The sequence below is a fragment of the Pinus tabuliformis genome, chromosome 1_1 (assembly GCF_031772625.1).
Source record: "Pinus tabuliformis cultivar Carrire ecotype Pingquan chromosome 1_1, CPIR1, whole genome shotgun sequence".
Taxonomy (NCBI): domain Eukaryota; kingdom Viridiplantae; phylum Streptophyta; class Pinopsida; order Pinales; family Pinaceae; genus Pinus; species Pinus tabuliformis.
In genome coordinates, this window is record NC_142297.1 from 731,243,295 (window position 1) to 731,315,383 (window position 72,089).

Below are 72,089 nucleotides of genomic sequence, written 5' to 3' on the forward strand. Positions count from 1 at the left end.
ATTCGATCATTAGTCTCTTTGTCAGCATCGATGGGATGAAATATACATCAAATGGATGTTAAAACTGCATTCCTGAATGGCACAATTGATGAGGAAGTCTATATAAAACAACCCTTGGGATTTGAAGTCAAATATATAGGCATATGTTTGCAGATTGAAAAAGGCATTATATGGCCTTAAGCAAGCACCAAGGGCATGGTATGCAAGGATGGATGCATACCTTCAAAGATAGGGCTTTACAAAAAGTTTTGTTGATCCAAACCTTTACTTCAAGGTTGTAAAGGGTGAAACTGTAATCATTCTTCTATAAGTGGATGATCTTCTCTTGACAAGTGTGGAAGGTCGAATTGAATAATGCAAAAAGAAACTAGCAGCAAAATTCGATATGAAGGATTTTGGGTTGACGCACTATTATTTGGGACTCGAATTCTAGCAGGTGTTGAAGAATGTAACTAGGTTCGGTCTTCATAATTGTACATGAGTCAAAATGAAATATACTTGTCAAAAGAAAGAAAAAGAATTTTTATTATTGATTGAATTGACTTGTTAAAGCATGGGTTTCATGCTTGGGTCAATTGTTATAGGTCAAGCCTCCATTGTAGGCCTTAAGATTGTTTATTTAAGTCAAAGTCAAATTTTGTTTGCTCAAAGAATCCTCCATCAAGTTTCCTTGCATGTCCGCCTTCAGAGTAATTATCTACAAGTCGGCTTATCCAAACAACCTCATGTCTGCTTATTTCAGTAGGAAACAACTATATATATAAGCATAAGGACTTCGCTCAAAATAAAATGAGAAAAAGTTCAGATCAATTTCAGAGAATTAGTTCGTAGAAGATCGATGAAACAACAATGTAGTGGAGATGTAACTTTGTTCAAAATCGCAGAGAAGATTTCGCTGGATCCGAGAGACATAGTTTCGGTATATCTCAGAGACAAGTTCGGTTATTAAGGAAGATAATTATTCAGTGAATTTCAGAGATACAAATTCGGTGTACATCAGTAATGAAGTCCGCAAATTTCAGTGAAGATTTCTGAGGGAATTCGATGTACTAATGTTAGGGTTGTCACCAAAGATCAAAGGCACGATTGTATTGCAGTGTTTGTCACCATTGTTCGGCCGAAGCTTAGGTTATTATCTCCACAATATCATATTACAGAACAGTGTGTGTCAATATTAGAGCACTGTGTTGCTACATCTACAAGAACGAATACAAGGATGTCACTAAAAGTACAGGGATATCATTACAAGAACGAGACATATCTTTGTTATGTGGTTGAGTTATCAAATGTTTATTGAATTGTGTCATTACATAAAGAACCAAAGCATGTCAGATGCATCTCACGGAAATTTGTAGAGGTTATCTCATTGTTGCAAAGAATATGTGTTAAGGACTAAGAGCTGAAGAAAAATAAACAAGGTTGACTTAGTGGAGGGAGTCTCTAGTCTAGGTTGTGAAGGTCTTGGTCATCTCATCTTGTTTTGAATCTACTGAAGGAAGAACTATTGACCGAATTTTACCCTCGAGTGGCGTTTTTCCCTGGCTGCGTGCCTACATCTTGTGTCCTCTTCTATTTGTTGTTTGGCATTAGTCTTGATGACAAGGAAAAGATAAATCGAAAGAAAGAATAATAATAATAACCATCACAAGATAATGTCATAATAAGAGAAATCTATTAACTTTCCACCCTATAAGATTTCTCAACAGTAGGGACCTGATGAGATCTACCTAGTTCAAACCAATGATATGATATGATAGATTTCAAACCAATGACAACCTCGGTGATCACAGAATTGAAGAGACTAAGGAGTTTTGAATCTAGCCCAGTGGATCCTACCAAGTATAGACAATTGATTGACTCGCTAATGTACTTGGTGAATACTCGAACATACATGTTTTGCAGTGAATGTTCTCTATTAGTTTCAAGTGGAACCACAACATGATAATTGGATAGCTGTTAAGCACACACTGAGATATATGCAAGGAACTAGTAATGATGTCCACTTGATTGGATATACAAATTCCCACTGGAGAGGCAACGAGCAAGATCGAAGAAGCACTACAGGAGGATGTTTTAGTTTTAGATCCTCCATGATCTCATGGATGAGCATAAAACAAATACGGTTGCTTTGAGTAGTGTTGAGGCTAAATATATTGCAACCTGTGAAGTAAGCGGAGAAGTTATCTAGTTCAGGAAGTTGTTGTCCGACTTATTTGAAGGGCCAATGGACCCTACCGTGATACATTGCGATAACACCAATTGTATAAAATTGTCTGAAGACCCAGCGTTTCATGCAAAGACAAAGCATATCGACATCAAGCAGAGAATTTGTTTGGTTCATGAAGTTGTTTTCTGACTTATTTGAGGACCAATTGACCCTACAGTGATACATTGTGATAACACCAGTTGTATAAGATTGTTTAAAGAACCAACGTTTCATCGAAAGACAAAGCATGTCAACAAGAAGCAAAGAAATTGTTTGGTTCAGGAAGTTGTTGTTTGACTTATTTGAAGGACCAATGGACGCTATAGTGATACATTGTGATAACACTAGTTGTATAAAATTGTCTGAAGACCTAGCGTCTCATGGAAAGACAAAGCATATCAACAACAAGTATAACTACATTCGAAAGCTAGTACAAGATGGTGTGTTGTAGCTACAATATATCTCCATTGATGAGTAGGTCGCTAACATATTGACAAAATCTCTTCCTAATAAGAAGCTTGTGTATTTGAGAGACAAGCTTGGTTTGGTTGATATATCCTCCCTAGTTGAGATGGAGAGATAGGCACATCATTCTTGTCTTCACTTCGGAAGACAGAACGGGGGATTGGGTAAGCATTTGCCATCCGATAGTCTTTGAGGATGAAGTAGGGCATCCAAGATAAGAGAAGTCAAGGACCTCTATTCTTTGAGGACTAGCTATCCAAGATAACAATAATCCAAGGAAGGACATACTCTGTGAACACCCAAGTGGGGTATGTACCTTGAGAGACAATGATGATGGTGTCTATAAATCATTGGTCTCGCCACATCCACCTTTAAAAGCCTATATAAAGGAGGTAACTCAACCTCCTTGGAAGACATTCATCACTCACTCATCCAAGTGAAGAAGAAGAGCAAGAAGGCAGCAAAGAAGGAAGAGGATGAAGAAGACTTGTTTCTGGGCTATTTCTCTCTCACGCTTGTGAAGCTAGGCTAGGGTTTTTGTTGTTGGATCAGGGTTTTTCTTCTCCAAGTTCGATCTTGAAGAAAGACGAGAAAGAAGCTTAGCAAAGGTCACACTAAGTCATCCTAAAGCACCAGAAGAAGGAGAAATCCAAACGAAGGTCTAAAGAAGCCTTGGGAGGCTAGAATAAGCTCACATGTGTGGCATCAGCGACTAATAAGAGGGCTGAAAATTTCAGACTTGCAATAGAGGTCGAAATTCTGAAGCTAGGGGTCGAAGTTGTGTTGCTGGAAGATATTTGATTGGGTTTGACTTCGACAAAGGAAGCACATCATTCGGAAGGGTTGGACTTGGCCTTGGAGGGTATTGGTATTGGTCTAGAGGTCTTGGAATTCGTCAATAGAAGAATCTATAAGAAGAGAAGAGATATGTTGGTTTTCCTCTCCTCTGGAGAGGCTTTGGTCGTGGCTTGCAGTCTACATTTTGTGTTCTTGTCTACTATTGCTCTTATTGTTTTGGTAGTTGTTTGATGATACACAAACATAATAATAAGTGAAAAAGTTAATAAGAAAAGTAAAAAGACATCGCAAGCACATATCACGAAAAAGAGAAATCATCATATTTATTGCCCTATAGATTTCTCAACACATTCTTCGGGTCCAACTGCCACTGGTTCATTTGGATTTGGCACTCTCTTATCCACATTCTTGAGTAGGGTCAAAAAACATTGCCCTAGAAGTCAGTGCGACTAAAAGAATGTAAAAGCATAATATGGCCACAATGAAAGAAAAAGAATATTGAAATGCAAAACATGGTTGAGACATATGCTAGCATGTGAGCAAAAGCCTAACATGAGCTCAACCCTTCTCATTAGCAATCACCTAATTCCTAAGCACTTGATGCTTCGTCTCATAAAAAGGATCACTTGCATGTCCCAACCCTAATGAGCAATAAATTGCTTCATCTTAAAGGGGTAATTAAATGCTATATCATAAAGATCAAGCTTTGATCCTTGAGTTATGCACCAAAATAGAAAGCATTATCGAAAGAAATAAAAGGCCCACTAAAGCCTTTACTTCTTTTTGGCGGAAAAAGTGAGCCAATCGGAGTAACTCATGCATCCACAATTGTTGCCTTCATTACATCTATATACTAAGGATGTGGATTCCCACTTGTTGGTCCGACTTGACCATGCCTCTTGGCCATGAAATTTTTCCCCTCCATTGCCACTTACTTATACCAACGCCTATTGATTGAAGGATTAACCTTGGAAATGTCACCTCCTCTTGGGGGTTGGAAGCACCTAATAAAGTTGACTACTTAGCCACCCCTACAAAAGTGGTGAATACCTTTACCACACTTGGTCTAGTTAGATATTTGAAGGCGATCACAGTTTGAAGCATGAATATGACCTTAACACTTAAGTATGATCCACTTACTTGGCATCCAAAACAGAGGACCACTTGGCATCAAATACAACACCACTTGGTATCAAATAGTGGAACCACTTGGCTTCAAATCTGACCCCATTGCCAAGTGAGCTATTGTGCCACTTGGAATCAAATAATCAAATTGTTTGACATCAAATTACGGGGCCAAACCAAAGGTCACCATTGATGAGCCATTACCACATTGCTTGCATCATACAAATGCCACTTGGCACATTTCTAGGCTTGGTTTTGCTTCTCATTTCAATATTTTTATTTCCCTACTTGTATTATGTTGCTTAGGCCCCCCCAAAAAATTGCTTGAACGAAACCTAAGAATAATACTAACCTTCCCATATCTATTAGCACAGGGCAAGGTTGTGTAAGTAACACCCATTTGTTTGGCCGACTTACCCATAAATATACACAAGGTACGGGAGCTCTCCACTTGTCTTGGATATTAATTCCTGAGAGTTTCCACTTATTTCATAATAATAATAGGGACCCTTCCTTGTATAAGTGAGGTATACTATGATGTAATTATTTAGACCTTGGTACATTCTAAGTTTTTCCAGAGCCATTACTTCCTTACCACACATATGGATAGCCATTCCATTTTATATAGGTCCCTACTCCCTTCTCTGGCCTACGCAGACGTGATTCTTGGTCATAAAAAAGTGTTGAATCAACTGAATCAATCAAATAATTGTTTGAGGCCTCTCTATTGATTGTGGTACGATAGCATCCTCAATTTGTGTTCTACAACGAAATATAGCGGCCAATATCATGCCAAAATGTATTGCCACTATTGGAGGACAGTATAGCTTTAAAAAATTCATTTTTGTTATTTACAATGGGAATCACTAAGCACAATGATAGACCATGGTGTAGGATTGTTCTATAGCATGCATAGAATTTTCTATCCTCCTCATTTATTTTGTTTACTTTGCCCCATCTACTTACGAACAAATCGAATTTGTCACAAATCCTTGCATTGATCATAAACCCAAGAGGTCCAAAATCTAAAGCCTCACACAACCTAAGAGGACACTGACCATTTTAACATGCACTCAAAATGCCAAGATAATGTAAGGAGTTTTTTAACTTTCAACAAAAATATTATTCATTTAATGTATTTTGTGTGTGTGTGAGTAATAAGTATAAAATAGTTGATTTATGTTTTAAGAATATGTTTTACAATGTTAAGAACTAATTTAGTTATTAATGAATAGTGAATGATTTTATTTAAAAATAATTCAACAATTTCATATATTAATTAATATTATTAGAAAACTAAGCAAAAGAAAAAATACAAATTACAATTTGCATGTCGCATATCCAATTTACATTTGAAGCTAAGGCAAAGTTGAGATTGTCGCATTATATGTCGCTAAGACTTCAACCAGAGAAACAATAAAAGAAAAGCTTTGGCCTTTGTATGGAGATTCAAATTGTTAAATGGAGTTAGAGGAGGAATGGTTCAGCCAAAGTTAGAGGTGCGCTAAGTTTGGCAAAGGGACCAACATGTGGACCAAGGCACAGGTCTACCTTTATCTTATCATTTGACTTGCGAGAAATTTAATTTCTCTTGTAGTCAAAAAGTGAAACGATCTCAGTCATCTAAGACTTAATCTCAACCCATTGTGGGATTGGTGGGCTCACGTCAATTTCTAGGAGGGAAAAAGGGCACTCACTTGGTTCATTCACACACTAGAGACATGGTGGCTAAAGGCAGCAAGAAGAGGACACTTCAGGCTAAGGGGTTTCAACGAACTAGGGCTTCAAATCAACGCAGATTAAGGGAGAAAGGGAGGCATACAAGCCTCAAATATTACCTAGCATCCATTCTAAATTAGCCAAGACATATTAAGGGCGCAGAAGGGGTCGTACTCAAGCCATATTTAGTTGTACAAATTTGTACAGTGTGCAAGGTGAATAGGTCATGACGCTAAGCGAGGGTGTCTCAACATGTTGAGGAATTTGTAGAGCCAAAGGGATGTTTTCCCTTCTTTGTAATATTTTTCTAAAAAAATACTTTTGTTGAAGCAACCGAATAAAAGCCACCATGTTTGAAGGTTTTCCCCAATTGGGGGTTTTCTGGGTAAAATTTGTTATGTACAATTTTATGGTGTCTTGGTCTTCATTTGTTCCATTGCATGCTAGTTAGAAAACTTTGTATATTTTTGGATTGAAGTTAAAGTTGAGTTTTCAACTCTTTACTTAGCATAGTTAATAGATTAGTTGTCGAGTTTTAAGATATCTAACACAAACGAATAGGTAAATATATTTAGCGAAATCGATATTTGGCTTAATAACAATTTGGAACACAATCATAAGGTAAAACGGAATTTTTGGAAAACTTCAATACAATTGTTGGAAGAGATTTCATTTAAATTAGTGATCATTCTCAAATGCCATACATTTTCAAACAAAGAGGATGTGTTCAAGTAGCAATACCCTGACACTTGAGTTATGCCTTAGATGGATTGTTGTTCTTGGGGATTTATTTTATTCACTTAAAGCTTTGATTTTGAAGCAAAAATGACTTGTTAATGTGCAATTTCACAAACACTTTTACCAACATTCAATCTTTTAAGAACTTTTTTTGGCTATAAGAGTTATTGTACCAAACCAAATCAATAAATTGATGTTGTGCAAAAGTCGCTTCAGAAGGAGAATTTTTCTCCTATTTTGGACAACCATCTAACCAGCAATCCTACACATAGCTTGATGATGATGATATGACAGCTCCACCATCTGCCCCAATCATTACACCTCTCACCATCTAGCATTTCTCTTGAATGAAGGTGAGCTACCATTCAACATGTACTTAATGTTTTGGGCATTTAGTATGGATAAAAAAATAATCTGGATGATTAATTGATCTTGATTGTAAGTTTATTCTCTCACCTTACCAAACGGGTTAAAGATAGACTACCACTCAACAAGTACTTTGAGCATTGTGCAATAGGGTGCGTCTAATGTTTTCGACATTTAGTATGGATAAAAGGGTAATCTAGATTATTGATTGATCATGATTGTAAGTTTCTTCTATCACCTTACCAAAGGGTTAATCTTTAGCCCTAGTCAAGTGGGACCTCCCCTAAGGCCTTAGGGTTATAGAAGGGGCACTATGTAGAAGACCTAGATTGAAATAGCGTGTATATTCTCCCTTTTAGCATACTTAACACTTTCCATGTCACATTATTAGCCCTTGACATCATCTCCATTCTTCGGGTTCAAATGTTACTAGTTCATTAGGATTTGGCACTCTCTTATCCACATCCTTGAGTAGGGCCAAAAAACATTGCCCTAGAAGTCAATGCCTTAAAGAATGTAACATCATAGTTGGCCACAATGAAAGAAAAATAAGATTGAAATGCAAAACATGGTCGAGACATAAGTTAGCATGTGAGCAAAATCCTAACATGACCTCTACCCTTCTCATTAGAAATCACCCAGTTCTTGAGCACTTGATGCTTCATCTCATCAAAAGGAACACTCGCATGTCCCAACCTTGATGAGCAATAAATTGCTTCATCTTAAGGGGTAATTAAATGCTATATCATAAAGAGCGAGTTTTGATCCTTGAGTTATGCACCAAAATACAAAGCATTATCAAAAGGAAATAAAAAGCCCACTAGAGCCTTTATTTTTGGTAGAAAAAGCAAGCCAAACAAAGTAACTCAGGCATCTCAAGATGTGGATTCCCATTTGTTGATCCCACTTGAACATCCCTGTTGGTCATGAAATTTTTCCCCTCCATTGCCATTTACCTATGCCAACACCTATTGATTGAAGGATTAACCTTGGAAATGTCACCTCCCCTTAGGGGTTGGAAGCACCTAATAAGGTTGATAACTTAGAAACCCCTACAAAAGTGGGGAACACCTTTAGCAGCCTTGGTATAGTTAGATATTTGAAGGTGATCTTAGTTTGAAGCATGAATATGCCCTTAACTCTTAAGTATGGTCCACTTACTTGGCATCCAAAACAGAGGACCACTACCATTACCACAACGCTTGCATCATAGAACAGTTCCACTTAGGAAGGCTATATGGTGTCACTTAGCACGTTTCCATATTTGGTTTTGCTTCTTATTTCAATATTTGTATTTTCTTGCATGTACTATGTTGCTTAGACCACCCTGCAAAATTGCTTAAATGAAACATAAGAATAATACCAACCTACCCATATTTATCCGCACAGGCCAGCATTGGGCAGGGAATGCCCATCTATCTGGCAGACTAACCCATACATATACACAAGATATGGGAGCTCTTCACTTCTCTTGCATACTAATTCTTGAGAATTTCCAATTCTTTTGTAATAGCAATAAGGGACTCGCCCTTCCTTTCTTAGGTGAGGTATACTGTGAGGTATTTATCTACACCACAATATATTCTGAGTTTTTCCAAACCCATTAGTTCCCTACCACACATATTGATAGCCATTCCATTATATATAGGTCTATGCTCTCTTATGTGGCCTATGCACATGTGATTCTTGGTCATAAAGAAGTGTTGAATCAACCGAATCAATCAAATAACTACCCCAAGCCTCTTTATTGATTGTTGTACGAGAGCATCCTCAATTTGTGTTCTACAACGAAATATAGCAACCAATATCATGCCAAAATGTACCACCACAACTAGAGGACAATATAGCTTTAAAAAAATTGTTTCTATTATTTACAATGGGAATCACTAAGCACAAAGATGGACCATGGTACAAGACCATGCATAGGATTTTCTATCCTCGTCATTTATTTCATTTACTCTACCCCATATGATTACAAACAAATCAAATCTGTCACAAATCCTCACATTGATCATAAACCCAAAAGATGTCCAAAATCTGAAGCCTCACACAACCTAAGAAGACACTGACCATCTTAACATACATTTGAAATATAAATATAGAGAAATAACTTTTTTCAACTTTCGACAAATATATTATTTATTTAATGTATTTGTCATATATATATAGTTAATATTTGTTTTAAGATTATGCATTACAACTAATTTAGTTATTATTAATGAAAATTGAATGTTTTTATTTAAAAATAATTCAACAATTTCATATACTAAATAATATTATTAGATAACTAAGCAAAATAAAAAAATACAATTTACAATTTGCATGTCGCATATACAATTTACATTTGAAGCGAAGGAAAATTTGAGATTGTTGCCATGTATAGTTGAGTCTTCAACGAAAGAAACAATAATGAAAAAAATTTGCATTTTGTATGGAGATTCAAATTGTTAAATGTTGTTAGAGGAGGAACAATTCAACCAAAGTTAGAGGTGTGCTAAGTTTTAAAAAGGGACCTACATGTGCACCAAAATTTAGTTTCTCCTATATTCAAAAAGTGAAATGATCTTAGTAATCCAAGTAGACTTAATCTCAACCCTTCTTGGGGCTAGTGGGCCCAAGTTGATTTCTAAGAGGGAAAAAAGGCACTCAATTGGTTCGTTCACACACTAGAGACTTGCTGGCTAAAGGTAGCAAGAAGAGAACACTTCAAGCTAAGGGGTTTAAACAAACTAGGGCTTCGGATCAACACGGATTAAGTGAGAAAGAGAGGCATACAAGCCTTAGATCTTACCCAACATCCATTCTACTTCAGCCAAGTTGTATTCAAGGCGAAAAAGGGGTTGTACTTGGGCCATATTTAGTTATATAGATTTGTACAGTGCACAGGAGGGCTAACAAATGAGGTTGAGTGAGGGTGTCTAGGCATGTTGAGGAATTTGCATACCAAGGGGAAGTTTTCCCTTTGTAATATTTTTCTGAAAAATACTTTTGTTGAAGCAGCCTAATAAAAGCCACCAAGTTTGTAGGTTTTCCCCGGTTAGGGGTTTCCTGGATCAAATATGTTGTGTACAACTTTAGGGGTGTGTTTGTCTTCATTTGTTCCTTATTTTCTTTTGCATGCTAGTTAGAAAACTCAGTATAGTTGTGGATCAATTTTTGGCCTAATAACAATTTGGAACTCAATCATAGGGTAAAACAATTTTTATTGATTTTGATTGTACATTTTTTGTTGAGGCCCATTTTTAACCTCAAAATGACCCTAATGGTGTCACCTTCATTTTCAACTAAAATTGGAATATATTGAGCTATATATTTCTAAACCCATTACCATTTCCATCTAAGGCTAACCTTATATTGAACTAGGTATTCATAAACCCACTCTCACTTGTGTTGAGTTTGGTTTCCATCAGCCCACTCACGTTTATATTGAACTAGGTATCCATAAACCCACTCTCATTAGTGTTGAGTTAGGTATCCATCAGCCCATTCTCATTTGTATATCAAGTTGGCTTTCCATATCCTACTCTCATTTGTATTTAAGCTATGACCAATACTATTTCAAATCAAGTACCCATAAACCCACTCTTGTTTGTATTTCATCCATGCCCATCTCTATATTGAGTTGAGTATTGATAAATCCACTTTCATTTTTATTTCATCATTTTCATATACAACCCACTCTTAATTTAATGGGGGGGTTGTTGAGAATGGTTTTAGTTTCACTCAACCAAGGTTGACATACAATTTTAATAATTATTTTATGTACTAGGAATGGCTTGTTATACATCCACGCACCCTAGGTCTAGTCTGTGCCTTAGCTAGGAAGCATAAACAAACTGGTAGTGCCTAACTTAAATAGTTTTGCACAATGCAATATACCAACAATCAAATCAATGATAGTACATAATATTCTATGCCCAAAACTTGTTTCGTACCATTCCATTAATAAGAAAACACATGGGGCTCTCGTACCAAAGATAGTGGCCCTTTATATCTCAGTACAATGCCAAATACAATGTTAAGTTGTTTTGACCAATACCCTGGGCTAAGGCTTTGTCCTCTAAGCCTTTCCTGCCCTCATAAAGACACATACAACACTAAATACTTAGTTGTAGCAAACTAGGGCTTTTATCATCCCACATTAGGTTACTCAAACACAAATCATCTACTTGGGCATGATTCTTAGCCCATGGTCCTCTTGCTATAGCTTTCTTGAGCACTCTGCCAACTCCTTTGGGCCTTCAACCCCTTTGCTAGCTTATTGTTTGCTCCTTTACCCTTCAACTAGCCATGTTGGCTACTACAACAGCCTTAATCAGCTCTTTTTTTGCCTCAGCCTCCCTTTTCTACCTTACACAGGCTAGCAGATGCCTCCCTAAGCCCAGCAAGCTGCTACAACAGCCCTGCAACCCTCTTACAACCTCATGTGGCCTATTCCTTGGTTGAAGCCTCACTTCAAGTTGTTAGTGGTCTACACAAAACTTCTTTCCAACCCTTCCCAAGAAGCAAAACCTTAAGAAAACTTGGCCTTGTCCACGGATCTTTCCTACTTTAGTTGCAGCTACTTTTGTTGCCTTGGCTAAGTCACTTTTAGCCTTGATCTTCACAAGAAGAATGCTCCTTTTGATTTGACACCTTAACCCAACAATAATTAAATTAGAATAATAAGTGTTTTCATTGGGTTCAAAGCCCACTCACTTTGGGTCCAAAACTCCAAACTTGGATGCAAAGCCCATTAACCAAACCAAAAAGCCTCAAGGGCTTTTCCAACCAAAAATACCTTCCGAACTACCAATATTTCAACACTCCCTCTTAGTGAGGAAGGCATTTCCCCCTGCTTCTGAATCTGATCTGAAACCACGTCTTCCTTGAATGTGCCATGACTTTTCCTTGCATGATCATGACTTTCCTTGCATGGTCCATGACTTACTTGCATGTACCATGACTTTTCCTTGTGTGCACCATGCCTTCCTTGCATGGTCAACGACTTTCCTTACATGCACCATGAATTTCCTTGCGTGGCTTGGAAGACTCCACTCTCTCGCTTTAACCTGTAAGGTTAGACTTCCACTGGGTTGCAGACTCTCCCCCTGAGCTCGTGGTCTCCTTGCATTAGTCACACAACTCCCTCTCAGATCTAACACATGTGCTCATCTCACATCCAACTGCTCTTTGAAGTAGCTCTAACACCATGTTAGAAATCCATGAACCCTAGGTATAATCTATGCCTTAGCTAGGAAACATAAACACACTAGTAGTTCCTAACTTTAAACAATTTTGCAGAGCGGAATATACCGATAATTAGATCAATGATAGTACACAATATTTTATGCCCAAAACTTGTTTCTTACAATTCCATTAAGAGGAAAACTCATGGAGCTCTCATACTAGAGATAATGACCCTTTATATCCCACTACAATGCCAAATACAATGTCAAGTCCTTTTGACCAATACCCTAGGGCTGAGACTTTGTCCTCTAAGCCCATCCTGCCCTCATAAAGACACCTATAACACTCTAAATACTTAGTTGTAGCAAACTAGGGCTTTTACCAACCCACATTAGATTACTCAAACACAAATCAGCTTACCTGAGCATGATCCTTTAGCCCATGGTCCTCTTGTTGTAGCTTTTTTGGGCCCTCTGTCAGCTCCTTTAAGCCTTCGACCCCTTTACTAGCCCTATTGTTTGCTCCTTTACCATTCAACCAACCCTGCTTGTTGCTACAGCAACCTTAATCAGCTCTTGTCCACATATCTATCCTTCAACTCATAGTTTTAAAACTTGGACTTAGACTCAAAACCTGTCAAGGGTCCACTTCAACTTGGTATCGACTCAGACTAATTGATTCTAATGACTCAGTGTCTGTAAAAATTACATTTAATATTTAATTTTAATGAAAAACCATATTTTTAAAGATTTCATTCATGTTTCCAAACTCAAAGCATTAGAATAATATAGAGAAGACAACACTTGATCAAAGTGCTCATGAATATAGCTATTATATCAAAACGGCAGCGAGTGCATTGTCCAATACATGTAATATATAGGGATCAGAACAAAAACACATAACCAATGTTGCTCCAAAGATCGCCCAAGAACCTCCTTAATGTTGCTCCAAAAACCAACTCCAACTACTCACAAACTCCTCACAAATGCTCACATAAATGCAATGAGATAGTTGTGAGGAAATATGAGGGAGATGGACCACCTTTATAGGTGTGGGAGAAGGGTAGAGGGGCTTGGAAATAGTTTGAACAAAAAGAATGATTTCAAGTCCGCCTGGCCCACCTTTTTTCCCATCGTCGAGACTAACCGGTTTAAGTCGGGCTCAATCGATCTAGCCGGTCCATCACCAAACCGGCCTAATCAGTGACCAACTCGACCGATTTGGTAACGAACCAGCCGTCGAACTAGATAATTGACCTAGTCAGTCTAGGCAAGGGTATGGCTCGGTCAACTAGGTCGATTCTGAGTCAGACCGACCTAGTTTTGAAACTATGCTTCAATTGTAGCTCCTTTTTCACTTTTAGCCTTGATCCTCACAAGAGGAATGCTCCTTTTGTCTCCTTGCCTTTAAATTTATACTTTTCCAAGGGGTGTGTCTCTTAGCCTCACTAGCTGACATGAGCCGACTTGACACCTTAAGCTGACAATAACTAAATTAGAATTATAAATGCTTTCCTTAGGTCAAAGCCCACCCACTTTAGGTCCAAAACCCAAACTTGGGTAAAAAGCCCATTAACCAATCCAGAAAGCCTCAAGGGATTTTACAACTGGAAATACCTTCCAAACTACCAATATTTCAACATGGCTAAAGACCAACCTAGTCAAAATTCATGATTGTATTTCTTGGTTTGGTTAAGGCTGATTTGAACAGCCCACTCTTGGGTAAAACACCATAATCTTGAGTTTTGTATATATGCATAGCTCTCATTTGTGATTTCACAAATCTTGTGATCATTCTTTATAAAAGTGATTTGACCAATGGGCACCATAAAATGTTGCACTCTCCTGTGATTAGGTTATTTCTCTTTCTAGCATGCTGCTCTTGGGTTAGTTTTCTCTCTAGCTGGTGCTGCTTTTCTTTCTCTTCACTGTAGATTTAACATTTACTGCTTGGTTCCATTCAATCCTTTCTCACTCCTATGAATTAACCACTGGGACACCACAATCATATATTGAATTTAAAATAGATATGAATGGAACTTAACTACATTCACTTGCAATCTGTTTCTAACCACAGTAATGTATGGTCAATTTTTAACTGAAATTAATTGTGATCAAGAGCAGGGATGTATACAAGTACATATATCCATACCATTTTCAAATTTCTTGGTAACAAGGTGTGTGTATATATATATATATATATATATATATATATACACACACACACTTTAGTATGCACACATGCATACATATAGGAATATGTGCCTATACAAACACAAAATACCGAGGAAAGGAAACCACCAAATTACAAAAAATATTGACACTGTTCTGCTTATAGATTGCAGAACATTCTCAAATTTTAGACTGCATTTTCAAACAGGAAGGACTCGAATAAGTAGTCAATCTCCAGAAATTGGACAAGAGTTCTGCTTGGATGCATTGTTCTTGGGATTCATTCTACTCGTAAGTCTGGTTCCAGTGAGAAAAGGCTTATTCTCGTGCAGATCCCTAAATTTATTTTCACCTGGATTCTATATTTCAGGATCTTTTTGTCGTTCTAAGAGTTGTACCATACGGACTGAATGGTTCGATGCTGCACAAGCCATGTCACAACTTGCCAGAATAAGCTGGGTTATACATTTAGGAATCCACACGAATAAACCCTTAGTTGTCAAAGTGTCTTTAAGATCTCACTTATTCATTTAAACTAAGTTGATAACTTAACTATTATTATTATCACTACGAACAAAATTTATATAATTAAAGCTTACAAGGTCTTGCTTCAATCAGGGCCTAATATGAGCTGCACATGCTTTAAGAAGAAACAGCATTGCCCTCAGGTTGTCCATCTTCCAAAACCCATTTATTAGTTCACATCATTTATATGAAACAGTTATCTAAATTCCTATGATCAAGAGTAAGATCATTTATATTCTCAAGCGGCAAACAGTTGAACTCTGAATAATCCTGTTATCAGCCTCCCTAAGTATCCTTTCATGCAGTATACTTTCAGGAACTTAAAGAGTTAGTTATGTTCCACTCTTTTTTAGCAGGTCTCTAATGATTTTGACAGGGATAGGTGAGGTCGATGCCGTCAAGGAAGATTTGCAAGTTCAAGAAGAGAGGAAGGCAAAAATTCATGCCCAAAAGTGCATGCATGTTCCTCACAAGAAACATTTAAAAACGTGAGGAAAAGGAGGCCAACCCTTGTCAGCATGAGCATTCCCACTAAGATAACAAAGGCCATCTTCTTCCTGTATCATTACCTACTCCTTGTAATATATCTTCTACAAATGCATTCTAGAGAGTTCAGACTTCAGATACAGATCTTGTTGAGTCTGAAAAATAATTACCATGGCATAAGAGAGCCGATTTATCAACCTGGATGCCAAAATAATGTGTTAGATTTAATTTATATGTGTGAAATTTAACTGCAGTTCATTATGATATTTTTCTAACAAAGGTTATATACAACTTTTAACAGCAATCAATTTCAATCAATCATGATCAACTTTGAACTATAGTTAAAGTCAACATGGTCAATATATTTAACGGCAGTTCATTATGATCCATCTCTAAAAAAGTTAAATACAACTTTTAACAGCAGTCGGTTACAATCAATCATGATCGTATTTCAACTATAGTTAATTTCAACATGGTCAATATATAACCATAGTTGATTGACATCAAAGGTCAACAGAAGTAGAAGTGCATGTATATGGATGCCTTTCTTTATGGCATGGTGTATATTCGATATATCTTTACGCATTTATACAAAGATATCTACACACACATACATATATGCCTACATGCGCAACAAATAAAATACATCAATATTTTACACTTAGTACTTATGTATTTACAGAGTTGCCCAGGTTCATGGGTGCATCAAAACATAAACATGCACATCAAAGTTGCATGGAGTCTCTTGTATGGGGACATTCTAGCACCCAGGGCACCAGAAATGTCTAGTACCCCAGGTTCATGGGTGCATCAAAACACACACATGCACATCAAAGTCGCATGGAGTCTCTTGTATGGTAACATTTATAGTACCTGGGTACTAGACATTTCTAAAGATGGGGTACCCGGTACAAACCTCCAAAATAGACTATGCCAAGTGCAGGTATGTACATCAATATTTTACACTTGGGAGTACTAATGTATTACACTGAGTTGACCAAGCTCATGGATGCATCAAAACAAACACACACAAACACATCAAACTTGCAATGAATCTCAGGTATGGAGGTCATCTTTAGTACAGGAACTACCAAGTACAAACCTTGAAAAATAGAGCATACCAAGTGCAGGTGTTTTGTGTGTGTGTGTGCACATGTTAGTTTGTTTCAATTGATTTGACAACATCAGCCAAAGATGCATCCTGATATGAGATCACAGGAGCCATTCCCATCAAGTCCTTTGAGGTTACCATCCACTCATTCGAGCTGCTGGTTAATACCAACATCCATCTAGGACTCTGGGGAAGTGGGTGAAATTCTGCAAGCTTGAAATGAATGCCAACAACAAGACAATGGTGTACGTTACATAAAATTATTGTCGGTTGCAAGAAGATGGTACCTACAACAGAAAACTGCCCACAACTAAAATTTGAATCCCATGGCAGCAAAATGGTGCCCACATAGCAAAATGCAGATACCTACTGCATACAATCAATGTCCACAGCAAGAAGATGATGCCTGCATGGCTAAAAAGGGATGGGCACGGAAAGAAAATGTTGCTCACTGCTTACTGTCCAGAGCAACAAGGAGCCAAAACAGTAAAAACCAAAAAAAAAAAAAAAACTTGCAACAGCAAATAAGCACCCCAAGCTCCAAATTGGGGCCCAAACTACTCACCAAATGACAAACAATGCTGCTGCATTTTTCATCTCCATGGTTGGAAAAAATGATTGTTGGGCTCTATTTTCAAATTATACATGTTCCAAACAAGGTTGAGAGTTAAGAAAATAAAGCATAGACCTTTTTTAACTCAGATCTGTTTACAGCCAGTCACGAGCAGCCTTAGTGGTTGGGATTCATGGTGCTAATGCCACCCACTTGGACTCTGGGGAAGTGGGTGAAATTCTGCAAGCTTGAAATGAATGCCAACAACAAGACAATGGTGTACGTTACATAAAATTATTGTCGGTTGCGAGAAGATGGTACCTACAACAGAAAACTGCCCACAACTAAAATTTGAATCCCATGGAAGCAAAATGGTGCCCACATAGCAAAATGCAGATACCTACTGCATACAATCAATGTCCACAGCAAGAAGATGATGCCTGCATGGCTAAAAAGGGATGGGCACGGAAAGAAAATGTTGCTCACTGCTTACTGTCCAGAGCAACAAGGAGCCAAAACAGTAAAAACCAACAATAAACAACAACAACAACAACAACCAAAGAAAACCAACAAGATAACATAAACCAAAACAAATAAACCAACAAACAAACAAAAAAACAGCAAATAAGCACCCCAAGCTCCAAATTGGGGCCCAAACTACTCACCAAATGACAAACAATGCCGCTGCATTTTTCATCTCCATGGTTGGAAAAAATGATTGTTGGGCTCTATTTTCAAATTATACATGTTCCAAACAAGGTCTATTTTCAAATTATACATGTTCCAAACAAGGTTGAGAGTTAGAAAATAAAGCATAGACCTTTTTTAACTCAGATCTGTTTACAGCCAGTCACAAGCAGCCTTAGTGGTTGGGATTCATGGTGCTAATGCCACTCACCTCAGTTAGAATCATAGGTAACCTTGCTCACTATGGTTTGTGTGCTATCATTAAAGGCCAGGGGGGCTTTCTAGGCAGCAGCGCTATGTGATTCTCGGTGGCAGCAATGGTTTTATGTTCTATTTACCGATTTCCCACTTGATAAATTAAATAAAAAAATAATTTAAAAAAATTAGATATGTATGCATTTGTTGGTTTCCTATTGGGTATGTGCCCAATGAAGGCTTTATTTTCAAGTTATGTATGCCCCAAAGAGTGTAAAGGGTTGAGCAAATAAACCATTGACTTTTTTGCCTTAGAATTTTTTATGTAAGTTTTACTCTACAATTGAGGACACACATCCAGCACTATAGTCCACAAGATATTATTTTAACTGGATATTAGAGAAATAATTCAGTTTTTTTCAAGTCTGTCCAACAAAATACAGCAGGATGCTAGCAGTTGTTGTGAAGACAACATTCTTTTCTTCCAAGGATGAGCACTGGGAATGTGACAGTCTAGACTCTAGAGAAGTCAGAAAACCAATCATACCACAATTTTAGCGGAATAAAATAGGAACATCCCTTGATTTGGTTTGGGGTCATTCGTTGCATCCCTGGGGAGCTTAGGAGATCCGTGTATTTTTCCCAGGTGAAGGATGGGCATCTCTCGAGCAACACCGGGGACAAGGGGCACATCCCCTTTCCAAGTTCATGTAGCCTATTGCAAGGGATGTAAACCCCGCCTATTGAGGTATCATTTACTCATTTCCTTCTTACTTAATAAGGAACTGTCCCCAATTCTGTTAAAGATCAGTAAATATTTGTTCAAACCTAAACTGGGAAATCCATTTAGCCTGATATGGTAGAGTCATTTTTTGACCAGCTAACTAAATTGTTGTGCTTGCTTCCTATGGTTCTAGTTCAGGTATCAAAAAACACATCTTCTCAAACTGAACAACAGAACTCTAGAATGGTACCTTTCCCAGTGAGACACATGCACCTCTTTGTCCAAGTGTGATGGCTCATTAAGTTTCATAATATTGATGCTAATATCATGAATACCAAGGTGCGCTTGGAGATCAACACAAAAATCCTTTGGGCCTTGTTAACCCTCAGATTTGAGCCAGCTCACATTGGGCTGGCATTCAGAGTCGACTTTCAGAGTTTGCTGCTTCCACACAGGTCAAAGCCAGCTTTCGTAGAGATCAGATGGAGTTTCCAATGATTTTCAGCCATTTTCATAGTCAAAGATATTTGACAGCCACTTTCATCAGTTCTGGAAGACACTACTATTTTTAGCAGCTAGAGTTCAAAGGCTTTAATGTCAAAGGTACGAGCTCATGATTCTGATGAGCTATTTTGGTGCAACATGCAAGACATTGATATTTTTAGTAGTTGAGGTTCTAAGGCTCACATGGAGATTCTAAGTGTTAGAAAATCAGAAAGACAGAAAGATTTTCTTATATAGACAATTACTTGTGATTCTTTTATCTTTATGTTCTTCTTTTATCTTTATGTTCTTCTTTTATCTTTTAGTTCATCAAGCAATTACCAAAACAATAACACAAGGACAACAGATGTAGGCAAATAGCCAGGGCAAAACCCCTATCTAGGGGAAAACCCAGTCAACAATTCTTCCTTCAATAGTTTCTCAAGATAATCCAAGACTTTTGACCTAGACAAAGACTTCCTCCACACCAAGTCAGCCCTCAATCCTTCTTGCAGATGATAACCCTTCAAAATCAACTTTGACCTAGTAGCAACTTCGACCCAATAGCAGCAGCAGCTTTGACCCAGTAGCAGTAGCAGCAGCAGCAGCTTCGACTAGACAAAGACACCTTCGATCTCCCTAGATACTCCTCAGAAGTGAGAGAGAGATTCGCTCTTGGTGTCTTCTATCTTCCTTCAAAATCTCGCACTCCTCTCCATACATCTTCCATCTCTTTTCCAACTTCGCACTTCCCAGCTTCCAGCTTCAAGATATTGAACTATGCAAGAGAGAGTGAATCACTCCAAATGAATTCAAACTGCCTTGTATATATAGCCTTCTAGTGAGGTCGAATTACCCTTCATGAGGCCGACTTGGTGTGGAGGAGACTAAATTCATTTTTTACTCAAAAAAAATAAATTAATTAAATATAACCAAAAAAAGAAAACATGATTCAAAAGCCCAAGAAGGGTCCTTTTTAATGGACAATGACTCTAATGACTCAGAATATATCCTAGAAGTCCTCAATGGGGACTTTGACCCAAGCATGAAAACCATGCTTCAATAAGTCATTATAATAATAATAAAAATATTTTCTTCATTCTTTTGATAAGTACATTTCATTGCGACTCAAATACATTCATGAAAACCAAACCTAGTTACATATTTCAACACTAAGCACATATCCAAATCATGGTATTCAAAACCGGCCAGTTTGAAGGTTGATTTGTGGGCTAAAATTTCCTATTAACCGGCCATAAACCAGTTGGTTTATGATAGACCCAGCCAGTTTTCCCATAAACCAGCCAGTTCATTACCAGCTCGAGCGTGAACCCCACGTGAGTTGTTTTTTGGATTTTCTAAGCAGTTTTGAGGGAAGCTAGGGGCTATTTCCCTCCAAAATAGCCCCTCAAAGCCTTTAAAATGATGTCTCCCCTCTCATTTGCCTCTTACATCTCAACCCTAGCAATGCTGGTAATCAATAATAATGTTAAATTCTTAAAGAAAAGTGACATTTCATCATTTTAACTAACTTTTTAACATTACCATGAAATGACCCGGGATGTTTGAGAGTGGTTTCAAGCTAACTGGATTTCATATGGAGAAACCAGATTTTTAGATATCACTCAAAATCTAGCAGACTTAATGGTTTTCAAGATTTCAAAATTTAGGGGATTGCAATGTTTCCAATTGAATCTGTCATGCGTGAGGGTATGAGATTGGCATTTGATCAAGAGCATGAAGCCCTTTAAGTACCTTGATGTTGGTGGCATTGATTGTTGAACTTCGTTGATGTTGGTGGTATTGCTTGTTGAACTCCTCTACCATGGCCTTAAGAAAAATGTACCCTTCAACCACAGGGAAATCATTGGTTAGGCATGCTAAGCTTTTTCCACCATATTATAAAGTTGAGAAGATGAACCCTTCACTCAAACCAAAATCATTGGTTAGGCATGTTAAACTTTTCAAGTTCTACCATATTATAAGGTTGAGGCTTTGAGCAATCCAAGTTTGAAGACTTTGAGCTAAATGATGTTTATGCACCTCTTGTTGATGATCATATTTCTAGTAGTGTAGAATCAATGATGAGTTGCATGAGTTATCATATTCCATGGCCACAGATGATAGTTTCAACTTTCAGCCTTGTGAAGACTTCTCATGTTGAGATATACCAATCTTGCAACTTGATCGTCCTTTACAAAGCCACCTATCACAACACATTATGATCTTCAGACTTTAGTGTCAATCTATATTTCAGTGCAACTACTCAGGAGTTCTAACATGCTAAACAGGAGGAGAAATCTTGTGATCCCATCATCATCCTAGGATTTTTTGAACAAACCCTAGTTCAAATTCTGATGCTAACTAGGGTTCACAAACCCTAGATTCTTCAAATAGGAAATCCTTCATTCAAAATAACATTCAAATATTGAACCTTTTGAAATCAAAGGTCGTTGCTATTACAATTCATATGACTTTAAGAGCTTATGTCACAGACTTCATTCTTCATATATCTCAGATTTTCATATTTCAATCTTTACTTCAACAGAACAACTTTCACAGGAGCTCATAATTTAAATAATACATGCCAGTTAGACAGGTCAGCTCTGGCTTGTTGTAACTGTTCTTACACTTATATACATAAAATACATACTATTCAAGGCTTCCACTGGACCTTGTCAGGAATATGCCTTTGGTATTTACATTTCTCACCAATCCACTGTAATGGCTTAGACAAACTATTCCACAACAAACTCGAATCATATGAAGAGAAAAGGGAATCCAGAATAGGCTGCATGATCACTGAAACTCGACCTAATTAGGCTCATAATCTCAATGTAAAGGATTCAGGTTCCGTGTTTTGACCAAAAGATCAAACAAAGAACTTGAATTGGGTTTAGAATCAATACCACATACCTCGAATCATAACCACAAAGCTCCAGATCATTGCCACAAACCTCGGATAGGACTCGAATCAATGCCACATGGATCAATGAAACAGGCCTCAGATACATATACGACAGACTTCGTCCAACCACAGATGATCAGATTTCCCTTTAGATCTCAGTGCAAGGATTTTCATATCAAGGGGCAGTGAGAAATTTGGCCTATCATCCTAGAGAGATTCGGCCTTATCATGGGCTTCAACTACTCTTCAATGCCCCCCCTTCCCCTCCCAGCTTTGATACCATGTTGGTTTTTACAAGGGAAATGCTAGAACATTTTCTTATACAGATAATAGCTTCAAATAATCATAACAACATTAGATCTCATGTAACATTTTTACTTCATCAAGCAATATAAGAAAAATTCATTCATTCATGAAGCATGATAGAACAATAGAGAAATAACCAAGAAACCATGAGACAAGAGATAGAAATTAGGCCTGAGGCCAGGGCAAAACCCACAAGGGGAAAACCCAGAAATTCTTCCTTGTGAGGGAGAGAGTTCAAGATTTAATAATACATCTAACGCCATCAAGATAATAACCAAAGTAATACCAAAGAAGAAGTTGAAATGCCAAGCCTTCTTCCTGAAATTTCGGCCCCCTTCTTTCCCCTTTTCTTTGTTGGAACAGAGCTCATGTGAAGATAGATCGATGATATGTACAAATGAGGGGAGGTCTCCTGTATATAGACTTTTGAGAAGGTCAAATGGGTGCTTTTTGGGGCCTAGCCGACCTGAAATAGAATGAGGCCAACTTTGAAATATTTTGGAGGGAAATTATAAATTCAAATTATTAAATTCTTCACATGATGACAAAACCGACCATGGCTACAATTTTCAACATCAAATTCCCTTAGATCCGAGTGCAGTAGTTACATAAGGGTCAAGGCTGAGTACAGTGACCACAGGCTGAGATAGAAGGGTCCGAGTTGGAGTTAGAAGACCACAGGAGTCTGTTTCAAGGGAAAGATGCCTCAGGAAGGAAGTAGCACAGTACTGAAATTCCTCAAGCCTAAGCAGAGGTCAAGAAAGGGGTAATTGGCTATCATTTTGCTATAGATGGTTGCAAAGAAGTTATGTTGAAGTTTTTCCATCAAGGAGGAGTGGACAGTGTTGGTTTGAGGGCTAATATATAATCAACTTGATGAGCTACATGACTGTGAGAAGTTGAGCTGATTAGGGTTGATATATGCAGTGTTTCTTGAACGACAAAGAGCATTTGAGCAATTGATATGCAGAGGTTTTGGTGAAGCAAATTCTCTGAGTAAAGGAGGCAAAGGACCTACCAGGTGTCAAGGCAAAGTGGACTAAAAGGATTGTTGTACAAGGGCATCTTCAACAAGTTAAGTTTTATTCTTGGTCTTTTGGGCAGATTGGCAGTCAAAGGTTGTTGACTTCAAGCCCTAGTGTACACTGTGTATACTAGTGTCCTATATCAGGGCTTTGTAAAGGCCATGGGGCCATGATCCCTGGTATGGGATCCCTCCATCTGTTTTGTAAACTATCACTATGCTCGATATAAACGGTGGCTTGATATCTTGGCACACGCATTCTCTGAGGCTCATTTTCTGAAGTGCCTCACTTATGCAGTGACTCGCTTCTAAAGATTCATTTCCACTATGGCTCGCTTATTTATTACAGTAGTTTGAATTACTCTTATCTATGGCTCATGTTATGGTTCATATTATTTCTATGTGGGTTCACATTTATATTACATTTTTCAAGTGGCTCACATTTGGTATAAGTTTGCATTCACTATATGGTTCATATAAGTTACTTATCTATCTATATGGCTCAGTAATCTGCATAACTATCTCAAATGATCGTGAAAACATGATATAGCAGTGACCTTGTTATGTGGCAAAGTATAACAATAACCTTCGAATAACAGTGACCTTAGTGCACACACGTTGATACTCTCGATGAATGACATGTCAGTGACCTTCATGGATGTATAGCAGTAACCCTATACATATTAGTGACATTGTTGTGATATGACAGTAACCTTGTTGATAGTATGATGATAGCGACCTTGCTCTTATATGATGGCAGTGACTTTGCTCCTATATGATGACAATATGATGACAATGACCATGTTTTTAGTACATGAAGACAGTAACCCTTGATGGCAATATATCTTTGATGATGACACTTGATAGTGATGGCACCTACTCTTATGACTCTTGACAGAGATGATTCTTGATAACATTTGAGGACATTTGACAGTATTGATTCATGACAATGATGATCTCTGATGGTGATGACACTTATTCCTATAACAAGAATGTTACTTCTTGTGGCAATGATGGCAGTATCTCTATAGAGATTAGATCGTTAAGTTCACAAGCGTAGTTGTGAACTAACTTGAGTTGGCCCTAGGAGGAAAACGTAGTTGTGAACTGACTTAGGTTGGCCCTAGGAGGCAAACGTAGTTGTGAACTGACTTAAGTTGGTCCTAGGAGGCCCGATGTGATTGATTTATCTCATTCGTACTATAGTTTGTATCTCAGTTGAACATTTGATGAATATCTAATAGAAGAAGAATCTGGTTAGGCTCCCCCCCTTTTGGGGTTTTGCCCTGATCTCTGACCTAAATCATCGTGTCTCTATTTGTGCATGTTTTTCTTCTGTTGTTCTTTATTGTTTCGCTGCATTATTGATGTTATTGTTCTCTCTACATAATTGCTATGAACTGACTTAGGTTGGCCCTAGGGGGCAAACGTAGTTGTGAATTGACTTAAGTTGGTCCTAGGAGGCCCGATGTGATTGATTTATCTCATTCGTACTATATTTTGTATCTCAGCTGAACATTTGATGAATATCTAATAGAAGAAGAATCTGGTTAGGCTCCCCCCCTTTTGGGGTTTTGCCCTGATCTCTGACCTAAATCATGGTGTCTCTATTTGTGCATGTTTTTCTTCTGTTGTTCTTTATTGTTTCGCTGCATTATTGATGTTATTGTTCTCTCTACATAATTGCTAATAATGATATGATGTAATGGCTGAATGTAAAGTGTAAATGATGAAAAGTTTTGAAAGTGCAATTATCTAAGTAGAGAACAATCAAGTCATAAAAATTAACAAGAACTTAGCCTTATGAGGACATTCACAAATAATCAAAAGTTATGCCCTATAAACTCCCATTTAGCTACTAGCTTCATTTCTCTTCAACCCATTATCAATTCTCAATTGGAGATGACAGGAATATTTATAGGAAATAATGTCCAAATCCATTCAACAAAAAATAGGTAGGATCAACTATTGCTCTATTTGTTATAGCAAATCCTTTTAGGATTCAATAAATGCAATTTGTGTCATGAGGGAACCTTGGTGAAAGTTCAGCAGTTTGTCGATGTGTCAGTGTTGCTGCAAATTTAGAGTTTCAAGTTTTTTTATTGTTGGGCTTGTTTGGTTGATTTGCTTTGTGCCATTTTTTAGATCTAGTGGTGTTTGTTACACAGATCCTAATTAAAACAAGCACATTGTTGAGTTCAATGTTGGTACAATGGGAAATCTTCCCAACCCTGGCATGGATGGTCAAAAAGGGTGGATACAATTCATTCTCTTGATTTGGGATTTGTCGCCTTTGCAAAGACAAATGTTAATTCCCTGAAGGAAAGAGGATTGATTGGTAAAATCACCAAATTTTGACCCAATTATAGCTTTGTTTTAGAACGAGGGAGCCTATTAGTACTTTATACTGTGGAAACAATTATTTTTTCTTTTGTTTTGAAAGCAAGGAGCACATGGATCTAATTTACAAATTTGGGCCCTAATCATGGGCTCCACAGGAATGTTTCTAGTTCACTAGACTTTGGATTTTAATCCTTCCATGGAAATCTCTTATGCACCTATCTGGAATAGATTGTCGTATCTTCCCTCATTTTGAAACAATAATGGTGTTTTCAAAGCCATCGGTGACAAATTGGGCCGCTACATTTCTAGTTCTAAGGGCAAGGACAAAACTTCTCGTGTCAGAATTTGTGTTGAAATGGATTTTGCAAAAGAACTCCTGAGGCAATTTAGTTTGACTTGGGGGGCTAGTCCCACGTTCAAGCTCTAGATTGTGAGCAAGTTCCTTTTAAATGCATTTTTTGCCATGAGTATGGGCACTTTGCAAAACATTGTCCAAAAGCTATAGCACCTTAGTCTCCTTCTATACCTCCAACTTCTCAAACTAGTTTCAAGGAAGCACAAGAATCATTCATTTAAGAGGCCTCATTCTAGCAAGTATGAATCTAATCAGCATCCTCCCTCCAGTAATAGATATGAAGCTTAGAAGTCCTCAAATGCAAAATCACAATTGAAGAAGATCAACCAGATCAAGATCAAATGGCTTGGCTTCAGAGAACATTTGTTCTCATGTTGAGGAAGTACCTAGTTCTAAGGCTATTGAAATAGCTCACCTTCAAATAAAATGGAAGAAGAGGCCAATTCAAAGGAAGAGAATGAGGTCAATCTCTGATGTTCTTCTCCTTCATATTCAAAAGTTTTACAAAGCAATCAACAACCAACCCCTCCATTAACAAGAAATAGAAAGATCAAAGCAAGAAATCTTGAAAATATAGTGCCCATCATTCTTTAGCCTCCTGTGATTCTAGTGGGGGGGTGAGTTTTGATTAAATATTAGAAAATGTTTTATTTGTGTACCACTTGTGCAAACAATTTGTAAGAGTCTACTCTTGTTCCCGAGAAGCAATAGGCTCAAGTTTAATAAAGTCTAGTTTTGGATCACCCAACTTCTTCTTTTTTCGAGAGGGATCGTTTTTTTGCCCCCCCCCCTTCTTTCTATAATTATGGAAAAGTTTATCCTTGAAGTATTCATCTCATTGTACTTTAGCTACATGTTCTAGCTACAAATTTTACCTTAGTACAAATTTATTGTTCTAGTTAAAATTTATTGTTCTAGTTAAAAAAGGTGAGGAGGGAAAGACCAAGCACGTCATTATACGAGATTTGATTGATGATATATTGTTAATTTTAGGCAACAATGGTATGTTATATCCTTTAGAGCAATTTTACTTCAATTTCTTTATTAGCCCAGTATTAATAGTCAGATTAGCAATCACATCAACATGATAGTAAAATGCAGATAGAACATAAACATAAACAGTAGAAGACAAGCCAAGACAAGAGGACACAAGATGTGGCACTAGCCAGGGACAAACCCCAATGTGGGGAAACCCTTGATCAAATCTTCTTTTAGTCTTCAATAGTTTAGCAAAGAGAGATAGTACAATTTACAAATCTGATAATTTATAACAACAGCAAAAGAGCCCTAACCAAAAAAGTCAACGTTGGTCAAAAGAGAAAATTTGACCCTCAACAAATCGGTCAACTTCAATCAACTTCGGCGTCCAAACATCGAGATAAAACAACCCTCAAAACAGTCAAATTCAGCCCAATCAAAGTCTGGTCAAACAACCCACCTACAGTTAGCCCTAGCTGCAGTCAACATTGGTCAACAGTCAACATTTAGCCTTGATTTTTGTGCCTAGAAATGCAGTCTACCCGAACAAAGATAGCCCTCACAAAAACACAGTCAAAGGAGGTCAACGAATGCTAGTCAACGCTTGGTCAAACTGTCTAGAAATTCGGTCTCCTGAAATTTCGGCCTCCTGAAAGTTCAGATGTGTGGAGAGAGAGAGAGAGAGGCCCAAAAATCTGTACCCAATCAATCAGGAGAGAGAGAAGTGTGAAGATAGTGTATCCAAATGAGGCTAAGGCTTCATGTATTTATACCAAACGTTGAGGATGAATACACGTGATTGTTGGGCTTCTGAGCCTACATAAGTTTACTAGTCGACCTTGACAATTTGTCCATAATCAAAATAAATTTGTAACTTCATTTGTACATGTTGGAATCGGATGATCTTTAGATCAATCCTACACCTCTTGGAGAGAGGAATCCAAGAAATATCAGTTGTCATAAATAAGGTGACCCACGTGGAGTTTGGCCCTAGCTGCCAATTTTAACACTCCCTCTCAACTAGGGAGAACTCCCTCTGTTTTAATTTTAGGTATGTTCTATGCTTAGAGCAATTTATTTCAATTTTCACAGTTAGCTCAATATCTTTTCCAGATTAGCAATCACATCAGCATTAAAGTAAATTGCAGATAGAACATAAACATAGATCAAAGAAGACAAGCCAAGACAAGAGGACACAAGATGTGGCGCTAGCCAAGGACAAACCCCAATGTGGGGAAACCCTTGATCAATTCTTCTTATATGTTCTTCAATAGTTTAGCGGAAAGAGAGAGATAGTACAATTACAACTGAAGTCAACACTTTGACTTATATAAATAAGAGCATAGATCATCTCTAGTAAGATGATACATGTGATCGTTGAACTCAGTTGAAGACATGTTGCTTCAACTGATTCTCCAAGGTGACTCCTTCACCTATCATTGTGTTGCACCTTGTCATCATGTTGCACCTCACCATGTTACACTTCGTCATCATGTTGCACCTCACTGTGCTACACCATGTTGCACCCATCATCATTATGCTGGACCTCATGACCATGTTGCACACATCATACTATTGCACCTTATGTTGCCACTATTGTCCCATGTGTCATTGTTGCACCATGCTGCCACAGTTGTCCCATGTGCCATAGTTGCACCATGCTAGCCACTGTTGTCCCATGTGGCATATCGTTGTCCCACTGTTAGTGACATTGCCATTCCATGTTTGGCATACTATTGTACGTTGCTGTCATACATGTTGTCCCAATGTTCACACATGTTGTCCCAATGTTTAGCATTGTTGTACCTTGCTGTCACACATGTTGTCCCAATGTTCAGACATGTTGCCCCAATGTTTAGCACTGTTGTACCTTGTTGTCCCAATGTTCACATGTTGTCCCAATGTTTAGCATTGTTGTACCTTGTTGCCACACATGCTATCCCAATGTTTAGCATGTTGTACCTGTGATTTCTTGTTGTCCCATTAACCTACAGCAACCCAACAATCATGCCTAAAACATACTTTGAACATGGCTACCTTTCTAGGAAGGGAGGAGACCCTACGCTGCAATTTCTGGGCAGTCTAGCCCTCACCAACAACTTCGGCCTTCCTCCTTTTGCTGCGGCCAAACAGTCCCTGAATTCTTCATTGGTCTTGCCTCTCTTGCTGCGGCCCAAAACAAACTTATTCTTCTTTCCAACGAGCTGCTCTCCAAGGTATGTGTTGCACTTGATTGGATTGCGTCTAGGGCATCCTTAGGCCTGCGGCTAGGGCTTCCTTAGGTCAGCATTAGGGCAGCGTGGAGTTTCCTTCCATGGCTTCGTTGGGTTGTCTTCTTTGTTGTGGCTAGGGCAGCCTCCTTTCCTCCAACGTCTTAGGGCTACTTCCTCCTAGATTTCTCTCACACTAAAACCCAAGACAAGTGGAGAGAAATCAAGAGAGAAGTGTGTGTGAAATGACTCTCAAGTCATCTCCTTTTATACTAAAACGTTGAGCACATGTGGGGTTTATTTGGTTGTTGGCCGACCTTGAAAAATTGTCTTACAACACAAATAAATTCGTAACTCCATGAATACTTATCGGAATCGGATGATCTTTAGATCAATCGTACACCGCTCGATGAGAGGGATCCAAGAAAAATATCAGCTGCCATAAATAAGATGACCCACATGGAGTTTGGCCCTAGTTGCCAATTTTAACAATCTATCAATTTGTACTATCTTTGCCATCAGTGCACTGCTCTACTGAACTATGAAGAAAAAGAAGTGAATGAGAATGTATCATACTAAGTTGCAGGAAATGTTGCCCAAGGGTCCGTTTCTGGCCGGAAACAAAACGAAAACGAGGAAACTCGTACCGTATGGCATGGAAACTCGTTTTCGGTCGTACTGGCCCGTTTCACGCTGGGGAAACGTGGCCAGTACGACCGGAAACGAGTTTCCAGGCCATATGGTGGAGTTTCCAGTTAACACTTAACGTTTTCTTTTATTTTATTTTTTATTTTTTCACTTCTAATTTTTTATTGGGTGACTAAAATATCTTTTGGATGCTTCTAGATGCCTCTCTCAAGTTATAAAAAAGATGATTTTTTGAGTGGGGTAGCCTAATGTTCAAGCCTATGGCCCTAGTGTTGATATGCAGTTCATGGTAATGTTAAATTCTTAAAGTAAAAGTGACATTCTCCTTTATCTTTCATTTTCATCCTTTTACTTAAATTTTTAACATTACTTAAATTTTTTATTGGGTGACTAAAATATCTTCTGGATGCTTCTAGACGCCTCTCTCAAGTTATAAAAAAGATGTTTTTTTGAGTGGAGTGGCCTAATGTTCAAGCCTATGGCCCTAGTGTTGATATGCAGTTCATGGTAATGTTAAATTCTTAAAGTAAAAGGATGAAAATGAAAGATAAAGGAGAATGTCACTTTTACTTAAATTTTTAACATTACCATGAAATGACTCAGGATGTTTGAGAGTGGTTTCGCCCTCATTGGATTTCATATGGAGAAAGTAGATTTTAAATCTCACTCAAAATACAGCAGACTTATCTATTTTTTAGGATTTCAAGATTGGGGGGATTGCAATGTTTCCATTGGATTTTGTCATGTACTAGGGTATGGAACTTGTATTTAATCAAGAGAACCAAGCCCTCTATGCAGGGGAGACTCCCAATAATCAAGAGCACCTAGGGTACTAGGGTATGGAACTTGTATTTAATCAAGAGCACTAAGGTCATTCGACTATGTAGGAGGAGACTCCCAATCAAGCACGAGACAAGAAATTAGAAATTTCTCATGGCTGATTTTGGATATTGTTATTTTCATTATGTGATCATTCATGAGTAAATGTGATGTAAATTTAGAGACTTATAGTTTATGCATTGACAATTGACAATTTAATCATAATGTAATAAATTAGAATGTATCATGTATGCTTTATGATTGCACATATTTCTTAAATGTCATTTTATATATATATATATATATATATATATATATATATATATATATATATATATATATTGCATTTCCTCGTTTCCAAAATTTGGGGGGGGGCACGTTTGGTACCCTTTCTCGTTTCTGAAACTCGTACTCGTTTCCCCATATCGTGCAACTTACGTATCATACCATTCTCTACTAACCCGAAGTCAGTCCCAAATAAAAGAGTGTCTCATACCACTCTTACTGACTCGAAATCAGTTCCAATCAAAAGAGTGTCTCATACCACTCTTATTGACCCGAAGTCAGTTCCCACTGATCCCAGATCAATATCTGTCATCCTAGCAATAGGGAGTACGGTAGTACACGATACGTCCATTGGTAGTACTATGGTCCCTATCCTCATTTCCCTACTCATTGGTCAGATGAGAGGTACTTCCCATGAGTCCCTGACTACATGGGTAGGATGTCTCAGCAGGAGAAGGATGAACCACTCATCCTGCCTACATGTCGCCAAGGGGTATCATAGGGGAACGCTAAACCACTCACCCTGTACACAGCAAACCACTGGGGGAAGGCTGAACCACTCACCCTATGGTTGCTCATCGCTCCAAGAAGTACCCCAAGCCCCCCAGAGCTCCCAGAGCTCAATGTCCATCTCATACGGGACCCTCAACAGAGGGTCTCTCCACGACTCCAAGTCGTTCTCGGAAGGCCAAGAACATGACCTTCTCCAAGGGCTTCATCAGAATATCGGCAACTTGCTCATCAGTCCTAATGTGATGGAGCCTTATTGCTCCTCGTTATACCATATCCCGGATAAAGTGGTACCTAATGTCTATATGCTTGGAGAAATCATGAAACACAGGATTCTCTGATAATCGAATCCCACTCTGGTTGTCGCAAAGGATCACAGTGCTATCCAACACATGTCTCTGATATTCGGCCTCGGCGGTGCTCAAGGCAACCGATTTCTACTCACTGCTCATCCAGGATATCGAAGTAGAACCCAAAGAAAAACAACATCCATAAGTGCTCTTGCGATCCACCACACTGCCAGCCCAATCAGCATCAAAATAACCATGCAGACTCACATCTCTAGCAGTGTATCTCAGTCCATGAGTGATTGTGCCCCGAAGATATCTCAGAAGATTCTTGGCACCAATCCAATGTATATGATGAGGCTCAACCATATATTGGCTCAATGTGTTAAATGCAAAACACATGTCCAAACGGGAGTTCACCAAGAACATCAGTGCTCCTATGAGTTGACGATACTCAGAAGCATTTCCCAATTCAAGTCCGACAACACTACCACATAACTTCTTAAAGTTAAGTTCCATCGGAGTAGTTACCGGCTTGCAGTTCACCATCCCAAATCTTTCCAATATCTTCACAACATATTTTCCTTGAGAGAGGAAAATTTCACCTGGCTTTTGCCAGACCTCCAACCCTAGGAAATAATGCATCAGTCCTAGGTCCTTCATCTCAAATTCAAAAGCCAACTCCCTCTTACATTTGTGAATGAGAGGGTCTGCACTTCCATCAACTCCATGCTTGATTTTATAGAACCACTTAGGATAGGAAGGTTGTTGATCTTCCTGAGGGCCATATCTTCGTCAAAGGTGACATCATGACTTATCTCAACTTCCTTTTCACCAGCCACATAAATTCTATATCCCTTATAATTTTCACTATATCCCACAAAGATTCCTTTCTTCCGAGATGCACCCAATTTGCTTCTTTTCTCTTTTGGCACATGAAAATATATGTGACTTCCAAAAATTCTAAAATGATAGACATCGGGTTTCTTGCCATTGAACATTTCTTTGGGAGTCTTGGAATCCAATGCTTGATGAGGGCATCAGTTTTGAACATACATGGCGGTATTTGCAGCTTGAACCCATAGGAACTTCGGAAGGCCTTGATCATGAAGCATGGCACGAATTGCTTCTACAATAAAGCGATTCTTCCTTTCAGCCATACCATTCTGCTAAGGAGTGTATGGCATTGTAGTCCCCCTCTTAATGCCAGCTTCTTTGCAATAATCTTGGAATTCATTGGATTCGCACTCGATCCCATTATCAGTCCTCAATATCTTGATTTTCTTCTCGGATTGGTTTTTGATCAAGCCTTTGAAGTGTAGGAACCAGGTGAACACTTCATCCTTCTTCTTCAAGAAGTAGATCCAGGTCTTGCTAGAATAATCATCTGTAAAGGTGAGATAATACAAGTATCCTCCCAAAGAGTTTACAGGTATCATACCAGATATGTCGGAGTGGATCAATTGCAACATATTTGTGGTCTTGCATCAAGTAGGGCCTTATAATGAAGATGGGCAAACCTTCGGTGCCATAGTTAGATGTGTCGCAAGGCATGACTCCCAATAGACTTCCTCCAACTTGATATAAAGTGTTAACCCTAAACCCAAGAGTAAAAGCATCTTTAAAATTTCTATTTCAAACACATACCTTTCCATCGATGAATGCCACCTTGAATCCTTTGTCCTCCATGGCTGAAATGGACACCAGGTTCTTCTTGAGAAGAAGTACATATAGTACTTCTTGCAAATGAATAGTTTTACCTTGATTCAATTGAAGGGTAACATTACCTACTCCCTTCACGAGATAGGTGACATCGTCTCCAAGGATGATCTCCAAGTTTGTCTCATTTTCTATCAGATTAGAGAGAGCTTCCTTGTATCCGATGAAGTGCCTTGAGGCACCACTATCAATCAGCCAATTTTCCAAAGTGTCTGAAGGAGAGGCAGTGGAGAGGGCCGCTATAATATAGTACAATTTTTGCTTATTATTAACAACATTTGATTCTTCATACCTAGAGTTCCTTGATTTCTTGGAGGGTCAACCATTTCCTTGATGTCCCGCATTGCTTTTTCCTTTGCCATTGGACCTGCCATTCCTTTGATCATTGTTGTTGAAGTTGCCCCTAGAATGATTGTGATCATCATCATGCGATGTGTCCCTTCTATTTGGACACTCCCTTGCATAGTGGCAAAACTTATTACAAACAAAGCACCTGCCCTTCCTTCCTTCCTTAGATCCAGGCTTTCCATGGAAATGGCCTTTAGACCCTGCATTATTTCTCCTTTTGGCATGAGCGGAGAATGCAGTGGAGTAGATTATATTAGAAGGCATTTCTTGCTCCACCATTCTTGTTTCTTCTTGAATGCATCTCTACATTACTTCTTCAAACCCTAGAATTCATTCATTGTTGAGTATAGAGGTTCTAAATATATACCACTCAGGTGGGAGTCCTCCAAGGGTGGTGAGAGTAAGTTCCCTATCAGGAATGACTTCTCCAATCGAGAGTAGATCATTCTTGATCTCAGTAATCCTCAAGAAATAGGATTGAATCCCTCATCCTTCCCTTCTTAATATCCTTCAACTTATTCTTGAGAAATAGAATTTGATTAGCATTACTAACCTTGAACATACCGACCAACCTGTCGTAGATCTCCTTGGAGGTCTTCAATTCGGAGATGTAGGCCACCAGATGCTTGTTAATGGAATCCCTGATAATCTTATTTGTTTTGAATTCAGCCCTATTGTACTTGGTCTTCGCCAGTGTTCTAAAAAATGGTCGGCTAGGAACCAACTCAACCGATTTGGTCCGAGCCAGGCCTCAAAATATCAACCCGGCCCACTCGGCCAAGTCCGTATTAACCCAGCCGGGTTACGTACAATGGCCCATGCACATAAAAAACATAGTATTTTTTTTAGTTTTTTTAATTAATTGCTTGAGTGCCGCAAGGAAAAGGAGGCCAGAACAGGCAGCAACAAGCCTTTCTCCCTCTGTCCAGCCTAACGCAGTGCCTATTTATTCAAAAACTGTAATTTAATTCAAAAGAAAATAAGAATTCTGGCACTGTTTGACATATTTGGTATTTGGATATCTTAATGTTGTAATTTGAAATCTGAAAAATTCATCAGTAGCATAATTTTCTCTTCATCCGCATTTTAAATTATTTTGGGCTTGTTTTAGGCATTTGGCATAGAGATAGCTCACTGTTGGCATTTTGGAATTAACTAGCTCACTTGGCATCTTAAGTAGTCTCTGTTGTCCTAATTATCATTCATAGTTAGCTAATTTCTGTTCTAAAGTTACTCATTTGTGTCACTTAAAAAACTGAATACATTGCTAGCTTTAAGTGCTCGCATTTGCTCATAGGGTTGTTGGCATTGGATAATAAATATCTTGTTGAATATTTGATATAATAAGCCTTGGTATAACTCTCTTGTCTCATTGCTAATACATCTTGTTGAAAGGTAACCTTACATGGGCACTTAGGCTCTAAGGGACTTGCTATTTGGGCATTGATTAAAAATCTCAATCGTTGGTAGTTTGTATTGAAGTAGACTAAGAGCATTTACAAATCTCACTGCTTCTTTGGATACTTGGCTTTAGCATCTCATACTGAAACATTGGCAAATTGTATTTTGTTGTTATCTCTAGTTGGCACTTTGTTGCTATTAGCTTATAGTGTTGCTATCTTGAGCATATTGATGAATCATTTCTGTTGTTGGGCATATCTTGATATCATATTAGCATTTGTTTTATGGTTAAGATTATCTCTTGAATATTATTGTCGAGTACTTGTTTTCTTAATTAAAAATTTGATCATAATTTAAAGTACTAAATCATTAAGAGAATCTTAGCCTAAAAATCACTCTCCATCCTTGCATCGCATTCTAAGTTAACTTGCATTAATAACTTACCTCCAAGCATAAGCTTGGTTGATACTAGATAGACCTCTAGGGCCGCCCTTTTCATCTAGCTTGAGGGGCTTAGTAACTCTTAGGTGGTTAACAGTGTGGCTCTGACTCTGATGATGATCAAGAGATTGATCCACATGATCTTGGCTCCTCTGGCAGTAGCTACTAGCCAGTAGTACTGGTCACAGTTTACTTTTGTTGTAGAGGCCATTTCTAGCCTCCTTGGTTATGTGTTTTTGTTTTGATCTCTATATCATGATTCATGATCATGTATGTATTGGACAGTGCACTGGGTGCCATTTTGATATAATGGATATATTCATGAGCCTACTTTGATCATATGTGGTCTTCCATCTATATTCTAATGTTGTGTTTGGAAACATGAATGAAAATCTTTAAAATTATGTTTTTTATATATAACCAAATATATATATATATATATATATAATGTATTTTTTACAACGACCAAGTCACTGAAATCGAGCCAGCCGAGTCAATACCGAGTCAGAGTCAACCCTCAGCCGAGTTGGTGTCGGAGTTTTAAAACATTGGTCTTCGCAGCAGCGGGTGCATTTGGAGGAGGTTTAGGGATTTTAACCTGCACATAGTCCATCACTTCTTTTTCTTCCAAGGTCAAATCAAGAGACTTCTTCCATCCATGATAGTCGGATTTATCATGGAGCTTGTCTTCAGCAGGGAAGTAGGAGGAGGAACCCATTGAGCCTTTTGTCCTTGTCCAACTGTCTTTGGTGATTGCTCTTTCACTCTTGCTTGCGCTTTGTCTTCACCTCAGCTCTGATACCATATTAATTTTAAGCAACAATGGTATGTTTTATGCTTTAGAGCAATTTTACTTCAATTTCTTTATTAGCCCAGTATCAATATTCAGATTAGCAATCACATCAACATGATAGTAAAATGCAGATAGAACATAAACATAAACATAAACAGTATAAGACAAGCCAAGACAAGAGGACACAAGATGTGGCACCAGCCAAGGACAAACCCCAATGTGGGGAAACCCTTTATTAAATCTTCTTTGTCTTCAATAGTTCAGCAGAGAGAGATAGTACAATTTACAAATCTGATAATTTATAACAGCAGCAAAAGAGCCCTAACCAAAAGTCAACGTTGGTCAACAGGGCAGATTTGACCCTCAGCAAGTCGATCAACTTCAGTCAACTTCGGCCCCTAAACAGCGATAAAACAACCCTCAAAACAGTGAAATTCAGCCCAACCAAAGTCTGGTCAAACAACCCACCTACGGTCAGCCCTAGCTGCAGTCAACGTTGGTCAACAGTCAATGTTTAGCCTGGATTTTTGAGACCAGAAATGCGGCCTGGCCAAACAGGGATAGCCCTCACAAAAACGCAATCAAAGGAGGTCAATGCATGCTGGTCAATGCTTGGTCTTACTGTCCAAAAATTCGGTCTCCTCACTCTTGAAATTTCGCTCTCCTGAAATTTCGAACGTGTGGAGAGAGAGAAGCTCAAAAATCCATACCCAATCAATGAGGAGAGAGAGAGAAGTGTGAAGATGAGTGTATCCAAATGTGGCTAAGGCATCATGTATTTATAGCAAACATTGTGGATGAATAGACGTGATTGTTGGGCTTCTGAGCCTACATAAGTTTGTTGGCCGACCTTGACAATTTGTCCATGATCAAAATAAATTCACAACTTCATTTTTACATGTCGGAATCAGATGATCTTTAGATCAATCCTACACCTCTCGAAGAGAGGAATCCAAGAAAAATATCAACTGTCATAAATAAGATGACCCATGTGGAGTTTGGCCCTAGTTGCCAATTTTAACATATATGATACAACATGTAGCATTTCACACTTCACAGAGCAAGAAGTTCACATTGTTTTTCTCTAGTGAATTTCACTACAAGTTTCACCAATAACATAATTCACCAAGTTCTTTAGTTGTTTGTAGAAAATGGTACTAGACCTTTAGGCGCATGCAACCATATGATTTGAGTTAAAGAATTACAAGATAGCTCTAGTATTATTTAGCTATGATATAGAAATGTGAGTAAGAACATTTGCGTGGCTAGATAAGCAATTTCACTTCAACTGTATGGTTGATTGTTTAGCTTTAAAGTTCACATTTTAAATTTTATTAATAACATTATATTGTTTGGAAATTTAATTTACTTGTTCTCTTTTTTGCAAAATCCATTTCAACACAAAACTTCTCTTGTGTCAAAATTTGTGTTGAAATGGATTTTGCAAAGGACTCCCTAAGGAGATTCAGCATGACTTGGAGGGTTAGTCCTAGGTTCAGGCTCTAGATTATGAGCAAGTTCCTTTTAAATGCAATTTTTTCCATGAGTATGGGCACTTTGCAAGACATTGTCCAAAAGTTATAGCACCTCAGTGTCCTTCTATCCCTCCATCTTCTCAAAGTAATAATGAGCAAGAAGCATTCAAACCAATTTCAAGGAAGCACAAGAATCATTCATTTAAGAGGCCTAATTCCAACAATTATGAATCAAATCAGCATCCTACCTCCAATAATAGATATGAAGCTTTGAAGTCCTCAAACGCAGAAGTCACAGTTCAAGAAGATCAAGATCAAATGGCTTTAGAGAACATCAGTTGTCACATTGAGGAAGAGACTAGTTCTAAGGATATTGAAATGCCTCTCCTTCAAATAAAAAAGAAGAAGAGGCCAGTTCAGAGGAAGAGAATGAGGTCAATCTCTCTTGTTCTTCTCCTTCATATTCGGAAGTTTTAGAAAGCAATCAACGATCGTCCCCTTCATTAACAAGAAATAGAAAGAATGAAGCAAGAAATCTCCAAAATATAGTGCCCACCATTCTTTAGCCTCACGCGATTCTAATGGGGTGTCAATTTTGATTAAATATTAGAAATGTTTTATTTTTGTACCATTTTGTGCAAGAAATTTGTAAGAAACTACTCTTGTTCTCAAAAAGCAATAGGTTCAAGTCTTAGAAGGTCTAGTTTTGGATCTCCCCCCTTTCTTCTTTTGTCGGGAGGAGGATGGCTTTTTGCCCCCTCTTTCTAGAGTCATGGAAAAGTTTTTCCATGTACCATTTATGTCGATGTACTTCAACTGCATGTTTCAGTCGCAGATTTTTGCTTAATACAAATTTCTTGTTCTAGTTTAAAAAGGTGACGAGGGAAAGGCCAAGCACATCATTATATGGGATTTGATTGATGATATATGGAACAACATGTAGCATTTCACAGTTCACAGAGCAAGAAGTTCACATTGTTTTACTCTAGTGAATTTCACTACAAGTTTCACCACTAACATTATTGGCCAAGTTCTTTAGTGTGTGTAGAAAATGGTGCTAGACCTATAGGTGCATGCAGCAATATAGTCTGAGTTAAAGAATTACAAGAGAGCTCTAGGATTATTTGGCTATGATATAGAAATGTGGGTAAGAACATTTTTGTGGCTAGATAAGCAATTTCACTTCAACTTTCAAATTGTATGATTGATTGTTCAACTTTAAAGTTCACATTTAGACTTTATTAATAAGAGTATATTGTTTGGAAATTTAATTTACTTGTTCTCTCTTTTCCTATTTTTTAAGATGTGTGGTGGGATAACTATGGTGGACAAACATCAAATCTTCAAAAAATTGTAATCAGTGTACTAAGTCAATTTTCTAGTGCTTTGGATTGCCAACACAATTGGAGTTTCTTTGAAAAAACACTCACAAAAGCATAATAAGATGGAGTATCAACATCTCAATGATATGATGTATGTTTACGACATCCTTTGATTATGGGTGGGGTAGTTGAAGAACCCACTTGATGTACAAGTCATTTACTTGGATGTGATTCATCGCACTTCTAACTCAATGTTGAGGAGGGTGAGAGACCTATTATGGAGGATTCATTTCCCTAGTTAGATACGGAGCATGATCGAGCGCAAGACCAACTAGAGCAAGATTAGCCAACTCACGACCAACCAATGCACAACCAACAAAATCAAGTGTATGAACCACCAATTTGTAGCTCCATTGGACATGCAATTCCAAGACTCTCCACCAATAGGCCCTAGAAAAGAGGAAAAGGTCATTAACACATCCATATTATAGTTTAATTTTTAATTTTATTTTAAACTCTTGAATTTTAACTCAACCCTGTCAACTACTGATGGTTAATATATGATGTATGTGATTAAATAACCTATATATGATAATTGAATACCTTCTTTTAATATTTATGTCACAATGTAATTATCTGATGATTTAAGTTCATGTTTTCATTTAGTTGAAAAATATTACTTTATGAATCTTTTATTGGTCGACAATTTTTTGTTGAATTTTCCCAATTTTCATTTTTCAAACCCCTGCCAAAGTTGATTGTGAGTGAGATTTCTATAACAATACTCACAATCTTTAGGCACAAGTTGCAATCCATTGACTCCTAAATCCATTTCAAGAAAAAAATTCACCACACAAATCTATCAGCTTTCAAGTGACTCCAAAAGTCTTTACACCATGTTTAGGGGTGCTTAATGAGATTTGGGATGCATGGTGTATGTTTAGCCCTTGGATGGTTCGAGGTGGATTTGCACATTCGATATTGCTTAATTAGTGATTGATCGACCTTAGTTAGGTGATTGTCTGACATTCTTCCTTATAAATTTGGAGTTCCCTTAATAGCTTAAGTCACATCCTTCATGATGGCCACATGATGATGTTGCTCGCTTGGAGAAAGTTGTCCTTAAGAGAAGGAGCATATTACATCTTTGAGGATGGCATCAAGCGCTAGACAGCATGAGGTAGCTTGAATTCCTATATGGAAGCTTGAAGTTGGCTTGGGGAAACTTGGTTGTGATGATGTTCATGAAAGGAGAGTGGACCTAGTGGAGTATGATACGCCTTTGTTTGTGGCATAAGGGACCTACCTCCAAGCACCAATTTGATTGTGCTAAAGTTTACGGAGGTGCACATACTCTATCCCCCCTCTAGATTTGGACATGTGAACTCTTAGGATGAAACAAGTGTTTTTAACCATTAGACCCACTCAATATATATATATATATATAGACATGCACACACACACACATATATGCATGTGTGTGTGTGTGTGTGTGTAGTCTCATTTTATATATAGCACATTATACTGAAACTTGAAAAGAAAGCATTACAAATAAACAAGCAAGAACATTTAAATGACAAACATAAATGACAAGCAATGTTCCACCATTTCTTATATTGGGATCCTAATCAATATCATCACCCTTTGCATCTATCTCAATCCTTGAAGCACATTAGTCAACAACATGCAGTTTTGATGAAACTACTTAATCCAAGCTTTAAAATATGGTAGAAAAAGTTTAACATACCTAATCAATGACTTTGGCTTAAGTGAAGAATGCACTTTTGCTAAGGCCACAACAGGAGTCAAAAGATAAATATCACCAACATCAAGGTACATTAGGTCTTGGTGCTCTTAAATAAATGTCAATCCCATACCCTTATACATGATGGAATCTAATAAAAATGTTGCAATCCTACCAATCCTAAAATCTTGAAAGCTATTAAGTCTATTGAATTTTCAATGAGATATGAAATTCTACTTTCTCCATATGAAGTCGGATGAGGTTTAAACCACTCTCAACTTTAAAGAGTTTAACATTACCATTAATTGGCAATAGTTTTGGTGCAAATTGAGAGTGAAACCATCTTTTAAAAGAAAATTGCTAGTCTTAGATGCTTCTAAATGTCTCATCAATTCATAATTAACCTTTAATGAAGCATTAAAACAAAAAATGTGGATCCCAACAATCAAATTGTCGTAAAGTCATGACAATCTTTTTTTTGGATACCTATTTCAATATGCACAAAACACATTTCCACACATGAAATGCATTTGATATGGATTGAAAAATGTTTCAAACACACTTTAGTCATGTTTCAACGTTTCAATACAAAAACCTGACTAGTACGAGAGGGTGTGTTTCCTACAACTTAGGTTAGAGATGTGACTAAGATGAGCACACTACTCATTCTCTCTCTATTATATCTTCATTTATATCTGCTTTCTCTCTCTCATGGAGTTGCTAGGGTTTATTGATCATCTCACAACATCTTGAAGTCTATAATTAGGGTTTCATCCCTTGGAGTATTGAAATTAGAGTTTTGAGATTAAACCCTAGCGGTATATTTGGTGAAGAAGAAGAGGAGGAAAAGATGTCTTGCCTTGGAGGATTTGTTTGAGTGCTTAATGGATGTTGGAGCTCCTTGGTTGAGCTAAAGTTTTTTTTTGTTTTCCCCAGCTAGGGTTTTAGAGAGCAATAAACCTATGGTATGTACCTATACAACTACTTTTTAATGAAGTTCTCAGTTATTCAATAGTTGTGTAAATCGCAAATTTGATTTTCTACCATCTATGTTCTTTATGGTTTGTAATTTCGAGCTATATAGACTTCCCGATTTGACGTAAGGGCAATTACCTTAAGTGATTTAACATCAATGTTATCCGAACCGAATCATTCACTGAACCAGCAAAGCCCAAAAATGTGAACTAGACCAAAACCTAAAAAAATCGAACCAAAAAACCAATCGACCATAAAATTCATAAATATACAAATTTTGAAAAAAATGCATATTCATGTGAATCCAGACCGTTATAAACAACCATGCAAACTCTCATATATATAGCTAGTAAGGGTGCATATAACCAAAATAGCACAAAGTGCAATCCATCTCTAAACCAAAAATACATCAACAAACGGGTTCTAGATGGCCTCTAGAGTCCAAAAAAAAATCATGCTACAACAAATACCTACATATCACCAAAATAATTTCCTTTATTGGGACCCTCATTGTCGCTATCATCCTCTAAGCATTAAAATATGATAAAAGAATCTTAACATGTCAAATCGAGATTTTGCTTGAGTGATGGGTACATTTTTACTAGGATCGTGACAAAGGTGTTCAACAATCAATGCCGCCAAAATCGAGGTACATAGAGAGTTTGGTACTCTTGATTAAATGTCGGTTCCATACCATCATATATGACAAACTCCAATGGAAACATTGCAATCTCCCCAATCATGATATCCTAAAAACTGTTAAGTTTGTTGGATTTTGAGTGGGACCTAAAATTCTACTTTCTTCATACAAAATATAATAAGGTTGGAACTACTCTCAAACATTCTGAAATAATTAATGTTAATGTTAAAAATTTAAGTAAAAGTGATAGATTTAACATTACCATTAATTGCATTGCATTAGTAAGGCCCTAAAGGTCGAATATGTTGAAATATAACGTATCTATGGTTGACATTTCTCATTGCATACTCGAAGAAGAAATCAATTTTTGGTCACTTTCAAGTGAGCTCAATTAAGCCCTTCAAGTCAGCTCCTTTAAGATCATCATGTTGACCCCATTAGGACTAACTAGCCCTCACATGACACCTACAAGTTCATTGGCATTCATTTCAATCATCATCCATCACAACAATTCAGTGTACAATTACAAAGATATCCACAAGTGCGAAGAGGATAAAGAGGGTTCTTTTGACTACGGTTTGGATCTCCTTCAAAGGCTCGTTGACTACAATGACTTGGGTCTGGTTGGGATCATCTATACTTCTATTTTGTTGACTTTTTTCTAGCCAAAGATTGTAGAGAAACTCGCTCCTTTTGAGGTGACATAATTCTGAAGTTGATCTAGGGTTTTGGACAGTGCGTTAGCAACTTTTGTGGTTATTTCAATGGGACTTTGAACTCCTATCACAATGACTTCAAGCATATTTTTTGACCTCCTTACGCAAACATTACTCATTAACAGAAGTGAAACTTCTCTCCTTCTATGAGCAAACTTTGATTGGGTATTTCATTGTTGACTATTTTGGATTCATTGGAATATTTTGATGTACTATTGATGGATTGAATCTCTCTCTCATAAGGAAAGAATTTTTGGGTTTTGCCTTGTGGTTTTTCCCTGGCTATGAGCCTAATCTTGGTGTCCTTTGGCTCTTGCTTATTGTCTTTTTTTCATTGTTTACTATGATCTCTATTTACTCCTCTTGTTGAAGAATTAATGGTTGAATATTTTCATGTATAGCTACTTGTTGAATAAAGTATAAAGAAGTAACAATTTATATCAACAGTCATTATCAACTACGAAAACTACTCTAACCATTGCAACACTAGAATTTCAACAAAATATTAGGTTGCCCCACTCATAAATTATTGTTTTCTTTTAAAAAAATTATGTTCCAAGGGTCCTTAGTCACATCGTACCAAAACTAGCAAGCTCGTTGGAAAAAGGTCGATTAGGTACTGAATTGGTCTTTTCCAGCCCCTCGCAGTAGTTCAGACCAGCTTTTGCTGGAAAACAATCAAACCAGCTAGTTCAGTCAAACCTAAATTGGAGAAGATAAGCGTTATTTTAATGCTTGAAATAAGAGTTTTCAGTTTTGGTTTATGTATGATAAAATTTTCCTAGAGGGCTGAAACTTATCAAGAACACTTCAGTATATTTTTCTCTTGGATTGCCTAGAAAATTGGGGCATTAAGAATTGAAATATTGTCCACTGCCACTGCTATTTTATTTTGTATTTCATAACAACCTTGAGGCAAAGAAATAATTGTGCAACTTCAGTCGAGTTTGGGAAATGAGAATGCAAGCTTCTAATGAGAGGAATTAAGCATTCAAGATAGGATCCATGATGAAATTGTCCCAGTAAATTGAATCCACCAAAAATACATTTTCTATATTGACTCTCAAGATGTGTCTTGGGGATATGAGAGATTTTGTTCACTTCAATGTCAAGCATTGCGAATTTATGTGAACCAATTGAAAAAGATTGGCAGACTAGTGCAGAACCTTTTGTTGATTTATTTTCTTGGATTTTAGAACAGATTTAAGTTTACATTTTTGTGAGACTGGGTTATATATTTTCTTTTAGATGAATGTTACAAGTGCAAATAGTCCAAAAAAACACAACTCATTTAACAGCTTGGAACCTCAAGGTTGAGAAGTTGAGTTTCTATTTTGGTGTTTGATATCATGAATGTTTTCTTTAATATAAATGCATAATGTTGTCCGCTTGTTCCCAAATACCATAAATCACCCATATTCTTAAAGGATTAGAACTGGTATTCTCTAGTTGTTGTTTTCAAATATTTATGCTCTTATTGTCTTTCTTCTTTCAGAAATTCCCTAAGCCAAAACAAATGCAGCTTAGTGCTGACTTTTTGGTGGCTTGGGAGGTACTCCAAGCCTTAGAGTTTGAGGTTTAGGCATTGGAGCACCACAAAAGTGCTTTGTGGGCTTGGAACCCAAGGTGTGGCTTTTGCACCCAAGGATGTGGGTGTGAAACCATGAGGAGATTTTGACATGTGATTATGTGAGATGATAGAGGACCACGAGAGGAGAAAGAGGCAACAAAAATCACTCAAATCCGAGGTGTCTATGATGAGATATTCATTTTTCTTTGTAGCTGGTGGGTTTTGTGGATGACAAGTCATGTATGCTTGTGTTGTATGACAATTGTACAAGCCCTCCATGATGGTTTAATGAAGCCCTTATATTAGATATAAATATAAGGTGATTGTGAGGTCATTTCCTCACATCCAAGTGCATCACTTCATAGATAATACATCTCTTATGCAATCGAGCTAGAGAAGAAGGCTAGACGTGAAAGATGAGGCCTATTTTGTGTCTCTTGAGGTATCTTTCAAGGTTGAGAAGCTACAGGTAGGCAGTTGCAGTCCTTGAGGGAGTTTTGCATGGTGTCTTAGCCTTGTTTTGCATGGGAACTCTCTTCTACAAGTGGGTCGTAGCTCTGAAAGGCTAATTCAAGTAGGCCACAGACCTACAACAGCTTGGACAGGGGGCCGAAAGGTTGAGGAACAGTCCAAGTATGTCGCAGGCCTTGTCTTTTGGAAGCAAGTGGGTCGTGAGGCAGCTTTGAGGGCTGGAATTAGCCCAAATCAGCTAAGGAGAGTGCAAAGAACTATTTGAAAGGAGGTCGCAGCCTTTGGAGGAGGTAAGGAGGTAGAAAAGAGAGTTGTAGTAGCTTGCCAATAGCCCTAACTAGGCGAACCAGACCTACAATTGTACTACACTACCCTTGAGGAGTAAAGAGGTATATTATTGATGTATTTATGTTGAATTGATGCTAGGGATGAGGTCCTAGATTGGACATTGGTATTGGGCATTTGAGGTATGTTGGAGAGTAGCGTGAAAGTGCCCTAGTGCAGCGCCTTGATGGACAAAGGTGGTTGCTAGGAGTGGTAGTTTGGAGGAGCTCAAGGTTTGGCTAACCATGAGCAAATTGGATAGCACGTGTTCATTGTTGGAGAAGCGACATTCGATAATGATACGTGGTAGCCCTCCTGCCCTATGTTAGTCTTCATTGAAACAACGCAAAAAGACTATAATGGGAAGAAAAGTCACAAAAGAGTTGAGAAGAAACTGTGGGTAGAAGTCTCAAAGTGTTATTGCCTTGAAGGACAAAGGAGCAACTAGTGTGCATAAAGACCCTATGTGTTGGTTGTAGATGGACTTATGATGAGCTAGAGAGCAGATTGGATAGCTAAGGTTCAATGGCCTAAAGGGCTTGCATTGATAAAGGCAAGTGTTTCAGAACAGAAGCAAAGGACCCGCAATGTACAAGATACAACAAGTTGTGATTGTGCACTACATCAGCTAGATCGTCAGTGTATTTTGTATCTTGTATTCTTGTACTAGTGGATGAGGGCCATTATCCCTGGTACAGGAGCCCTAGATTGTTGTATTATCAAATTAATTAAAATATAACAAAGTTGGATTGTTGTAAAATTGTGTAAAAAGTTGTGTAGATTTTGTGCAATAGTATATTTATTGTTGTATAATATTTCGTTGTGCAAAGTAGACTTGTTGTGATACTTGGTTTGGTAGCGTCGGTGATTTAAGATTCTATCCTAAACACCAATATCATGGAAAAACAACATTTAGGACGTAATTGTTGAGATGTCAGTGTTGTCATTGATCGCCATATGGATCGAATATAGCATAAGCATTGAATATATATATATATATAGACACAGATAGAATCCCAAGAAGCGTTGGACCCAAAGAGCAAGAGGAGCAGTAGCAAAGAGAAGAGCGAGAAGCAGTTCAAAAAGAAGCCATCAGGAGCCAAACGAAAGTCATCGGAAGCCAAGAGTAAGAGCCAAGACAATCCAAGGAGGAGCAGATCCAAGAGAAGACAGCGTATGCCCAAGAGAAAGAGCCAAAAGGAAAAGCAGTTTTATGAGAGTAATAGACTTTGGAAACCTTAATAATCCATTATTGGAACATATCACAATGCATATAATAAAACCAAACCAAGGAAATATCATATCGGCATTTTTATTGTGTCACCACTCAAAACTCCAGTCTTCAACCTATGATATGTGATGCGGACCTCCAATCTCCGATATGCGATATGGACCTCCGATCTTCGATGTGCGATATGGACCCCCGATCTCCGATATGGACCTCTAATCTCTGACTTCCGATATGCGGACCCGACATGATTTAAGTTAACGAATTAATTATCTAATTACATCTGCCTTTATCGGAACTTTTGAATAGCACCTCCAATAAGATCCTTCGATTGTCGATTGTTGATATGGTTGCAAACCCTATTGGCTTTATCATAATGTGTCTAATATATTATCATGTCCGCCTCATCGGAACTTTTCTATATCATGAGTCTTACAGGCATGTCATGTTAAAGCTTTCAATACAAACCTTTGTTATCCTTGTGGTGCCGACGTACGAAGACTAAAGTGATGATGTGGCATGTAGGACTTCACGGCATCCATTATAATATGGTTTCGCGTTATTCGCTATGACCCCTCCTATCTTGCTATTATAATATCATTTCCGTAACAATAAAACTATGTTATATTTCGTCGATTATTAACAAAGACCCCTTCCGACAGTTATTTAATATATTTTCAATGTGCCACCTCATGCACAAGTTGGCCTCTCCTCTAATGAACGTGTCTTTTCATTTATTGGTGAAACTCGTATAAACACAAGTCAAATACTTCATTTCAAGTATCGATTCAGTGAAGATCTACTACAGAGATACATTACAGTCACAACTCGTGAACGAGGAACACCGAGAAGGAATTGAAGGATATCTGCTCTAGAGCTCGAAAATTGGATCTATAGAAGACTTGTGGCTCGGATCGAGGAACATTTCAATTTCGGTGAAGCCCAGATCTATGGGACATTGCAGTTTTGGTGGAGCACGGAATCATGGGTAGTACAATCCTGGTGGAGTCCAGATCTTAATATAAAAGTGTGAAGTAATATTCAGACTATCAGTGGAGGGGAAATAGCTTAAAGGCTCGGAGTTATAGTTACCTGTGGAGCTCGAACTACGCATCGGATCTGTGATTACTTTAAGGACAATCACCTATGTTTGTTAGGAGCTTGACCTACACTACAACGAATGGATAGCTCAGACTTGTGCAAACCTCGAACCAGTAAACAACTCAACCTACACTACAGCGAATAGAGAGCTCAGACTTGTGCAAACCCTGAACCAGTAAACAGTTTGAGAGACTCAAACTAACAGTGTCATTTGTGGAGAGCTCGGATAGACATCCTTTGGAGTTAACTCAAGACAGTCATCTTGAAAGAAGGCTCGTGAAGAAACTCATATTACAGTAGCAGCATTAAGAAATATTTTGTTGTTGAAGCATTGTGAAGACTCTCTTGAAGAGTTCTTGAAGAAGCCCTTGAAGAGGCTTAGAGCGGGTGCAGAACTTGGGTTGCCTATTGAAGACATCTTGAAGGTCTTGGAGATATTATTGGAGACTATGAGGTGTTGAAGCAATCATGAGGTGACAAAAGGAGAGATTGTTTGGGTAACATGAAGAGTTGTGGTAACATATTCTAAGAAAACAAGGTTTTCATTGATAAAGTGATTTGGAGGAGGCATTGTTGAAGATAGATAGGGCTTGTTGCAGAAGATATTGGGAGCCATAAAGAATCATCAATCTTATCTCGACAAATTTCAGCTGAGGGTTGGAGCCCTAGAGGTAGGAGCCTTGTAGAGACAAGGTTGGTGCCTTGGAAAAGATAGGGTTGGAGCCCTAGAGGTTGGAGCCTCGTGAAGTCCAAGTTGGTGCTTGGCAAAGTATAGATTGAAGCAGTGGATTGGAGCCCTAGAGGATAGGAGTCCTTAAGAAGACCAGGTTGGAGCCTGTACCAAAGATAGGGTTGGAGCCCTAGAGGTTGGTGCCTCAAAGTGACAAGGTTGGAACCTTGGGAAGTCCAAGTCGATGCTTAGCAAACTACAAGTTGGAGCCTATGAGATTGAGGATTGGTGTCTTCATCTGGGGTTGGAGCCCTACACATTATTGTACTTAATTTATTGTAAAGAAGAGGATTGGAGTCCTCATTATTTATGGTTAATCAAATTATTTATTCTATCATTGTTCTTTTTGTGTTCAAGTTATAAGTGATCTAACTAGTAAACAATAACAACTGAAAAGAAATATCAATTCGCCCCTTCTCAGTGTTTCTAACAGTAACATGCTTCAACAAACTCAGAATTGATTTCATTTCTGCTTTGGGAAAGAGAGGCATGTGAGAGAATTTTGGTGCAACAAAAACAACCATACCTTTCTCATGACACATCTCGATTAGTCTTCTTTTTCTTTGATTGATAAATGACCCCTTGATAACAAAGTGTTGATGGTCACTGAGACCTCCAACCGATCACACATGCAATAGTTACCTCTGCTGGCAGCATGAAAGTGGCAACATTTATAACCCCACGGTCTAAGCACTGAAAGTGCTTGAATTGACCTTGACTTGACCAATATATGGCTGATGATTATTTTGTTTATGTTGATTGTGATGAAAAAATAGCATATGGCTAAGCTCTCTTCATAAATCAATTGGGTTTCCTTGAACTAAATGCCTCTTCTGAAGATAACATGCTTTTGGTTATCTAGACAACAACGATATTTGAATGCTAAATAATATGGTAATAAAAATGAAGTAGAAAAATAGGAAAAAGTAAATTCCACGTGTTCCAGCTACTCAAATAAGTTATTATGGAGTCTGTGTTGTGCATGAGTCTCAAAAGGATAATTTCAGGAACGTTATCATTTTCAATTTCCTTTACCACTGGTTAACAATATCAAATTTACATCAACAAATGACGTTTTGCAAGCAACTTGTTTATCAAATATAAAAATATTTGTCGTTATATACACCTAATTTTTCAATTTGTTATATACACCTAATTTTTCAATTTTCAACAAAAGCCAAACAGGATAACCAATTACAAAAAGAATTCATCAAAACAAAATAAAAGAACTCAGAAAATGTCCAGAGCATTGCCCACTTTAGAATATAATAAAAACTCAAATCGCCTCTAGGGCAATTTTATCACCTTGTGGTATGTTTAGGGCCAATGAACTTTTAGGGCCAATGAACTTTACGTTCAATCTTGCTTAAAATGAACCAAATTTGGTATACGTCGTGGCCTAAACTTACGGTTTAGGGTTATTGACAACCATCATGGCCCAAAATTACGGTTCTGGGTTATGACAACCATCATGCCCTAAAATTAGGGATTCAGGTATATAGGCATAAATAAAGACCTGAGGTTAGGCTAAGGCTTAGGCTTAGATACTTCATGCAGAATCGTATTTAAGCCGGAACCCTGATCTGCCCCTCGGAACCCGCCATACCAATACAACTTTCTCTCTGAGAAACCCCAAATCCAAAACCCTGAAAACCATAGACTAGCTGCAGTTTACAGAAAATCAAATGCAATCACTCAGAAAATATAAAACAAAAATCATCTGACCTCGATAACCAATAAACCTACAGTGGCGGTCTTCAAGAGCTCAAAATGCTTGTTGCCTCTGCGGAGAAAATACTCGATGTAGATGAAATCCTTTTTATCTACGGACTATGCGTTTTTCTGAACTCTGCCTATACAATTTGTTATATTCTGCATCGCTGGGGAAACTCTTCGGTTCGGGCCGCTCGTAAAAATCCTCTGCATAAACTCAAAACCTGCCTTCGCATTCCCGAGAGCATTTACGCAGGCGCCATCAATGACATATTCTATACATTATGGTTAGTTAAGCTAAAAGGTCTGTAAAACCAGCGAAGTACCAAGATTTCATTAAAACTGAGGGAGGCGTTGAATACTACCCAGTTGAATACCTACCCAGTTTTCATTAAATCGCATCGAAGCATTGAGATGAATGCAAGGTCATTTCTGAGGTTAATGGTTAAATATTCATAATGTCGGTTCCTATTTTGTAACGTACTTTTTTAATTATTTTTTAAGCTCATATGTTAGTGAAGAAAATATTTATTAAAAGAATATCATTATATTTATTACTTAATAAAGGATAATTTTTTCCAATTTTTATATATTAATTAAATTTTTATTTATTAAATTTCTGATTTGAGTGTAGTTCCTCTCGACTCTTATGGCCCATCAAGTTGTGGTACATATGTCCACCTAATGACAATAATGGCTTGCCTACGAAGAATGTTAAGAATGTTAAAAGCTTGGGCAACAGAAAGTTGGATGTTGGTTGTAAACAACTAAAGGCAATATATAACAAAGGGGTTAGTTACAGCGTCCTTTCATAGTCATTATGGTGAGGGAGTGTGGCAGACCTCATTGGGGAAGGAGAGGCAGAGGCAGACCATCTCTCCCTCCTCAACACAGCCAAGACATTGAACAATATGATGAAAGCATCCCTCGTCACTATCGGCACCTAGTTACAGAACAATTTTATGATAGCATCCCTCATCACTACGGATGCAGACCGAGAGGCCTAAGAGATGGGCATCATTAGTGATAATGTGTGGTGTCTTTGCAATATGTTGGGTCGTCACCTCATAAACCAAGAAGATGTTACTATTGTGTTGGAGGGATGTGTTTGGGACCTAGACTTCACATTTGTCGCGCCTGGGTTGTGTTGCGAGCCATCGATGGTGCTTTGGGGCTTCAATTCCAGCATATTTCCTCATCTACAAAGAGCTTCTCTTCACAAAACCCTATGGATTCTACCTTGCAAGATACCAAACCTTATAGGTAGCATACACGTCGCACTAAGGGCCAATCCTCATCCAGGCCTCTACAACTACACAGTACAATGGAGAACATTCTTATGGATCTTGGAACATCTGGTAGTAAGGAAACTCATACTAGTGGCCCAAATGGTGTCACCTCCGCATGTAATGCACCAACCACCAGTTGGGCACTCTCTGCCAATAATGAACCATTTGCCAACAATGCACCCTTCGCCAATTGAGCACCCTCGCATGAGGACTACTGTAATGACCCTGATTATCTTGCTAAGTAGGTTAACATTGTGCTAATGGTCCCAGTTTCGGTACATGCATGTATATAGTGTGAATGAGGTCTTGTTCGCTTTGCATTTGTATGGATATTATCAATACCTTTATTATCCTATGGCTATTGTGAACACCTTATTAAGTTATCTTGGTATACATGACCTTGAAAAATATTCTTAACAACTAAACTAACCCAATTCAAAGACACCAATTATAAAAAAGGAACAACGGTAGAATGTGGCACTATTTATCAATAAACAATTCTTTGTATGAGGTGTGCATTAAGGTTACAAGCCTAATTTTGTTATTAGGATTGGATAGAGTACATATGATTCAACATAAACTTGATCTAGTGGATATAATTCAACAAGCGAGGGCGAACAAACGGGGATAGGCTCATAGGCATGAGGTTCATGGTGCAGTGAAGGAATCTCCAACCACTGGCATATATTATAGGATTCTTAGCACATGGTGGATGATATTTGCCAACACATTTTGCCGAACCGAGAACGAGCCTAGAGGAAAGGGCCAAATTGCAAAAAAAATTACTAGCCTGCAAACCCATCAATAGTGACAAGGTTAGGCAGGGGCAAGGGGACACCTCTAGCTGGTCCAATGGGGTTAGGCCATAACTACCATAAGTATGAGTTGAATAGTATAAAATGAGGGAGTCGTGAGAAGAGGGGGGGTGGGAGGGGAGCATGAAGAGTCAGAAGTAAAGGTGGGCAGTGAGAGAGATAAAAGGCAGTAATGAAGAAAGAGAAGGGACTCGCAGTAGGGGGGAAATGTGCTACACCAGAAGGCATGTGATGGAGTGTACAGTTACAGCAAAAGGTTACACCCACTCATTTCACCCTTCTGTCCAATAGTTGCAGTCATGGTTGTACTTTAGATGGCACTCTGTCCTTACTCCAACCACAACATGCTCTCAATTCCTAGATTGTGGTTGCCTTGCTCCATCGTACTAATTATTTGTCCTCTTATTGAAATGATAAAAAGGGTATGATTTGTTTCTCTTAACTTGTTGTTTTTCATGATTAATGTGGAATGTTCAGTTCCTTCTACTAACAAGATAAGGATTTCTTCAAATGGTAGCTCGTAGAACTATAACATCTAAACATGTCAACACCTAGATTTATTATAACCATCTGGAATGCTTATGCCCTAATTGATACGATGTTCTCTGTACTTATTACAAACATATAAAATGGTTGAAGCCTTAAAAGTATTCTAGAACGATTATGAAAGTTGCAAGAGACTTCAAACCAGGGATGAGACTTAAACCTCATGGAATATTTGGTCTCTGAACATAATAGGATGGATGCATCATTGTAAGAGCATTACTTAAAGGGCATTAGAAAGTAGTTGTTGGTCATTGTTGCAGAAGTGGGTGGAGGCTTTTTCTCTTGAGATCTCTTAATGACTAGTGGGTGGAGAGTGCAGACCTCTGGCTACCCTGGACTAGTCTCCTCGATGGGTACTCAAACTGCAGTAGACTTTGGATTCCCTACATTGGGTGGAGCTACTAAAAATGCAACCATAGGGTGGAGGTAAGCCTCTGGAATCCCATAACTGAGTGAGGGTGGAGGTTCTCACCTTTAGAGCCCCTCACTGGCTGGTGGGTGGAGGTGGATTACTTTTGGAGTCCCTGAACTGAGTGAGGGTGGAGATTCTCATATGTGGAATCCCTTACAAACTGGTGGATGGAAGTGGTTGCCTCTGGAGTCCCTGGACCATCATTCAATGGAGTACCATTTGCCATAAGGGAGGAGGTCAAATTAGACCTCAGAAATCCTTGAAGGTCTAGACATGGGGATAGGTTTCATATGCTAGGGGTGACAGTTGCATTACAGGCATACTGTCAATGGTTGGGAGGAGAGTTATGAGTCTAGCCCCATGCCTATTCCAGGCCACACATTGTTGAGTGTATTAATCACTAAGGTTGTTCAACACATCTAAATGGTTCCAACTTACCTATTTGTACTAAGTTACATAACAGCATGGTTGACAAGCAAAAGTGGCTTACTTGTTATGTTGATATCTCAATCTCACAACACATAGTTTTCCTGGCATATGAACCATGAAAGTCTTCCAAAGACCAATTTACTTGTTGAGTGCTCAAATTTGGCACACTTTGGACTCCCAACATTAGGTGGAGTTGCTAAATAATTGCAGGGTGGAGATTAATCTTTGGAATCCTTGAAGCAATAAAGGGTGGAGACAAATCTCTAGAATCCTTGGCCTAGTCATTGGGACATAATCATATGCTAGATAGTTGCAGTTGTGGCAGTCTGCCAATAGTTGGTAGAAGAACTATTGACCTTATACCAGTGACCATATAGCAAACCCGTTACCTTGATATCCCATTATTGTCTGTGCATGGTTACCAGATTGCAGCACTAGGTATTTTCTTCATGTATGCCACATGCTTGAGTTGTTTAAGTGTTGTGTATAGTTATTAAATATGCAGGGTGTGGAATAGTGAGCATGATGCTAAAAACATGAAAGAGGATTCAAAACATAATATTGAACATTAAACATTGAGGTTAAACAACTGCATGCCATGAGTCACATGCCTAGTACAAATCTCCTTGTCATTATGCCAACACATGCCTAGTACAAATCTCCTTGTCATTATGCCAACACATGCCTCTCTAAGTTTGGAGTAGCATTCTCATGGATTATTTTCATGATGAAGTTCCTTGTTGGTTGTGGTAACTAGTTCTAAGTATTATTTTGTTCGTGGAATGTCATAGTGATCCCATCACTTTGTTAAATAATCCCATACAATTTTAAGTTCCAGCCTTACAATAGTTATATTTTTCTCTTGGGAAAAAAGCATTTAAATGGCTAGATACAACATTGAAATCTGACAGTGTACCTAAAATAGTTCCATGTTGATGCACTTGTGCACTGTGTAAAAAGGGCCCTTCAAATGTTCAAGGCTAGTGTCAATTTCCTTGATATTGTTGAATATAAATTAATGAAGTTTGTGGACCTGCTCTTTCACTCATTTGCATGATAACTTTCAGAGTGCTCTTCTAAAACCATAGATAACATATTACAAGAAGTTAACACCTTTTGATGCCAAATTATGAGCTTAATTTTGGAAACAATCTTGTTGCATTTTTAGGAAGGATTTGTGCTTTTTCTCTCATAATTACATAAGTTAATCACCAAACATATCGAGGGTTGTTACTTTTTCTCACATGCACATAGTGAAAATATGTAGTTGACTTTGACTTATTGTACAGTAGAAATCCCTAGAATTTTCATGCTATTACGTAGAACCTTAAAGGTGTGCAATGGTTAATTGCCTTGATTGTCACTAGTATTCATTTTTCTTCCCTAAGGATGTGATCCTCTTAAGGAGTGTGCATCTACCGGAGGGTAGAAAATCTCATAATCTTTTCACATGGATAGCCAAAAAAACTCAAAGACTATGTGTAAGTTTTGTAGGTATAAATTGCACTGCCATCTTGTACAATAATATAATATTGAAATAAACCATGTAGGAATTAACAAAATTAGAGTTATGTGTTGTCCACCATGATGTTTTGGGGTAAATACTTTGCTGCAGGTAGTATGTAAAACAGAATTAGAGTTACGGGTTGTCCACCATGATATTTTGGGTAACTATTTATTGAGTTATTGTTGATGGCATGTAAAAATAATACATTGTCATCTTACATTTACATTGGGTATGTTGTTATGTGAGCAATGGTTGTCGGAATTAGGCAAAGTATAGTTTTAGGATTAACCATAACATTGGACTTAATAATTTTTCGCAAAAGAATTAACAAGAGAATTAATTGTGATTGGTGTTGTATGAAAAATCCACCCTCATTGGTTTCCTCACCCACAATTCTGATTGCACAATTTGACTACACTATTACAAAAAGCAATGAATACCTATCATGGGTTGCCATGGGAAATTGAAGAGTCATTACGAGTTAGGTAGTTGAGCATGGATTTCTTTGGTCACTTATAGATACACTCATTACTTATACATACAACGTCATCTATCTACTCAACCCATGCATTAGAGGATGATCATATGTGTATGAGGATGAAGGATTTATAAGAGGAGGTGTCAAGAAGTTTTATATGCATAAATGAATTTTGGGCATGCTTAGAGTCCATAGATCAAGACCACACTTGCAAACTATGTCATTGAAGGTGAGCTCAAGTATTTGCTATGCTTGATGTGAAGTTAAAACATGGTTTGCTTGTAACTTGGTCAGGGTTGCTTAGAGTTGAACCTACAGATGCATAACTGCCCAGATTTTATGCTTTGCCAATATTTAATATTCAACCCAGATTTCATGTTTTATTCCCAGATTTTGTTTCATTCAAATATTGTTGTCATTTTCTACCTTAACTGCAACGAAACCACTACCTATGAATGGTTACTGATGGTAATTCCATAATAGGTAGCATGTTAGAAAGTCAACTCATTTTGGCATTACCAATGGTTAGAAAGGGGGGGGGAGAGGAATGGAGACCTTAGATTCCATTCCCAAGACAATACATTAGGAATTGAATCTTCACGGTAACCACCTCACCTTGTGAGGGTGATAAGGGGGTGTGTTACAAGTGGTATTAGAGCTCCCGGGTTCAACACTTGGACCTAATGGGATTTATTGCGAAAGAAATGAGAACTAAAGGTTTAACCCTATAATTAAGAGAATGACCATCTTTGACCAACTCTCAGAGATGGAGAAACTTGGAATACAATTAGGTGAATAATCATCATGGTCTGAATCACCAAGAATAAATTACAAATTAAAAATTCAATAAAGAGATGTATAGGAAGTTCAGGGAATTATCCAAGTTACAGTCACTACATAAGCATGACATCCTTAACCCTACATTGATATGTGACGAGGTTGCTCCTACAATTGAGGCATGGTCGTCAATAATTATGCCTTTGTAATGCCTAGATGATGTCATGTAAAATGATGTGTGTGACAAAATCCATGGGAGGAGTTAGTCATAAAACTAACATTCAACCCTACACGTGTAAAACTGCCAAGAGTTGTTGGGTTGCCTTATTAATGCATTTTTTTCAAAAAGAGAAATATTTCTTAAGGGCAATGATATAAGTTGGGTTGCCTTCTTTATGCATTTATGTCAAAGAGAGAAATATTTTCTAAGGGCAGTGAAATAAGCTTAGAAACAACTTTTGTAGGAAAGGTTTGGAACCGAAATGGAAAGACAGTATGACAGATAGAACTCTATGAGCAGCCAAACACATTTGTCCATATTACTGGGTGTGTTTTCATATTATCAATAGAATAAGACTGCAATTAGGAAGTGATAATCCAAGAAGGAAGGAAATAATACGAAGACATATATCACCCCTTTGGTGCGAAGGAATTTGTAAATCCTTTAGGGACTAGCTGGCATAAGTCTTCAATGCACGATTGAATGCAGTGTAGACTTGACATGTCCTCTTGGTGGCTAAACCAACAAGTGAAACCCAATAGTGACTAAAAGGGTGTACATTAGTCTTGCAACCTATTAACGCACTGTAGCCAAGGTAAGACTGATGAATATTCAAACCACCTTGTGTATACTTATCCCTAGGTTGGGTATCTTTTCTCCTTGAATTGCTGAGAAGGTGGAACTGTTTGAAGTGAAATATTGACCTCTTTTTGTTGTTGTTTCATATCTTGTTTTATAGAAGCCTCAAGGCTGAAAATTTACGGGGATAAGACCCAAGACACCTTTTAGGTTGAAAATGAAAACTTTTGTGTTGTGTAGAACTTTGAATTCTTATACACCTCGATGCCAATACCTTGTTTATGAATCTATAATGGGTGCCAACTTAGTAGTGAAAATAGTGAACAACAAGGCAAATAGGTGAGAGGAAGTGCTCAAAGTCAAATTCTCCAAGAGGCCATGAGGACTTGTTGTCTCAAAATCCCCACTGGCGCATATTTACTTCAAGACTGCTTAAACAACTATGAGCTTTGTCATTATAAAGTTGTAATGGTTGTTGTCTTCAAGCTCATGGCAATGGTTTATTCGGGTTCAAGAGTAGTTATATGTATCTGGGCTCTTGAAGGACTTTTAAACCATTGGTGAAAATTTTGAGTTTAAGATCTCAGCAAGAGAAAAATGTTGTGGTTAATGCACTTATCAAGTTATATTTTGAACGTATTTATTATGCACTTACCAAGTTATCGTTGAAAATATTCTCTGGGAAATTAGCATTACAGATGCCAACAGTAATGTATATAATGCTTTTATATAGAATTTTGACAACTTTCTGTTCGTAGCAATTAAGGGAGTGTACAACAACTTTGTTGTTCTTTTTTCAAAAACCCCAGGGTTTGGATGATATGTACAACCTCTAACTGTGTTGAACCGCTTGTTTATATTCTCCACAAATATTTCATCTCTCTTCAAGAGGTAGGTGCTTGTACCCTTGACAAGATATTGGATGATAAACAATGGGTAGATCTTGTTGTTGCTTCTTATGCTATGGCTCCTCTTATTTGATGAGTAGTTGGTATGAGCTATTCGTTACTTGAAGTTGCAGTAATACGACTACCCCCTTCGCTTAAGATTCTCAAAAGTCGTGTCATTAATTATACTTTGACAAATTTTATTGTTATGTTTGATTATCCATGTGCTTTTATTCACGATTCTATTAAGGTTCAAATACAAATAATATAGGAAAATGTGTAATGTTAGCTTGACTTGTGGAGCCCTCTTTTCCTAAAACTGACTCGTTCAAAGTGGAGTACAACATATAAGGAAAACATGATTACAAACAACTTTAAACATATTGAAGAAATCCCGATGATTTGGTCACCAAAAATCTCATGCTTAACCAAGCCATTGAGTCAATATTATTTCTTGAATTGCCATCTCAAACTCTACAACAACTTTAAACACTGACTTTGGTCTATTTAAACATGTGAATCAATTGATTCTTTTCCCAAAAAAAAAAAAATTAGGGGTATGTTGCAAGGAGGTATGTTACAAATGGAAGTATAGCCACTTGATCTCTCACAATGAGTGCAATTTTAGTGGAGAATACCAAGTGGAGTTAGGAAGAATCACCAATGTTGCCTAGGTATTCCTTCCTTCACTTTAAGATGGCAAAGTACCAACCCTGGCATAATTTCCCCAACCTTCCTAAACCCAAAAATATATGATGGTAGTGCAAGGTTGTGAAGTTAATATCAATATGTACCAATAATGGTTATAGTTTATTAGTACAAATTCATATGACAACTCAATTAACTTGATTTTAAAATGCTTAAAATGGTCAACGCTTTAGAAGTTTCCCTTTCCTCGAGGATGATGTAGGTGTTGTCGTGCTTTTATATTGACATAGGGCATGGGCATAATAGATCCTGGGCCGGGTATGACTGTCCTAAACCACTCATAACATACGTAAAAGTTGTTACAAGATATTGCCTTTTCAATAGGTAGGCAATATATCCAACAACCAAATTAATACATAAAGCTCAATTAAAGAGACTGACACGAGACAATGTAATTGAGCATATCCACCGATCACTAGAACATAGGCAAAGGTATATTTTCATGGATCCATCACTCGCAAGTCAAATTGGATAGATTTTAGACATACCTGTCTACATCTACAAAGAACTGGAGTCATGTGACTAGACATTAAAAAATGTGTCATGATGGCCATCATACCTACGAAGCTTACTCGACATAATGGCTGACAAAAAAATGTGACCAAGCATGTAGGATGAGATCAACTTTTGTTAACACTTCTAAAAGCCCTCAGATTCCATTCCCAAGATCTCATATTCCATTCCCAAGACAATACATTAGGAATTGAATCTTCACGGTAACCACCTCACCTTGTGAGGGTGATAAGGGGGTGTGTTACAAGTGGTATTAGAGCTCCCGGGTTCAACACTTGGACCTAATGGGATTTATTGCAAAAGAAATGAGAACTAAAGGTTTAACCCTGTATTAAGAGAATGACCATCTTTGACCAAATCTCAGAGATGGAGAAACTTGGAATATAATTAGGTGAATAATCATCATGGTCTGAATCACCAAGAATAAAGAGATGTATAGGAAATTCAGGGAATTATCCAAGTTACAGTTACTACATAAGCATGACATCCTTAACCCTACATTGACATGTATAATGATTTCATGTCTGATCTATTGGAGTTGAATTGATGCTAATAAGGTATGAGGTGTGATATGTGACAAGGTTGCTCCTACAATTGAGGCATGGCCATCAATAATTATGCCTTTGTAATGCCTAGATGATGTCATGTAAAATGATGTGTGTGACAAAATCCATGGGAGGAGCTAGTCATAAAACTAACATTCAGCCCTGCATGTGAAACACTGCCAAGAGTTGTTGGGTTGCCTTATTTATGCATTTTTGTCAAAGAGAGAAATATTTCTTAAGGGCAATGATATAAGTTGGGTTGCCTTATTTATACATTTATGTCAAAGAGAGAAATATTTTCTAAGGGTAGTGATATAAGCTCAGAAACAAATTTTGTAGGAAAGGTTTGGAACCGAAATGGAAAGACAGTATGACAGATAGAACTCTATGAGCACCCAAACACATTTGTCCATATGATTGGGTGTGTTTGCATATTATCAATAGAATAAGACTGCAATTAGGAAGTGATAGTCCAAGAACGTAGGAAATAAGATGGAGACATATATCACCTCTTTGGTGCAGAGGAATTCGTAAATCCTTTAGGGACTAGCTGGCATAAGTCTTCAATGCAGTGTAGACTTGACATGTCCTCTTGGTGGCTAAACCAACAATTGAAACCCAATAGTGACTAAAAGGGTGTACATTAGTCTTGCAACCTATTAACTCACTGTAGCCAAGATAAGACTAATAAATATTCAAACCACCTTGTGTATACTTATCCCCAGGGTTTCGGTATCTTTTCTCCTTGAATTGCTGAGAAGGTGGAATTGTTTGAAGTGAAATATTGACCTATTTTTGTTGTTGTTTCATATCTTGTTTTATGGAAGCCTCAAGGCTCAAAATTTACAGGGATAAGACCCAAGACACCTTTTAGGTTGAAAATGAAAACTTTTGTGTTGTGTAGAACTTTGAATTCTTATACACCTCGATGCCAATACCTTGTTTATGAATCTATAACGGGTGCCAACTCAGTAGTGCAAATAGTGAACAACAAGGCAAATAGGTGAGAGGAAGTGCTCAAAGTCAAATTCTCCAAGAGGCCATGAGGACTTGTTGTCTCAAAATCCCCATTGGCGCATATTTACTTCAGGACTGCTTAAACAACTATGAGCTTTGTCATTATAAAGTTGTAATGGTTGTTGTCTTCAAGCTCATGGCAATGGTTTATTCGGGTTCAAGAGTAGTTAGATGTATCTGGGCTCTTGAAGGACTTTTAAACCATTGGTGAAAATTTTGAGTTTAAGATCTCAGCAAGAGAAAAATGTTGTGGTTAATGCACTTATCAAGTTATATTTTGAATGTATTTATTATGCACTTACCAAGTTATCGTTGAAAATCTTATCTGGGAAATTGGCATTATAGATGCCAAAGGTAATGTATATAATGCTTTTATATAGAATTTTGACAACTTTCTATTCGTAGCAATTAAGGGAGTGTACAACAACTTTGTTGTTCTTTTTTCAAAAACCCCAGGGTTTGGATGATATGTACAACCTCTAACTGTGTTGAACCTCTTGTTTATATTCTCCACAAATATTTCATCTCTCTTCAAGAGGTAGGTGCTTGTACCCTTGACAAGATATTGGATGGTAAACAATGGGTAGATCTTGTTGTTGCTTCTTATGCTATGGCTCCTCTTATTTGATGAGTAGTTGGTATGAGCTATTCGTTACTTGAAGTTGTAGTAATACGACTACCCCCTTCGCCTAAGATTCTCAAAACTCGTGTCATTAATTATACTTTGACAAATTTTATTGTTATGTTTGATTATCCATGTGCTTTTATTCACGATTCTATTATGGTTTAAATACAAATAATATAGGAAAATGTGTAATGTTAGCTTGACTTGTGGAGCCCTCTTTTCCTAAAACTGACTCGTCCAAAGTGGAGTACAACATATAAGGAAAACATAATTACAAACAACTTTAAACACATTGAAGAATCCCTAATGATTTGGTCACCAAAAAACTCACGCTTAACCAAGCCATTGAGTCAATATTATTTCTTGAATTGCCATCTCAAACTCTACAACAACTTTAAACACTGACTCTGGTCTATTTAAACATGTGAATCAATTGATTCTTTTCCAAAAAAAAATAAAAATTAGGGGTATGTTGCAAGGAGGTATGTTACAAATGGAAGTATAGCCACTTGATCCCTCACAATGAGTGCAATTTTAGTGGAGAATACCAAGTGGAGTTAGGAAGAATCACCAATGTTTCCTAGGTATTCCTTCCTTCACTTTAAGATGGCAAAGTACCAACCCTGGCATAATTTCCCCAACCTTCCTAAACCCAAAAATATATGATGGTAGTGCAAATTGTTGTGAAGTTAATATCAATATGTACCAATAATGGTTATAGTTTATTAGTACAAATTCATATGACAACTCAATTAAATTGATTTTAAAATGCTTAAAATGTTCAACGCTTTATAGCTTTCCCTTCCCTCCAGGATGATGTAGGTGTTGTCATGCTTTTATATTGACATAGGGCATGGCCATAATAGATCCTGGGCCGGGTATGACTGTCCTAAACCACTCATAACATACGTAAAAGTTGTTACAAGATATTGCCTTTTCAATAGGTAGGAAATATATCCAACAACCAAATTAATACATAAAGCTCAATTAAAGAGACTGACACGAGACAATGTAATTGAGCATATCCACCAATCACTAGAACATATGCAAAGGTATATTTTCATGGATCCATCACTCACAAGTCAAATTGGATAGATACTAGACATACCTATCTACATCTACAAAGAACTGGAGTCATGTGACTAGACATAAAAATATGTGTCATGATGGCCATCATACCTGCGAAGCTTACTCGACATAATGGCTGACAAAAAAATGTGACCAAGCATGTAGGATGAGATCAACTTTTGTTAACACTTCTAAAAGCCCAGTGTAGTGATGTTGGTTCTAACTGAAGGGTTGTATAAACTGGAATACAAGAATACCAGATGCTCCAACCGTATCTCAATTATACCTCATTGGAATGTGTGGTTACCATGTGCTCAACATGTATAGTTGCATTCTTTCGTGTTTTTAGAATTTGGTTGATATGACTGGTGTTGGGATTTACTTCTGATCTATGTTAGGCTAGCCCTAAATTTTTTTGTGCTATGATTGGTGTCAGTAATCTTCTTCTTGCCCACACTTGAGGCTAGTAAACTTAGAGAAGGTTGCATCCATTTCAAGGGATTAATTATTTGTCACATTTCATAGTGTATATTTTGTTGTCAATGAATGTAATTTTCATATTCGCGTACTTGATTAACTACACCTTAAGGGTTGTTGTATTGAACCAGATTTTATTTTTGGTATTTATTTAGTTGAACTTGCCAAGACTAAGGTTTGCATACCTAAATATTTTAGTGAAACCCTGAGTTTGGAGGTTTTGTGTAAAATTAGGTAGAAATTTGAGAATTGGGCAACCTCTCAAAACCTCTAACAATACCATTTAAACATTTGGTTAGGCTATGTTGATGGTGTTGGACCAGCCAACATGTCAAGGGATCTCCTCGGTAAGAAGTCCCAACTAGACCTTAGACCGTTTAGTGTAGGAGTCCCAACTGTGGGTTATATGGTATCGCCTCGACCACGATTGTGCGCAGAGTTAAGTAGGATGTCCTTGTTGGTAGCAAGGGTGTGACTGGTGCAGCAAGTCAAGGAAGGTGCATGAAGGGTTCTAACACACGGAAAGTGGGGTGAGTGCGCCCCTTGGAAACCTGTGAAAGCACGCGGCTAAGAAGGGAACACATGAGCAAAGATGCAGCACAAACTAGAAAGCAGTGTAACCAACGATCCAAAGTGATGGTTAAACCAACAACACATCTTAGTAAGATCGTACATACATATATAGAAAAAGTCCATACATACATGCGTAAGCAAACAAATACATGTATCATTAAAATAACTAAGATAGCTGAGATACAACAACAACATATGCATGAAAAATGCTAGTTTTGTTATATTAAAAGCAAAAGTTCCAATCATACAGTACAACCATGACCAACCACTAGTCCCGATAATGGAATGTTACAGTCACTGTCACCTACTCCTCTAAAGAGATGTACTAGCTCTGCACTGTGTAGAAGTCAAGGCTCGTTATAATACACTCCAAGCTTTCTTCAAGATACTCCTATAGGAAGCTTAGCTCCCAAAAGCATGTACAATGAGTTATGAGGTTCTATAAATAGCACATGCAATAGCCTGCAAGCCTGGGAAAGGGATTTTCACAGTTCCTAGGCTGAGTCGGGTTGGTCGTCCCTGAGGGATTACGCAATTTCTGGGGTCAACAGGTGACTGTCTCCTAGAATTGCACAATTTCTGGGTTGAGGCCCAGTGCCTGACCAAATTGTGCAATTTTTGGGCTGAGGCCCAGTGCTGGCCCTTAACCCAAAAATTCAGTGGGAGGCCCGTCTAACTGTTTTGCGTAATTCTGGACGTCAACATGCAACCCAACAGATTTACACAATTTTTGGAGGGAAGGTTGGTTCCCCTCCAAGATTGCGCAATTTTCTAGGGGAGTTGGTCAGCCAGCAAATAACCTAAGTCCGGGATGGTAGCCTGTGAAGGGATTGAATCAAACTGACATGTACAGGGTAGCGAGCCACTAAAAATCAGCTGAAGATTAATTATGTACTTTACAGTGCAATACGTGTTGCTAAGGATGGTTGGTAGGGAGGCTCCAAAATGAAGCGAAGGCAGAAATTTTAGAGGGTGGTTGTAGCCGCTACAACAGGCTAATAATGTCCCAGGGAATAATTCTGACATAATAGATCTAGAAGGGAGATGTTTCCTAACATCCAAGGGCATTGGTTTCCCCACTAGAAGAGATGGAACTAGGGATGCATTGAGAAAATGTGGAACGCCTTCCCAATTTATAACCCACTGGAAGTTTCCATCTAATAGTATATGGCGATGTCAAAAATCTCTAACCCTTCCCTTCCAATTCAAATATGCATGTTATGGTCCTACGCAGGTCACAATGAGCATGCATGATCACCTTACTTTGTGTCTTGAAGACCAATTTAACCATTGCCTTATTGGCAAGCCCAACGATGAGTGCATTATAACTAAATGTAATACCATATCATATGGTTATGGAACCTGCTTGAGGCAAATTTTTATCACGAAAATCATTTCGACGAAATGAATCTAATGGTGAGATTTGTCATTAACATATTTTGTTTATGGTCATAGAACACTGAGGATGGTGTTCCCCTTAAGGGGGAGGGGTTGTAATGACCTCAGTTATCCTGCTAAGTAGGTTGACATTGTGCTAGTGGTCCCAGTTTCGATACATGCATGTATATAGCGTGAATGAGGTCTTGTTCCCCTTGCATTTGTATGGATATTATAAATACGTATATTACCTTATGGCTATTTTGAACACCTTATTAAGTTATCTTGGTATACATGACCTGGAAAAATATTCTTAACAACTAAACTAACCCAATTCAAAGACACCAATTAGGAAAAAGGAACAACGGTAGAATGTGACATTATTTCTCAATAAACAATTCTTTGTATGAGGTGCTTATTAAGATTATAAGCCTAATTTTATTATTAAGATTGGATAGAGTACATATGATTCAACATAAACCTGATCTAGTGGATATAATTCAACAAGTGAGAGTGAATAAATGGGGATAGGCTCACAGGTACTAGGTTCATAATGCAATGAAGGAATCTCTAACCACCGACAGATATTACAGGATTTTTACCACATGGTGGAGGATATTTGGCGAGCCGAGAATGAGCCTGGAGGAAAGGGCCAAATGGCAGAAAAATTACTAGCCTGCAAACCCATCAATAGTGATAGGGCTATGTGGGGACAAGGGGACACCTCTAGCTAGTCTAGCAGGGCTCAACCTTAACTACCATGAGTAGGAGTTGAATAGTATAAAAGGAGGGAGTCAGAGAAGAGAGGGGGGCCCGAAGAGGCATAAGTAAATATGGGCAATGAGAGAGATAAAAGGAAATATCGAAGAAAGGGAAGGGACTCGCAGCAGGGAGAAAAACGTGTTACACCAAAAGGCATGCAATGGAGTGCACAGTTACAACAAAAGGTTACACACGCTCATTTCACCCTTCTATGTTGAAAAATGCAGAAATAAATTCTCAATTTGATTTTTCCTTGATTAAATTGAGAAAATTTGAATTTCCACATTAGTAGACAACTTGGATGCAGTTAACTTGTGTGACATGGCTTGTGTCACCCAATTTACTCAGTAAATTTGAGTTGGAGGAGTTAGAGTTCAATTTAACATGTGTGGTTGCTAATTTGTAGCAATCAAGGTCAACTATCTCAAGTTATTTTGAGTTAAGCTAGTTCCAACTTTTGGAGGAACTAGTGGAAGGTCAGTTAAGCAGTGGGACTTCAGTCAAACTCAATGATCATCTAGTTAACTAATCAATCAACCCAAAATATCTAGTGCATGTAGAGAATTCGGGTTCCCTAGGCTTGGTGGAGATTCCAAGGCAATGTAACATTAGTTGTAGACTAGTCTTGAGTGTACAGGTGTTGCATGCAGACAAATGATCAACCAAAGGAATTGCGCAATCCATTTTGGAGGAATTCCTAAATAATAGGGGCCTAATTTCTCAAGGAACAATGCAAGGAAATAGGAGCTCAAGCAGAGGCAAAAAATGACTAAGCCTAGGTCAAATACTTTCAACACTTGCAGGTCGTGCTCAGTTGAGCAAAGCAATTATAATACATCTCTATTCATCAGACTAATGCAAGCATGCATTGGGGTTTTCAACATTTTGCTTTCCCCAGGAAAATACTTGTTGCGTGTGTGTTATTTCTTATTGCATGTCTAAAATTTGTGTTCTAGATTGTGAATCACTTTTCACATAGTAGTAGAGTAAGTTTGTGTCTTGTGATTTTAATTAAAATTTCATGAGCAACACAAATGTACATCATAATTTCTACATGGTATCATAGCAGGATTCACATTAGAGCGAGAATTCAAAGTTGTTTCTTAGGAGGTTCGATTTTGGAGCTCAGTGCAACAAGATTTCTTCAGAGCTGAGAAGATGGCCTTCAATGGACTAAGGCTACTGTATGCCTTGGAAGGCAACTCTAATTTTGTTGCATGGAAGAATCACATGGAGGTGTTATTGGATGACAATGGATTGCTATAATACATCAATATAAATGTTGCAAAACCACCGGAATCTGATGCACATAACCTTGCTTAGTGGAATAAAGATGTAGCCAAGGTGAGGAGAATAATTTTGGAGGTAGTACGGGATCACATACTCTCAAATCTCCATGGAAAAGAAACTTCATTCGCAATGTGGAAAGCATTGACAAAACTGTTCAAGAATAATAACGACTATAGGAAGTTAGCACTGAAGGATAAACTTCGAAGTATCAAGATGCAAAAGAATGACACAATTCTACAGTATCTGAGCAAGTTCACACAATGTCATGATGAACTTTGTGGGGTCGGTGTGAATGTCCCTAAATAAGACTTGGTAAGCCTAGCCCTTTTGGGCCTTGCAAAGAGATGGCATAACTATCAAGATTCAGTGAATGGAAGGGAGAAACTATCAAATTGGGAGCGCTTATGCTCTGATTTGGTATAAGAGGAAATAAGGCTGAATACCATAGATGGGACTCCATCCAAGGGCGAGGATAAAGAAAACTTTGCATTGGTTGGAAAGGCAAAGAAGGGAAAATGGAAGAAATCTCAATCCAAACTAGAATCCAGTCAAGGGGGCAAGAAGAAAGATTTGTCCAAAATTAAATGCTTCCATTTTCATGAATTCAAGAACTATGCCACGAAGTGTCCACACAAGAAGGAAAGCAATAATACCTCAGGAGGAGCAACAGGTGAAGCCTTGGATTCACAGTTTGAGCTTGACTTTACCCTCATTGCATGCATGGCCAACACAATGATGGGGAGCATGTGGTACTTGGATTTAGGTGCATTGTTCCACATGACATGGTGCAGAGATTTTTTCAATGGCCTAGAGGAAAAAGACTTGTAGATGCACATAGATATGGGGGATGATGGAAGGTATAGCGTGACCGAGATTGGTACAGTCCCCTTTCAAAGAGAGTCAGGGTCCCCCCTTAGGCTCAAGGATGTCATGTTTGTTCTGGGCCTAAAGAAAAATTTCGTCTTTGTTGCAGTTTTCGAAGACCATGGTTATGATGTGATCTTGATCAAGGAAAGGCATTCTCGAGGCACATAGCCACTAGATAGGTGAATCAAATCAGTGTTTGTGTAATGAACTTGTATAAGCTAGACTTGGAGGATTATGTTACATTAAGAACTAAGGTGGAGAAGGTGCAGAGCAACAATGACGGTGAAATTTGGCATAGAAGACTTGGCCATTTTCATCATGGCGTCTTGAATATTTTGCAACATATAACCATAGGCCTCCCCAAAGGAGCACTTGAGCAGCAAGATGTATGCAAACGATGTACTTTGGGGATGTACACAAAATCTACATTCCATGATCGGGACAACAAAGCAAATGCAGTCCTAGAAAGGATCCACTCTGATGTCTGTGGACCTTTCTCGATAGCCTCCAATGTCAGGCACAAATATTTAGTCATTTTTATTGATTACTTCTCACGGAAGTGTTGGATCTTCTTCATGCGAAAGAAAGATGAGACATTATCCAAGTTCGTAGAATTTAAGGCACTGGTTGAGAAAGAAACGGACAAGAAGGTGAAGGGTCTCATGAACAATAATGGAGGTGAGTACGTGTCGAATGAATTTAATATTTTTTGTGTAATAGAAGGCATTTGACGAGAGTTGACAACACCCCACAACCCACAACAGAATGGGATGGCCGAAAGAAAGAACTGTATCATTGTGGGAGCAGCGAGGGCGATGTTGCATAACCAAGGAATACCTCTGCACTTTGTGGGCAAAGGCATGCAACACAACATTCTATTTGCAGAATCAATGTCCTCATCTGATTCTGGGCATGATTACATTGAAGGAGGCTTTCTTGGGGAGAAAGTCAGATGTGTCGCATTTTAGGATTTTTAGAGCCTCTGTTTACTGCCATGTCTCGAAAAAATCAAGGAAGAAGCTCGAGCCGACAATAGAATTGTGGGTATTTTTGGGTTACACATAAACTCCCCATAACTAACATCTGTACTTGCCATCCCTCAAAATGACATTTGTTCAAAGGGATGTAAAATTTATTGAGGAGAAAGTGATGAGGTGCTCTCTCGAGAGGGAGCCTCAGATCCCACAAGAAGAGGAGCTTTTAGCCCCAAAGGAGGAGCCTCAAGAAGTTGTGGAACAACCACAAATTGAGGAGAAAAGAGTGGAGACAACCACTCAAGCAGAACCATCTAGAGAAGCAAAAAAAGGACTAGGGAAGCTGTGACACTTGTGCAGGATGCGAGGGAGAATGTGGGTGCTCCGTCAAATTTGCGCAGGCAGAGAAGGTCACCAGATCGGTACACTGACTACATGGCTTTAATGATTGAGCTTGTAGAGAATGAACCATCCTATTTCGAGGAAGCGATAGAGAAACATGTATGGGTTGATGCAATGGTGGAGGAATAGTAATCCATTGTAAATAACAATGTTTTGGAAGTGGTACCACGACCAACAAATAAGCCAATTGTAGGTTCGAGATGGATCTTCAAGGTAAATAAGGCAGCAGACGGAAGCATAGAGAAGTATAAGGCCAGATTTGTGGCCAACGGTTACTCTCAAGTTGACAAATTGACTATGAGGAGACCTTTGTTCCTATAACAAGGTACCCATCCATTAGATCAATTCTTGCTCTTGCTACCTAGATGGGATAGAAGATCCACCAGATGGATGTAAAAACAAAATTTCTCAATGGGGTTATTAAAGAGGAGGTGTACATCCAGTAACCATAAGGCTTTGAGACCTTTTATCACGAGTCTCATTTGTACAAAATAAAGCAAATGTTGTATGGTCTCAAACAAGCACCCCATGCTTGGTACACCAGGATCGATAGCTATCTCACCGGTTTGGGCTTCACTAAAAGTGAAGCAAATGCAAACCTCTATCATATTTTTGTAGAAGGTAAATGGTTGATTATTGTCTTATATGTTGATGAATAGTTGATCTAATCTTGCAAGGAGGACCTTTGAAGAGAATTTGAAATGAAGGACATGGGTCTCATGCACTACTTCCTTGGACTAGAAGTATGGCAAGGTGATGGGGAGATATTTGTATTTCAAGGAAAGTATGCAAATGAGATACTACAGAGATTCTGCATGGAGAGTTGCAAGCCCACGGGGACATCGCTAATGACCAACATAAGGAAGGAGGATGCCACTTCAGGTGAGCAAGTGGATGATACCATTTATCGACAACTAGTGGGTCCACTGATGTACTTTATGAATACACAACCGAATATGTGCTATGAAGTCAACTAGTTGAGCCAAGCTATGGTCAGGCGAGCCAAATTATTGTGTAGGGTAGCTAAGCATGTTTTACAATACCTCAGAGGCACTACCTAGTTTGGAATGTGGTACAGAAGAGTAAAGGGAGTGAAGTTGTGTGACTTCACGTATGCATACTGGGTGGGGAGTCCATCAGATCGAAACATTAGGTGGAATTTTCAGTGTTGGGTCCCGTTGAAGCCTCAAAAATCACTGCAACAACATGGGGGATAACCACCTGGTCCGAACCTTAAAACAACTCCTTTTCCATTTAAAATGGTGGCTTCGACTAGGGATAATGGGACCAGTTTCCCAGTGTGGGTTTTAATATGAGAGTGTGTGGTTCATGAGGGTTTGCAAATAGAATAAGGATAATCTAAATGACCTATTCTATTATGCAAATCTTCTAACTAACTTATTATAATATAAACTCGGGTATTTCTGTGTGGTATGTGATCTACACAGGTATCTAGATAACATGTGATAATAAAGATTAATCACGCATAAATAGAGATGATAACGTATAAGATAATTTCTTTGACTAAATAGTTAGTCAAAGAAATTTATAAAATAAATCGCATATATGATGAATTATATATATGAAAATTAGCAATTTCAAATATGCATCATACAATAGTGCAATTAACGCTTAACAGAAAGACTAAATCTCACATGCAATTCATGAAAGTAAAGTGTTGTCACTGACTAAAAGAAAACATAATCAACCATACAAGATAATACTACCATATGTGCGAAGTTTTGCTCATTTAACTAATGACATCAAGTCAAATTAACTCCCAAGAACAAAATAGTGCATCAACAAAGGAAAGTAGTATGATATCTAAAAGAAATGATCATGTTCCATAATTTCATGAAATCATTCATAAACTTACAAAAGTGCATTCTTTGCAAATGTTTTGACAAAATTCTGGACCCTTCTCTAAATGCATGAGAAGGGTATAAATACTATTCTAACTAAGGTGCAAAAATAGATTATAAAAAAATTTGAGGAGGTTTCAAACAACCTTCCTCCTAACTAGTTAACTAACTCCAAAAATAAACAG

At 38.0% G+C, this 72,089-nt stretch overlaps 1 long non-coding RNA gene across 1 annotated transcript; it reads right to left on the reverse strand.

Annotated features, from left to right (window-relative positions):
- Positions 1 to 15,670: 15,670 nt before the first annotated feature.
- Positions 15,671 to 51,335, reverse strand: LOC149216016 (uncharacterized). The gene is made up of 2 exons (XR_016251056.1): positions 50,918 to 51,335; positions 15,671 to 15,966 (listed from the first exon to the last, which is right to left on the reverse strand). It is a non-coding gene; the product is annotated as an uncharacterized LOC149216016 (long non-coding RNA).
- Positions 51,336 to 72,089: the final 20,754 nt, after the last annotated feature.